General features: G+C 38.9%; 1 pseudogene; it reads right to left on the bottom strand.

The window, feature by feature from the left end:
• Nucleotides 1–24,763: 24,763 nt before the first annotated feature.
• LOC137235638 (sodium-coupled monocarboxylate transporter 1-like) lies at nucleotides 24,764–45,511 on the bottom strand (annotated as a pseudogene).
• Between the last annotated feature and the right edge of the window lie 15,437 nt (nucleotides 45,512–60,948).

The following is a 60,948-nucleotide window of genomic DNA, read 5'->3' as shown; positions in this document are numbered from 1 at the left end:
AAGAACCACTTAAGATTCAACGAAGTAGCAATGATTTATGAGCCTATAAGTGCATGTAGCAACCTGTAAAATAATGCGTGGTTTTAAATATCTCGCAAAAAAAATTCAGGAATTTCTTCTACAAACTTTTATCTTTGTATTCATTTCACCACAAACAAAACAAGTAAAGGTGTCCAAGTTCGGGTGTAACCGAACATTATATACTCAGCGTGAACTTTAATTGTACATTTGATTTCAGATAAATTACTTTTCTACATAACACGTGGCACCTCCCGTTTAAAAAAAAATATCTTCCCATTTCCTATTACAATAAAACTTGATAAGTGAAATATCATTGATTCAAAACTATTTTTTGCTAAGTTATAGCTTATTATCCTATCCTAAGACTCTTTTAAACTTGTTTTATATCTAAGTTGACGTGGTCTTTAACCGATCCCGCCCATTTTTACCAGAAATATTTTCTGCTATAAGGAAAATATGTGTACCCAATTTTCTTACGATCCGTTAATTTTTCTTCGAGTTACGGCTCCCGAAACATAGACAATTGCTTAGTCATAAACGGGGCGGTGCCGCGCCCATTTTTTTAAATTTTGAGGTTTTTCATATTTCTTGGTATAAATCCACTTGGGAAATGAAATACCATTGATATAAAGCTCTTTTTTGCAAAGATATTGCTTAGTTTATTCGTCCACGACCCTTTTAAAAACTTTTTATATAAAAGTGGGCGTGGTCATTAAGCGATTTAGTTAAATCTTCAAAGCATTCCTTATAGTAAAGGCAACCTCTCTACCGAATTTTGTTAGGATAGGTTTAAAGGTTTTTGATTTATGATTAATAAACTTTGTAAATTGATTTTATCACAAGTCGGTGCTGCCACGCCCATTTTAAAAAATAGGGGGACTCATGATAGCATATAAACTTATAAGGTGTAAAATTATATCCATTTACACACGCGGTTATATGAACGCACCTAGTAATACTCTTGATAAACTTGATAGTTTTTCAGCTGTATTATTTCCAAAAAAATTTTTTTGATTGTTATACAAATTAAAAAATACCAAGATTAAGTGAAAAATCAAAACTAAAACGTCTTTACTAAGATATTCTTGTAAATTACTTGCTGATGTTGGAGATTTCTGATGAAAATGCCTGCTGTAATGTCTGCAAGGTTGCATTCCTTTGAGTTTATCGCGTTTACACAATGAAATGTGCGCGTAAATTTATACAAATTGTGTAAATGATTTTTCATACAAAATTTGACAGCTCGTGCGTAAACTAGATAAATTTATACGTTTACACACTTTATAAGGCATTTATACGGTTACATGAGTCCCCCTAATGTTTCCAATTTTTTTTCAAGAGTCTCAATATCAGTGCTCACGTCAAATTTCAACAACTCAATATTTACTCAAGTTATCGTGTTAACGGACAGACGGATGGACGGACATGGCTCAATCAAATTTTCTTTTTGCGATACTGATGATTTTGATATAGGGAAGTCTATATCTTTCTCGATTCCTTTATACCTGTACAACCAACCGTTATCCAATCAAAGTTAATATACTCTGTGTGCAAAGCACGCTGAGCATAAAAAAAAATGACCACCGCCATTATTGCTTTGAGGTAATGCATTCTAATAATGCATTAAGAACGTTTGGCCTAAAAGTATGCAACAAGAATTAACATTTATAAGTTTATTTTAGGAGTTGATGCGATTTGAAGCAAATTTGCTTTACTACTTTTTTTTGGGTTGCCTATGCGTAATGTTATTGGAAACTACCCTCACATCACTGCCTGCCATTTCAAACGAGCAAGCAGATGCACGAAACTGAAAGGTAGTTTGTATGAAATTTGTTCAAATTTGTTTCTTCCCACCTCCATTTTATTGCTTTTCTTTTTGTCAAAAACATTTTTTACGATTTTTTTATTAGTCTGCGTGTTATGGTTATTTACCAAGAGTACTGCCTGACTGAATCCACTGTATGCAATTTTAGTGCGTTCGTGAAAAACTCACGTTTTTTCGTGACAAAAAAAATGTTGATACAAAGCAGATATCTTGTATGTACACAAAATAATAAAAGCGATAAGCTTAAAGGTGGAAAGTGATGTGAGTTCGCTGTACCCTGACTCAACAAAAGTTTGGGGTCCATTGAGAGTCTAAGGTTGGCACCAAATCTCAGTTGGTCCAGGGGATGCGGACAAAGTCTCGATTTATATTCAGATATTCACTGCAGGTGACGTGTGATAGTGTCACTGGAACTAACGTCAATTGAAATTAGTTCTCTTGGGAGAGAGAATTAAAGTCAATGACATTAACTCCGTACCCGAAAGAAAACTAATATTAATTGACTTTCGTTCGCTTTAGGGCAGCGGGATTTGGACTAAACTGGTAAGAAGTGAAGACGATTGATATCAAGACGGCCTCGAAGAGGTTAATACTAAATGTTCGGCCTGAGTGCGTCGTAAACCGGCAGTGGGTAGGCGCACACGGGTCGATCTCGTTCAATGGGTGATCAGATCAGATGCGGAAAAGTTAGGCATCCTGCCTAAACATGCCGGCCCCCCTTGCGATACGCAACATCGTTTTTCGCCAATGACCTCCGCTGAAACGAGAAAAAATTAATATAAGACTTACACACTAAACTTAATCTACAGGAAGAGTTCGTCTGCGACGCAAAATGGCCGGGAATCCTTTCCGACTTGCTTAGCATGCCACCTGAGCTAAGATGAAAGAATTAGCGGTTATGAACAGTGAAGTGAATATTTCTTGCCATTGAATTATACATAATTCTTAAATATAGAAATTCAGAATGTAATATATGTATAGTCGATGGCCAGTAAGGCTGGACGAAGAGGCCGAAGTCTCCGTTCCAGAGTGGCACCATTTTTGTTATTCTTTGGTTTTTTTGTCGTTCCGGATGGAGAGGCCGAGGTCTCCATTCCAGATTTGCAGTTTTTTTTTTTTTGTTTGGACGAAGAGGCAGAGGTCTCCGTTCCAGACTCGAGGGCTTTGAGGTTTTTCTGGGCTGGACGAAGAGGCCGAGGTCTCCGTTCCAGCGTATAACGTATCGTGTCGCTCTCAGGTCGACTGTGGCATTTTATGGATGTGCCAGGGCGAGTGGCCGTGAGGTTGCTTAGGTGGAGCCACGGTGTTTTATTACAAGAACGTATATTAAAATAGATGAATAAAAGCGAGTTTAAAGCGAAGCGTAGGGGCCGACGAAGGTATGTATTTAATTTTGTGAGAAAGCTCATGACGAGCAGCGCAAATCGTACTTAAATTGGAAAGTGTACCAACTGCCGGTGCTTGTATGCAGATTGGCGATGCGTTCTTCATGACGCGTTCTATCTGCACGTATCATTATGAGATTGCATGCAGCCCTGTCGTGTATTTATTGGTTAGCTGACAGCTGGTATGGTGAATTTGTGGTGTGCGAGTATATATATATATACATACATGTACTTGCTTGCCCTTGAAAAAAAACTAGGTCACTGGGGCTGTAGCACACTAGGCCGGTAGAAACAGTTGACTTTTCCCATTTCGGGATTTTGTCGTGTCGGGATTCTTTTATGTCGGGACTCGGATTGTTTTTGTACCGAGCCCTTATAATGACTGTTTGTGATGTCTGTTGTTGAGAAACAACAAGTCCTGCCCCCAACCCGAAAACAGTGGCCAAAAAACGGGTAAAAGAAAACAACAAAAAAAATTTCCTTGTAAAAAAAATGTTAAATTTTTTGTACAAGGAGAGGTTTGTTTTTGTTTTGTTTTCCTTTTTTTTGAATTTCTTTGTTGTGTATGCCTGGTTGGTACTGCATGAGATGCCCATATGAGTGAAAAATAGAAAAAACACGTCAGTCCCGATTTTGAGGTTTTGCGATTTTCGGTACTGATTTTGTCTATTGAGTGTTCGGTATTCGCCCTTAGTTGGACAGCACTAATGAGGCTGCCGTTGTTAGGTAGCGGGTTGCCATCCAGTTGGTTTCCCGTAACTGGAATTTTCCATGATACATTAATGTAGGATTGTGGTGGATAAATTACCCTCACCACATTGTTATTTGGAAAAAGATTTTCAAGCTGGTAAAATGTAAGTATAACAAATTCCTACCGAATTTTTAATAATTTTTTTCTAATGGGTTTTCTATTTTCTTTCCTTTTCAGTGTCAAATGGATCCAAGGCAGTACATATGTGTGAAACTGAAGTCAGCGGAGGAGGATGCGGAACCCATTGTGGTGGTCGCGGACATCCGCTATGCGGAGCGGCGAAGGGGCTCCTGGCCATGTTTTACGCCGGTCGAGGTTCTGCAGCATGCAGTGAGGGAGGCGCTGCGGTGCGCCGACCCCGGGGTGCTCCGTGCTAGGCGGAAGCCCATTGTCGTAAAGGGTGCGCGGGAGGGCCACGACGTGGTACTCCACATTTTACCGCGGGTGTGAGGGAGTGTTATGGGTGCGGCGGCCGCACCAGGATCCAGTGCCTCATTGGCAGTTTAGTTGCTGTGTGTGCCAGCGGGCACTAAGCTCGTTCGCGTGCTTGGTTACCCATTTGAATGGGCATATGGGCTTTTTCCCGTATAGGTGCGGGGATTGTCTAAAGCGGTATACGTCTTCGGATGCGTTATCCCTGCACCGCAAACGGATTCATTAAGCATTCAATTTTAACATTTGAATTTCGTTTTTTTTTGTATTTATGAGTTGTATGAAGTGTTATAAATTAAATGGAATAAAATTTAATGGATCGTGGTCTTCCTGGGTAGAGGGAGAGTGAGTGTCCGAACCCTGACAGAGGCGTTGTGGAACGGACCATTTGGTGGTCGCGGTAGGTAACGTGGCAACTCTGCCGATTCTCGTTTTCTTGTATGTATCATACATACATACCTACGTTGGTTGAACATTCCAGTGTAGAGAATGAAGCAAAAACAAAAAATGAATCGAAAGATTTATTTTACCGTTTTTCTTCAATTCATGTAAAATTTACGCGTTGCTGGACACAAGGGTAAGTAGTAAAACATTTTGCAATAATTTTATTTCAATAACTATTTTTTATGTTATATGTTAATACATTTTCTTTTCTTTTTCAGGTGACAGGTGGTGGAAATCCAGAACAGTGGATGGGTTTGATGTGTCGTTCCCTTTTTTTATTTTTCAGGTTACCGGCATTGCAAAGGGGTGCTCCAACTGCGGCGTCGGCCGCGCCGTCAGTTGTCACACTTTTGCGATGCCCATTGATGTATGCACTAATGGCTTTTTCTCTTTTTCTTTGCAGATTTTGTCATGGATATTTTTGGGCACAGTAGATCCTGATCGTGAAATGGGTTCATGCCCTGAATACCCAGAAATGTGTTCGTGCTGGGGGTAAACCCAATGATTTGGGTGATGTCCGTAAAGATGCCTACCATCACACATTTTTTTTGAAATGCTCGGTAATTGGTCGTTTGGGGGTTACACAAAGAAATATGCGTAAAGCATTGGAACAATTTGAAAGCCAAAATGAGCTGAACAATTCCAATTACAAAAAATCCTAACAAATAATTAACGATTTCAATATTGAAAGTGGTCGGAAAGCAATAATTAAGCTCAAAAAATTGTTGCATCGGGATAGAATATTGTCTGAAAAGTTTTCAATTACATTGGTGTGAAGTAAAGTACCTAATGTGTAAAAAGCCTAGGGTGCAGTAAAATAAAATAAAAAATTAAGTGAAAGCAGGCAAAAACGTGCTTATAAAATTATATGAGAAGTTCAAAAAATTGCAATATTTTTGTAGTACGGTAAAACTACCAAAGCAAAAATGTTAATAGCCGCTTGTAAATACGGAAACATCATCAGCAACAGCTGATTGGAAGAGTAGTAAAGCAAAGAAAAATTAGTATAAAAAGAGACTGTTAAGTTAAAATTGGTATTTCATCGACCTTAACTTTGGAACTTAAACCTACGTAGACCCCAATTTATATCCGAATTGATATAAATATTCCTGTTTACAAAAACCATGGATAGTCCAAATGCGATAGTCCACATCATCTGCTTCCACCAAGTTTGCTCTTCTAAAATGTGTATGTAATCAATTACTTTGCATTAACAACCGTCCCAAATCATTGGAGTGTTTACACGTTTCCTGCTTGCAATGTGTTAACACAAAATTCTCTGAATTGGATCGAACTATGCCACGGCGTATTCATTGTCCGATTTGTAATATGGCCTCACAAAATGTATTTATTATTGATAATCAACTCCTAATTGAGCAATGTACAGCAGCTGGTGATAACAGTTTGACCGATGGCAGTTTAACAGATGCATCAGAATTTACGAAATTTTACAAAGAGTTGCCTCAAGAGTCACAAGCTCAGCTATTGCAACAGATATTGTTGGCAGTACAACAAGAAATTACTGCAAACTTACGTCGTAAAATCTGTGAAGTAGTCGCTGAAGTAGCACGTAGTCTCACCAATGATGATGGCAACAATCAATGGACTGATATTTTACAATTTTTCTTTCAATGTGCTAACTCATCATCTGTACAACTACAAGAATCTGCATTGCGTATATTTGCTAGTGTACCATCAATTTTTGGCAATCAAGAGGCACAATGTCTTGACTTAATCAAACAGATGTTGGCCAAAAGCTCGCGCCAACAGCTGATGTTGAGGTACGTTTTCAAGCTGTGCGTGCCATTGGCGCTTTCATATTACATCACAAAGCTGAAGAGACCAGCGTCTTCAAACGTTTTTCTGATTTATTATCACGCATGGTTATGATAACAGCTGAGAACATTGAGACGCAAGATGATCAAAGTTTGTTGAAGGTACTTATTGATATGACAAAAACTTGTCCGAAATTTTTACGTCCACAATTGGAACTTTGAAAGAATGACCTCAAATTTGCGTCAAATCCCGTTGATCTGCCGTGGCCACACACGCACCGTTGTGCATTAGTGATATTTGCGAGAGTGGTTACTACCTCCTATCGGCGGGTAAAAATGGCAGTCCCATGCCACGAAAAGGTGATACCGGTGATTGGGTTGGCGCAGTCGAAGGACACAAAGGTGCCATTTGGGGTGTCGCGCTAAATAAGAATGCCACGTTGGCTGCTTCCAGTGCTGCTGATTTTACTTGCCAATAGCCTTGAAATATCAGCTCATAATCATATACTGACAATCACACACGGTTCAACCATGAGCTTCTTGGAAGTGGACACATTGAAAAAGCTGAAAGAGGTGAAAGTGCCGACAAATGTCCCATCGGCTAGTTTGCGTCCAGATAAACATGTGTATGTGTGTGGAGGTGAAGGCTTCAAAAATGTACAGATTTGATTATATACCTGGTAATGAAATTGAATCCTTTAAAGAACATTTTGGTCTAGTACTTTCGGTGACGTTTAGTCCAGATGGTGAACTTTATGCTGGCTGCGCCAGAAGATGGCGGTGGTTATCTGATTGGTCAACACGCATTTGCACGTATATTCGCATGCATTATAATTACAATTTCGATGCATTTCTGTATTATATACAATTCGTTTTATGGTTGCTCAGAGCCAAGAGCAACCCTAACGGCTTTGACGCTACCAATAACACCGCCAGTGCCAACAACATCTTTGGAGGTACATTTGCGTTCACAAGCGCTGGCATATAGAAATTGGCCATCAAGTTGAGGCATGTATGTAATTGAGTGACCTTAAATAGAATGAGTTTTATAATGTAAGATTATCTTTATTTCAGAAGCACTAATTAAAATAGGTCCGCCCGGTAGTTCTGGTTAACAATGGGTAATGGCTAATAGGGATAATGACGTTGACATTAGCGGTGAGGCTGTCCTCAAAGGCATAACCATAACGACGAGAGTGGTGCCGGCACCAATGGCCCAAAAGGTGCCAAAGCAAAGGCACGAGATGATGATAACGACTATTTCTTGGTGGTCGTATCTGGGTGACATCGGCGAAGGAACTCCGCGAACAGGTAACTGAAAGTTATTAACAAAAACCTGTACAATCGTCTTTGGTTACTGCAGCCGCGCTTGTGGCAATGTGTTGATAGTATTTGATTTTGTTATAATTTTAGCTTTGTGGTTTAAATAACCATTAACATTACGATTTACTATAACTGCCAGTAATTAATGTCCTGCATTATTATTAATGTACAATTGTGGTGTGTCGCAAACTCGGCAACGGAGTGGAGGCACCACAATTGCGTTTGGGTAGGGAAAACGTTGCGTCAGTCTGCTACTTCCCCCCACCAGTGGTAAGGGGTGGCAGATACTGCGTGATGTATTTGGTTTTGTTAGTTAAGGCCTCGCTCAAGTCTGACACTTCCCCCCACCAGTGGTAAGGGGTATCAGATACTGTTCGAGGTAAGGGGAGTATCCACCCGGTGGGATGCCCTCCCGCTTTCAACGAACTTTTGTAAGTCTGGCACTTCCCCCCACCAGTGGTAAGGGGTGCCGGATACTGCTCAAGGTTAGGGAACCTTTTCCCACTTCCAAATTTTTTTGACTTATGTGAAATTACGAAACGATTCCTTTTTTGATTGGGGTTTTTGAAATTCCCATTCGTAATCCAGTAAGCGGGAAGAATCTAGTAGTCTAGTAGTAGTGATAATGGTTTTGCAAGTGCCAATATGTTGTGGGGGAAATGATTCGGTTTCTACTGAACATTTCGTGATTGATAAGGTCATGTTGGGTTGGTCACTCTTTCAGACATTGTTTAGAAAATGCCGCACGTTGCACTTTTATTCAAAAAATGCACTATGTTGCCACAAAAACTCCCTCTACGAGCATAAGTTCAAAGCATTTTTGTTAATGAAATACATTCCGGGATGAAGTGTTCTTCACTCTCACTCTCATATAGGGAGGTTTGGAGACAAGTCCTGAATTGGGAAATTTTTGACAGTGAGCTAGCATGATTCGAAGATGTAGGCGACATGGGGTGAGAAGCCACTCAGCAGCCCAAGTAACTACCAAGTTCTCCAACAAACTATAATATGTATAAAATTTCTAAAACAAGGCAACCAATCAGTATCTACTTTAGTGCGTCTGTAGTTTGATAATACTGGTCTTTGTTCGATTATTGTTAGCAAGAACGCACATATTTATGACTGAAATGGTTTTCTTAAACAAATTGTGAGCAAAGACTTTCAGTGTTTATGCTTAAACTGAAATTCACCTTAATTGGAGAAATGTTTGAAGACCTTTTGAAGTTATTCAAAAAATCAATGTTCAAAACCGTTTGACAATCCGTCTACAAAGAATTGTTAGTTATAAAGGCATTTGGGAGGCCACTTATAACATGCTTTCTTTTAGTAAATTTTTATGAGGTTTTATTTATTTTTGTTTACACAATTTGTGAACAGACATCAACGCTTTGTAAGCTTAATGTTTGTTTGGGAAAGCTTTTATTATAGACTTCCTACATGACGTGTACTTTGTTCTTATGAATTATAACTATTGGAATCCTGATTGCTAGGCCCGCTTCGGTGCTGTTGGCCTCGTGCATTTGACCGAGTGCATATGTGTTCTGGGGCAGACCGTGGGTCTGTATCAGGGTTCTGGTATCCTCGCTGGGGGGAAGCGAGTGACTTTGGGAAATTTAAAATATACCAAGGGCCGAAAGCCCTTAGATTCTGTGGCAGATCGGTTCGCCCTTCTGCGGTAGGCTTTCATGATGTCCTCGTTATGGGATAACGAGTGAATGGGATGTTTTCTGGTGTCCTCGCTCTGGGTGAGCGAGTGAATTTGGGGTGGTTTCTTTTTTTTTAGCAAGGGGCCCCCGGTTAGTATTATTATGAAGCCTCAGTTTTGTTTTGCGAGCTTTTGGTAAGCTCCCATGTGTCCTCGTGTCTCTAGCTCCCTTTGCCCATTGCCCACAAGTAGCTAGGTGTAGGATTCCCCCTCCGGCAGACTCGGTACGAGACCGGGGGTGAGAAAAAAAAGAAAAATAAGATGTAGGATCGCCCTCCGGTAGACTCGCACCCTCAAGAGACCGGGGTGGTTGATTATAATTAGGGCCTCGGGAGCGACGCAAGCTTAGGGATAGCGGGGCATCACGGCGCGTGGTTGAACGCGTCTTTATGTCCCGCGCTCCCTTTCCCCATTGCCATCGCGTAGTGCGCCTTAGGTTTCCCCTCCGGTAGACTCGCACCCTCACGAGACCGGGGGGTTGATGATAATATATGGCTCGGGAGAAACACAAGCTTAGGGATAGAGAGACACGAAGAGGTAGGTTCCTTAAGATGCTTTCGATGCTATCACTAACCGTGGGCCTCTAATTGTAGGTAGTCGGGGGAAATAGTGTTGTGGTTTTCTGGGGTTTTGTGAGGCGGAATTTTGCCCCTTACATTTCCTCCTCCTTGTCGTGGGACGGAAGGAGTACCAATTTCGAAATTGGTCTAGTTATTTGTCCCTTGGTTGTCTAGACGTCAACAACACGCACACGGTTGTCAGAGCCTGGGTGTATGTTGACGATCCTCCCCATTCTCCACTCGTTAGGTTGGAGGTTATCCTCCTTGAAAACGACCAGGTCTCCGGATTTTAAATTGGATTGTGGATGTTTCCATTTATATCGTTTCTGGATCTCGGTGAGATATGTACAGAAAGTATGATGCACGGCCTTCATTTTTGGCCATCTGTTGACTATAGAGGCAGGATTCTCGTCACAGTCGAGTTCGGGTGGAGCTAACAGATGCCCACCCACGATAAAATGGCCTGGAGTAAGCGGCTCCAGGTCGGAAGGTTCATTTGATGAGGGAATCAGTGGTCTAGAGTTAAGACATGCCTCTATTCGGCATAACAGGGTCGTAAACTCCTCGAAGGTATATTTATGGTCGGACGCGATTTTTTATAATGGGTTTTAAAACTTTTTACCTCTGCCTTCCACAAGCCTCCCATGTGAGGAGCACCTGGGGGTATGAAATGCCATGCGAGAGTTTGGTAGCTATATTTATGCATGGTATCGTCCCTCGCTTCCCGAAGAAATGTCTTGAACTCCGATCGTAAAGATCGTGAAGCTCCGACAAAGTTTGTACCGTTGTCGGAGTAGACGTTTTTTGGGCATCCTCGTCTGGATACAAATCTGGAAAAGGCAGCCAAGAAGGACCCGGTGCTAAGGTCGTTTGTCGCTTCAAGATGAATAGCTTTCGTTGAAAAGCAGACGAACAAACATACATATCCCTTTAAGGTCCGACACCCTCTCCCTCGGTAGGACTTTATGTCAAAAGGTCCGGCGAAATCTACCCCTGTATTTGTGAAGGCCCTGGCAAAAGTGGTGCGCTCCTTGGGAAGGATGCCCATGAGTTGAGTTTGTGCCCGCTTCTTGTAAATAGTACACACTTTACATTTGTGGATGACAGACCTAATCATGGTTTTAATCGCAGTATCCAGTACTGAGTGCGAATAAAGCGCAGCATCAGCTGGTTTTCTCCATGGAGGGAGATCTTATGTATAAACTCAACTAGGAGTCTGGATAGCCTACAAGTGTACGGCAGGATAATTGGGTGTCGTTCGTTGTAGGGCACATCTTTGGATGCGTCAATCCTACCACCAGTTCTGATTATACCATCAGAATCGATAAATGGGTTTAAGGTTAAAATTTCACTCTTCCCATGAATTGGTTTCCCTGACTTCAAGTTGGCATACTCTGCTTGATAATATTTCCGTTGGCAGATAGCTATCAATCGTTGTGACGTAGTTTCGATTTCATCAGGTGCGATTGTATGAGACTGCCTATTGAAGGAAACTCTAGTCTTGGGATGTGTTCTGCGGGCAAATCGAAAAATGTAAGATATAACCCGCAGCGCCCTTGAAAGGTCGGAGAACCTATCAATGATGTTAGGGTTGTTGTTTACTGACGCTGCATGAACCTGTATCCGCTTTTCCTCAATTGACGTGTTGTATTCAGTGTCTTGTGCTGGCCAGTGGGAATTGTCTTCTTGCAGCCAAGAAGGTCCCTGCCACCACAACGAATTGTTGACCAAATCTGACGCTAGTAGTCCTCTGCTCCCTAAGTCCGCTGGGTTAGATTCCGAGTCAACGTGAAGCCAGTCCTTATTACCGACCATATCGAGGATCTTGGTGATTCGATGTGCGACGAAGGTTGACCAAGTACAGGGCGGCTTGCGTATCCATGCGAGTACTATGGTTGAATCCGTCCAGAGGTGAACTTTTACTGGTCCCAAATGAATATTTCGGAATATTGATTCCATCACTTCTGCGAGAAGCACGGCGCCGCAGAGTTCTAAACGTGGTAGCGAGATGGTTTTCACTGGAGCTACTCTGGTTTTTGCTAAGAGTAAGTGTACGAAAACCTGAACGTCTCTTTTTCGCGCATATATATCGCTGCAGCATATGCTTTCTCGGAAGCGTCACAGAAACCGTGGATTTCTATTTCGCCTTCTGGGGAAAAATTTACCCACCGCGGTATCCGTATGTTATCTATTTCGCCATAGTGTTGGGTGAAGGTTTTCCACCGCTCTAATGTATTTGGTGAGACAGGCTCATCCCATCCGGTGCCTTCTAACCAAATATTCTGCATTAATATTTTCGCCACTATGACCATTGGGGCGAGCCACCCTAATGGGTCGAACAGCTTGGCGATGGCTGACAATATTTCTCGCTTAGTTAGTTTTTCTGGATCCTCCAGTGGTCCTGCTTTAAAATAAAAGAGATCGGAGCGCGCATTCCATCTTATGCCCAATGCCTTCACGGTGCTGGCGTCTTCGAACGCCAGAAAGTCTTCGCTTAGTCGATCAGTTTTCGGGATGTCTTTTGGAACTGCCTCCGAGTTTGATGTCCATTTCCGAAGTGGAAAACCAGCTAACTGTAGTGCCTGTCGTATTTCATCCCTTGCCTTAATGGTCGATGCGATGGTGTGTCCTCCCGCTAATACGTCGTCTACATACATGCATTCTCGCAGGATGCTCGATGCTGTTGGATGGGAATTTTCCACATCGTCCGCTAGCTGTAGAAGCGTTCTGATGACCAGGTATGGGGCGCAGTTAACTCCGAACGTTACAGTCTTTAACTCGTAGAGGCCTATTGGTTCACTAATGTCTTTTCGGAAAACAATCCTCTGAAATTTGGTATGGTTGGCATCCATCCAAATTTGCCTATACATTTTCTCTATATCGCTATTAAAGACATATGGATAGAGTCTCCAACGTAGAATAAGAATTGGGAGATCTGCTTGTAGTATTGGACCAGGGAGGAGAATGTCGTTTAGGCTGGTGCCATTAGCCGTCGGGCTTGAGGCATTGAAAACGACTCGGACTTTCGTCGTTATACTTTCAGCTTTGACAACGGCGTGGTGTGGCAGAAAGTAATTATTTGTTTCATCTGCTGCGACGACACTGCTGATTTTTTCCATATGTCCAAGAGTCTCGTATTCTGAGAGTACCCTAATACATTCTTTCCCTAAGTCCGGATTTTTTATTAACCGGGACTCGTTTCGGTAATATTGTGAGAATGCGCGCTTAAGGGATCCTCCTAAACTCAGCTCTTCTGAGTAGCCTTGCTTGAATGGGAGGGATACTATATACCTCCCATCTTCGTTTCTTCTTGTTGTTTCTTTATACAGCTGTTCGCAATATGCGTCCTCTGCATTAATGCTTTTGCCTTTTGGCAAATTTTCTAACTCCCAGAAAGCTTTTAGTTGGTTGTCCAGCGCGACTTCGTTGTAAAACGACACTATGTTCTTTGTTGGATTCGGTGCTTCAATACGACCGGTTAGTATCCAACCGAACACTGTCTCTTGGGCCAGAAGTGTATTAAGTACATTCTTTTTTAGACCGCTTAGTATAATTTGGGGATATATATCGCCACCAAGTATGAGGTCTACATCTTCATTGACGTAGAACTTCTTGTCTGCCAAAACTAAGTCTGGGAACGCCTGCATCGTCATTGTTTCGATATGGCAGGATGGCAGATTCCCAGTTAGTTTGGCTAAAATTAGAACAGGAGTAGTCAAGCTAAAGCATGGGTCCACTGGTGAACGTAGCTCGATGGTGGATGCCTCTTTAACTTGAGCAGATACTGCGTTGGTGATGCCTGAAACTCGGGCATGCATTTTCCTTGCCGGCAAATTGATTCTGTGTTTTAGTCTTTCTGTCATGAAAGAGCATTCAGACCCTGAATCAATTAATGCCCGCGCGGAGAAGTCGGTACCATTATGATGAATGTGTACGCGAGCAGTTCCTAATAGCACGCCTGTGCTGGAATTAGCATGACAGGATTTTACATTCTGGTTCGCAGAAGAATTTGGTTGCCCCGATTCCTGTCTTCTTTGTGCTTGTGCTGAAGTCGACGGGATATTATCCGCGTCTTTGAATGGATTGCGCCTCATAGGTTGCTGAACTGTATCCGCATGCAGGAGCGTGTGGTGACGAGAGTGGCATTTGGCGCAGTTGTACGAACTGGTGCACCTCGTCACTGTGTGTCCTGGGGATAAACAGTTCAGGCATCCCCCCGTGGATTTGATGAAGTTGATTCTCTCCACTGGGGTCAGATCACAGAATCGGGGACAGTTCCGTAACCTGTGTTCTGCTTTGCACATTTTACAAAAAACTCTAGATGTTGATTTTGAAGTAGGTTTTGATACCTTCGTTTGGAAGGCACCGAGTCTTTTTATGGGGGTTTCGGTTGTATGCCGAGTATTCGCTGGCTTTTGTCCCTTTTGGGCGTTAGTGCCGGTGAAGCTAGACACTGTTTCCAGTGTCTGAAACCTATTTAATAGAAATTTGTCCATATCTTCCCATTTAGATATGTCCATTTTATGGTCTATACTTTGTTCCCATAGAGCCAGGGTACTTTCCGGTAAATTTGTCGAACACAAATAAGTTAGTATTGCATCCCAATTGGATGTGTCGATTTTGTGACACTTGAGGGACGATAGACAATTGTTTATATCGCTATGTAATTTCTTTAACGCGCTCCCACACTCACTCTCTACCTTCTTTAAATTAAAAAGAATTTGCAATTGCGTGTTGACTAATATACGCTTGTTTTCATATCTTTCGCAGAGGTTTTTCCAGGCCATATCGAACCCATCATTTGTTAGAGGGCATTTTTTTACAATATCTTTGGCCTCGCCCTGTGTCTTGTTGTTCAGATGGAACAATTTCTCCACCCCCTGTAGGTCGGAATTATTTATGTATATGGCCGTAAACAGGTCACGAAAGGTTGGCCATGATAAATAGTCACCTTTGAAAATCTCCGTGTCGCAAGGAGGGAGGCGGATCTTATGCCCGCGAGGTGCGGCTGGGGGTGCTTGCTCCGATATAGCACTATTTTCTACTTTTTTAAATTTCTCTGCCTCAGCAGATATTGTGGATAAGCTTCGCATATATATTGCGTAGGTAGAGATCTGTTTTTTCCGGATGGCCAACACATCATTTGCGTCGACATCTTCTGATCCCATCAGTGATTCAAACACAGACTTAACCTTCTTCCATAAGGAGCGCAACTCTTCTTGCTGTATCGCAAGAGTGTGCTTATTATGGCTTTCCTCTGGAATAAGGCTGTACTGCTGTTCAAACTCTGAGATTAAGTCAGCTGATCGGATATATGTTTCCATTTTCTCAACAAATTATTCCTACCCAACTAAAAACAAATTAATTCTTTGAACAAAAAATGGAAACAATGCTTTGAAAGGTCGCTTTTACTTATTTATTTATTTCAGATTTGGCCGACTCGTCTGATATTTTTTCAAAAATGAAGATAGGTAATGGTGTAACCTATTCGCCACCCGCACGTATATATATGTATGTATGTATAGGTGTGTGTAAATAAATTTGCAGATTATTTTTGTGCCGTAAGACAGAGAGCAGAGGGGAGCAACACCAATGTGTACTGTGTGAAGCAAAGGGGGGCCACTCGCCACTTCAACCTTCAATTTTATTATAAGAAATAAGTGCGCGCGTTGATATAAACTCGACGAAAAGTGTAAAAACTCAGTGAAAACTGTTGTAAAAAACTGTGTCGATTGAACTAGTGAAAATTAAAGTGCTTGAAAAGAAAATGAAAATTGCCACAGCCGTGTGGCGTTAGATTTTAATATGAATGTGAGGTTATGTGCACCTCTTCCTTGTGCTGTGTCCGGAGAGCCTTACCGCTGGTGGGGGGACAGACCAGATAGTCACAAGGTATCTTAAACGAAGTTAGTGCAACGTGTTTGCACTTATTTTTCTTTTCGGCACTAAGTTTTTTACACTTTTCGCGGTTAATAACAAATCACTGTGCGTGTGGCACTGAGAATCTTTATTTTCTTTTTTACTCGGTTTTATTTATTTTTTTTTTATAACCAAAAAATATTGTGGCAAGAAGTATTGCACTTACTGTGCCCTTTTTTGTGATTTGCTGTTCTGGTGATGATGTGGCAAGTTGGCTTGCGATGTTAAAATTGCTTTAGCTGGCAGTGTTTTACCCAGATGTTGTTAGCCAATTGTAGGTTATCACCAAGCGTGTTTATCAGCTCCTGTTTAATATCACCAAAAGAATTTTACCACCAAAGTGTACCAGCAAGCGTGTATTTCAGCTTCTCAAAAGAATTTTACCACCAAAGTGTACCACCAAGCGTGTATATAGAAGATTTTGTGTGGATGTGGACTGTATATAGGCGCTATGTTCTAATTCCTGGTGAGAAGGACCAAATGTTCGGCCTGAGTGCGTCGTAAACCGGCAGTGGGTAGGCGCACACGGGTCGATCTCGTTCAATGGGTGATTCACTCAAAAGGAAACAGAGAAGAACACAGGAGGATTTTCCTCGTTATAATAATGCATAATTAGGTCGCAATCAGATGCGGAAAAGTTAGGCATCCTGCCTAAACATTAGGTACCAGCTGAAATCGCTCTTGGAAGGAAAATCGATGGCGGACCTACTGCGCGATGACCCCGAGTTGACTGCCAAAGAGGAAGAAATCCTTTGAAATCCTGCGCGATGATCGCGAGCACACTGCCAAAGAGAAATTCTGTTGAGGCCCAACTTTTGAGCAACCAATGCTTTCTGAAGTTATGATGAGCTCCGTTACTGTACTGCCTGTAGCTACGTAGAGCTCTCCTACTATATAACAAACTTTCGGAAGCATCTTCTTTTACTTTGGGTAACAACGGGAAATACAAGCCGGCCAAAATACTGCTCTTGGAACTGCTACGGGCTGTCTTCTTATGTCCCCAGAACACCATCTACACAATTGATCCGATTGATGAGGCTGTGCCAACCAGGGGCTTAAGGAGTCATCTCCGTAAGCATTATGATGAAATACGGCACCTGAGAACACAGCCGTATGAAGTGAAAAAAAATACCAGCTGGTCCTCAGTGATATCCACAAGCAGACGTCGGACCTCCATGCCAGGAATTGCCCGGCGAACCCGGTACTTAAAGAAAAATACCCAGAACTAGCAGAGGAGGAACGTACTCTCCCTAGGGAAACGCGCGTCACTCTAGCTCAGCTTCGATCTGGATGCTGTAATAGGTTAAACTCTTACCTATCCAGAATCAACCCCGGCATACAAAATGAATGTCCTGCTTGCAATGTGTTCCCACATGACACCAACCATCTCTTCAACTCTATTGTGGAACCAACGCCACTAACACTCCTATCATTATGGTCCACCTCTGTTGAAACAGCAAGTTTCTTTGTACTCCCGTTAGAGAACATTGATGACAATTTGTGACTGGTCGCACCTATTGGATGGGGCGAAGTACTGCTACAACAACAACAACATGGGAAATAATTTTCCAGAACTGTATGCTCAGGAAATGAATCTCAATTGTAGCAACAGTCCGTTCCTGACTGCCTGCGCCAATTTAAGCATTTGTACTTCCCTCACAGTCCTTACACAGACTCTTCATAAAAAACAAAACAAAAATACACATCATAAAAGGATTTCCCATTAAATCCAGCTACTGAAAACATGAATCAATGGTGACGGCAGGGTTAATATGTTGTAATGTACCCAAAGGTAATGTCAACCACAACAAAATAATGAAATAAAAATTTTATAATTAAAATTTTATCATTAACACAAAAGCGAAGTAGTTGCGCCGGCACATCAAGAAAATTACCAAAAAACGCCTAAAAGCGGGCTTTAAGCGAGCGTAAGCAACAACAAAGCATCAGAAAGCGCCTGGCAATGAATGAGCTTTAAGCACACCCGCCTTTAAGTGAATTTGCCCAGCGGTGCTAGTGCACATCAAAGAGCGAATCAATGGGGAAAAGATGTGCACTACACACAACAACAACAACAGCAGTGACAACTTCATCTATGGTGACAACTGCAGCAACCAGCAACTATAATTTCTATTATAGAAGGCACACGAGCGTTTGTAAAAGTGTTCGTTAGTGCATACCCTGCAGGAAAAGGGAAACTGCTGGAGATATTCTTTGCATCGAATAACTAAGAATCAGGAAGTTTGGATCGTTTTAGAAGTATTATTTTTGTAATTAAGTACCCTGTATCCAATATATCCACGTACTTCTATTGTTCCGATAACTTAGATACGAAATGTCTCAAAGCCTGAAGGCGGTTACGAGAGAGGTTTTGTGAATGCCTGGTGGCACTTACGCAATGCACGACTAAATAAAAGTACTCCCGGTACCCCCACTCCAGCAAAAAAACACGATATTCATAAGCTAGACCTAAACTTAGAAACACGTGGCTTGATAGAATTGTAGATCGGAAGCTTCTCATGCCAATAAGACAGAGAAGGTAAAAAAGAGAAGAGATGGAGTTTCTTTATTGCTATGGATGTAATAGACGTAGGTGGTTGCTGTATACTTGTATAAGATTACGCGGTATACATTGTGGCAACTCAGAAACAACTGAGGGTCGCAGAAGTTGGTAAAGGATGTCTTACATAGTGAAAAAAATAGTTAAAACTCAAAAGCTCAATTGCCTAGAAGATACAGATAAATTTATTCGCGACTTAAACTTTGGAAGAAGCAGTATAGCGACTGAGAGTCTACCACTTGCTAGGCTATGAGCCATATAAGTGCAAAGATTTTCTTAGCTTTTCTTACGACATTAAGCGCTGAATTTCTTCGCCTTGCCGAATATGTTACGATGCCTAAAAAAACTTTGTCGTGTGTTGACAGAGGCAAGGCTCAATCAACCATCCGAGCATGTTTTTGCTGTCAGTGTAAACCTTATCAAGAACTAGTTCTCCATTGCGAAGGGTATTTGTTGCATATTTTGAGTCCGAATTTATAAGCCACAACCCCGACATACTACAACAGTATATTCCAAAATATGTATGTGTGCATCCATGTCGTAGCGACGTTTTCAGGAAGTTCGACGGTGTTAATTAACTCAACCCCGGAGTTAAACTGACGCTTAATATCTATCATTCTGTCGCCGTAATTCGATGAGTGTATAACTAAGTATCCCGTTAATTTTAGCCAAAGGTTAAGGTACGTATCGGCAAGACACGTTCAGCTCCGGGACCACGGTTGTGAACAAAGATTATGACCCCACGTTCAACTAGAGCCCAGTTCGACGGACCCAATATCAGCGATCCGTGGCTTTGATAGTATTAAACCTATGAATCGGTTTTCGGATTTTGTACCTATCCGAATCGCTGTCTCTATCTATGGCAAAACCTTTGCATGCGCGCAAAATCTCCAGGTTTGGTGACAATACGAAGAGTTGATACTGCAGGCTTCAGGCCGTGTATTTATAAAGGCAAGTTACATATGCGTCGTCCTTCAAGGATCCTCTCCAAACAAATTATAAACCTTACCAACCCGTGGCAAATACTGTTTATTAAGCAGGCTAGATTCTGGCGACCCCTGACGGTAGGCAAGGTTGAATGACTTAGAGGGTTCAACGTAGTCATATAAAATAGTTCCCGCGATGGTCTTTATTATATTGGTGTAATTTTCCGGACTAAGAAGATGATCTATGACTAGGGTTCACAAGAAAGGAGAGAGTACATCAGTCTTAAGACCGATTTGTCTCCTCTGAAGCATGGATACCACCCAGCGAATGACCATAAGGCTTGTATCTTTGCCAATCAAATCTTTTTAGATAACGTAATAGGCTATTAAATAGCGGACTCAGATAAATAACACAGAAGCGGGGGTTTTTCTAACTCATATAAATTAACAAAAATTTGTATGTAAAACCAGGCCTTTAAACCTGAGTATTCCTACAGGGCTTTTTGTCTGCAGGGGCATCACGTATGTATATGTATGTGTTTCGGTTGCCTTTTATGTACAATTTTACAACAATTTTAATTATAATTTCATCCAACCGCAACGCACTTCCAAGAAGTAATATGACTAAAAAATATTTTACAAAAAAATAATAGTAGTAAAAATCAAAAATTTGATATTCATGCCATTTCGTTTATAAGTTGTTTTTGTGTTCTTTTTTTTTTGGGGGGGGATTTAAGTACACTTTGTAATCGCGCACTAGGGATGACGATTTTCGGGATTTTTTCCGCTGAGGATTTTCGGGATCTGAAAGTTCAAACGCGGGATCCCGAAATTTGCCCGGTATGCATTCTTTGTGGGTTTTGGATGAAAACTGCAATACATAAGTACATACATATCACACCTTTTCAGAACAAAAAATTACACTGAAGATGGCACAGCGCCATAACCGGGTTTTTTGGAAAAGTTTTAAATTACTCAAATGGATACTAATATGCTAATCTCAATGATTACGGGATTGAAGTCCAATAAAAAAAGGCTGTGATGCCGGGTTCGTCATCCCTATCGTGCAAGATTTTGTTCCAAAACTGGTGGCGTAAAAGAGTTGACAGTGTTAATGGGATGCTGTTGCCTATAATGCGAGCATTGTACTATCTGATGTTTTTTCTAAGGATGTTTGAGGGTAATAAGTGCTATATTTATGTAAAATTTCGGTTTGTTTTGAGTTTTTGTCGCTTTTCCCATGTCAACAACATTATATGGCCATAGTTGAAAATAAATATTTACATACGCAGTAGTAGGAGTAATTGAATAATTTGAAAATAGTGCATAATTGCAATACAATGTACCCTCATTAATAATATCACATCGCTTTGTTAGTTGATTTCGAATGCGCGACTTGATGTCATATCACAAAGGCGTTAGATTTTATTATAATGCCAAGCATATCAAGGAGATGAAAGCAAATATATGGGTTTTTGTGAAGCTTATGCGACAAAGGGCAGTAAGACCATGTTTGAAATACAATAAGTCCCATCCCTAGAAATTATTGAAGATGAAACCCGACAACAATCTCTCGGACTTAAAGATAGTAAGGCTTTTTATCGGAGAAAAAAGCTAATATGGAAATTTAGTTATTATTTAGTATTCGATATATATAAACATGGCGCGGCGTCAGTGCTTCGAGGTGTTGGAAATTCCAGTTTTTTTATATTGTCGCAGGTTAGATAATCTTATGCTATAAATTAATCCTATTGACATCATAATTCGAGAGCAGACGGAGGAGGAGACCCACAATGAGCTGGAGAAGGCGCTTGCAGGAGGGCTTGCACTCCCAATTTGGCATCAGATGTAGCAAAACTGAGATAGCTGGCATGACTTGTTAGGAAAAGACAGGATTTAACTTGACTAATTTATATTTGTTACAAGAAGTAGAAACTTAGAAGGGAAAATTTGTGGTACATTGAGCTTTTGTCTAACACGATCAAAGTGAACTATAACGCTAGGAAAAATTTATCCAACTTTTTTATCGTAATCACAGGGAAATGGAGTAACAAAAAAAGGGGCGGGTCACGTCCATTTTCAAAATGTGTTTAAGTTTTGTTCTTAGCTCAACCATACCACTACTGAGGTAGAATATCAGTCAAATGTAGTTAAATACTGTAGACTTATTGCAAACCTTGTTAAGGTTAGACCTCGCCTTTACTGCTTTTCATTGTCTTCACTCAGTCTATATAATTTGACAAGGACAGTGCATCTGCCAAATTTCAATGTAATAGCTTGTTAAACTTCCAAATTTTCTTCTTCTAAATGTGGGTGGTGCCGGGCCCATATTCCAAAATTTTTTGGAATTTATGTTTTGCGGCATAAAGCCAATCCGCTTACCAAATTTAATTAGCTTAGCGGTATTCCTTTTTGAATTATCCAATTTTTTCCATTTTTATAAATTTTCGATATAGAAAAAGTGGGCGGGTTATTGTCCAATTTCACTCATTTCCTAACCAATCTATTCGCGGTACAGATAAGCCCGCACACCGAATTTAGTGAAGATACCTCAATATTTGCTCAAGTTATTGTGTTAACGGACGGACAGAGGGACGAACGGACATGGTTTAATCAATCTTGTTTTCGATACTGATGATTTTGATATATGGAAGTCTATATCTATCTCCATTCCTTTATACCTGTACAACCAACCGTTATGCAATCAAGGTTATAATACCCTGTGTACAAGTACAGCTGGGTATAAAAAATAAGCGGAATACATCTGTTCAATGACAGTCTTTGGGATACTCTCTCCTTTCTAGCAAGTCTAGGTCTAGCGGGATATTGCAATGACGACATCACAATCAAAAGAATGGCATTGCTGATAAGAATGTTCAGCGTTGATCAACTTTTGACTTCGTTGCCACGTAGAAGGTTCTTACGCCCCTCGATTCCGCTGGAATATAATTTAAGAGATAATTGTGTCATATTTTAGGGAAAACGAACACAAAAAAGGGTTTGGTTTTGGTGGATAATCAGATATTTCGATCGGAAATCAAACGCTTTTCATGATATTATCTCTTTGTAAAAAAATTTGCATGTGTAATTTTTCGTATGACACGTGGATAAAAGCAGTTTTCTCATGTAGTTCAAATTAATCAATGAGTTGAAGGAGTTTTAGGACTATTGTGAGCTTGGCCACGCAATAATCTTAGCTTTTTTCACTCATTGGCTAATTCTGATTAACAATAACTAATATGCTTCAGAAAATTCTTGAAAATTCTTCACCTTCTATTATCGTTGGAAATGCTAAACTGTCGAATAAATAACTCAAATATTCAGTAAAGAAAAATGTTGTTTATTTACAACACTACTATGGTAGTAAACTGTGCAGCTTTTATACTCTCACTTTGCCTCGTTCGCCTATTTCTCACAGGATATATACTTTTCGCGAATAGCCGTCTCGAATATTTGCTTATTTATTTCTCGTTTCTGTACCTCAGAGTTACTTATTTATTTCTGCTTTCTGCATCTCATATTGCCGTTGGTTACATGCGTGTATATATGTAGTTTATATAAGGTCATAAGTGCTCTTTATTGCCGTGTATATATGCGTGAACTATTTTCTGCCCTATTAACTGCTGTTTACATGTGTGCAAAATATTATCTGTTGACTTCTATGTGAGTGTGTATATATGCCTTGTTGTTAATGTTATCCAGCATTTATAACTAGCGACATTGTGACGTATCGAAACTGCTAATATTCGCTACATTATTTATGTCACTCTAACAGCGTACTTATTCTATACTTTTCCTTCAATTTCAAGTCCATCTCATAATTAATACGGCCTCAGTACTGGACCTTATTTTGTAGGTCGATACGAAAGAAATTTCTTCCGCTTTGGAAAAAAATAAGCATTTTTTTTAATCGAGGTACTGAGTAAAGCCACGGGCTTTTCCACTCGCCATGAAAATAATTAATATTCCAGCACCAAAAACATTTAAAGCAGTATCGCAGAACAGCATGCAACATTTGGTTATACCAAATATCCGTCTAAGTACTATGTAAAATTATGGGAGTAAGGCCATGTGGCCATAAGGTACTTAATGCTGCATACTTTTTTGCACATTTGATACTGTTTTATATTGTAACGAATTTACTGCAATTCCCCTTATTTGCAATCTTCTGCTAACGTTCGTATCGCTAAATTGTTGAATAAATAACTCCAATATTGAATAATGGTAAAATGGCCTTTATTAAAGTACTTCACAATAACACTTATACTTTGCAACTAGCTTGCTTAACAACCAAACTGATTGATAGCTCAAATGAAACTCTACTATTGCCCGACATATTGCGTGCTTAATCAATAACTGCTTGATAGCTCAAATCAAACTGAATTCCAGCGCTTCTACATTTGCTGCCTTTTACACTCTCTGATTTCAACGTTCACATCCTCTATGCGCTTCCATTTCCAGAATCTACTAGTGGTCCATGAGCTCTCAAATTTCTCAGCTGTAACTACAATTACACGATTTTATAGCTTCTCTCATTGCATACTTTCAGGAGTTTCTCAGATATATGCATGTAGTTGTGCCTTGCTTCTCAGCTGCTCGTACACGTACATGGTACATATGCCTAGACGCAATTATTGTTTCGTTTGTGTAGATACATAATGATTGATCTTTGGATGTGCATGATATCACTGTTTAGCATCGGCTTAGAGATAGCAGCACCCCTTAGTTTTGCTAATATTCGTAACAATATGTTTTTGGCGATAGAGTTTTGGCGGAAGCGATGTCTGGTATTTGGGGGCAGGGCTCTTGGCAGAGGTCACAGTGCAGTCTCTTATTTCTAGAGCCCTCAGCCTAAAGCCCCTTAACTACTCAATGAGATTGTTCAAAATTAAAATCTTCTTTATGCATAGAATCATCTGCTTTTGCAATCATTAACTATTATTCAATTAAATAAAATTTTAAATGGTTGGATTACAAACAAAGGACAAAACTATAAATATGTAAGGTTAAAGAAAAATAAACTAAATTTAAGTAATTAAATGTAATAACAACAACTTATTTGGTTGTTGGTCAGTGAGAAACAACATTCTCAATTAACTTTCAAAAACACAATAACTAAAAATACGAAAAGAGACATTTTTGGGCTCAAACTACGCCTGAAAGTAGGCAAATATGAAAAGACGGGCAAAACGAGATGAAGGAAAAATTTTAAAGTACACAGAAAAGGTTTAACAAATAGAAAAGGCGATAGTGGTAGTTTAGGATAGGACTGAGTATGAAATAAATAGTTCATAGTTAGAGATTTGGCACAAAATAAGCAGGTAATCCGTTATTGAAATGTAATAGTAGAGAAGAATTCTCTGCTCTTAGCAGGCTGAAATGGTGAACTTACAAACTTTAATTGAAAGAGTAGAAAGCTGTGGGAAACTTTGGTAAGAAGGCGTGATGTTGGCTTTAGTTCTTGGTCACTACACCTGAATAAGTGCAGCAGTAACAAAAACAAAGAACACAACTTTTTTTGATTAAATTTTGTATAATTATTTATAGGAACATTAATGCTCTCTTTCATTTTTATTGCTTAAAATTTTACAAATATAATACTATGCTCTAAATAATAATAATACTCTCACTTTTCATATATTAATTTACAAATAATAATGTAATATGAGTATTTTACGAACATACTAGCTTAACGAGTCATACAGAAAAATTAGCGCCTAAAAGTAGACACCGCACAATATTGATCAAATACTGCTAAGTCAGTTTAGTAAAATTTTAGGCGCAATTTTTTTTTCAAAAAGCCTACTCTACAATGCTTAAAGCTTGAAATGAACTTGCAGCTGTATTTGCAATTTAATTAATGCGCTTGCCGCTTGTTTCAAAACTCTCTTCCCTTCTTAAGTTGGCATATCCGACTGCTTCGTTAATTTGAGACTATTTAATTCCATTTCTTTTGTGATTTTCGCTTCTGGTTGATTATTCGCTGCTAAAGCTTTTCTCGCAACATACCGATCAACCCAACGTCGTACACAGGGTGACAATAATTTTGTGTCCATTTTCTAGCTTATTTGTGCCCAATGCGAAGCTTGTGATTGTAGCAATTACTAATGTTATCATTGAGCCGAACATTGTATAGAATAGATAGGAGATGTTGTAGATATGGAATGTGTCGTCACTAAGAAAAAAATAAGAAAGAGAACATTAATGAAAACACATTTTGAAACTCTGCGGGATCATTGCGCAACCTACTGCTCTTGCGGATATTAGAATAGGGAGGCAGCACACTGCTCATAGCACAGAGGCAAGCTAATATATGTAGGGCTGCTGATATTAAGTTAGTTTGTGTTACAGTGTTTGCCCCCCAGCAAGACCGTGAGGCAGACTTAGGCCGTTGGGCCATTGTGATATCACTGCATCTTTCTCTTTAAATATGTTGTAAGTTGGACAAATTTGCCTTTCTAAAACTGCCGTCTTTCAAGGCTGCTGTGGATTTTGAATACAGAATGGAGATATCATCACATTCATGTCAATTCTTACAAAAAATGTGTTGTCCAGGGGAAGTTTTCCAGGACGGTGTTATGGCCAAAGCTGATGTCGCTCTAGGGCAGGACTGCATTCAGTCTAAACACATTACAAGTCGCCAATTGGGAGAAGGTTGAGCATAACCTCTTGAGGGTTTGAATTAATAATATTAGGGATAAAAACATTGCGGCTTACGGCTACAATCTAGTCATTCTGCTGACGGTGCTGTTTCATTCGACTGCAGACCATCAAACCGTTATGCTATAGAATAAGACGTGTCTAATGAACGTCTAAAATAACTCCGTTACATTTAACCGCGGAGTACAGGCACCAGTTCAATTTGCTACGAAAACTAATTCCGTGGCATTTTACATCTCGAGTAAGTTCAAGTTTTATCCCGTTTAATTTAAGGGCGCTTGCAAGAGACCAGCACTCCACGAAGATAGATGCAGTCTGCAGTAGCTGGCCTAGAGTGTGAGTGGAAATTTCTGGTTGCTGTTAGAGTGTAAGCGATAACATGGTAACCAGTCCTTTCCAACTTCAACAACGAGCTGTTTAACGTTAGGTTTCATAGTAGAAGGGATAGAATTACCTTGTGTCGTGCTCCCCGGACGCGTACTATATCACGTAGGAGTTTACCAGTGGCTCGCGGATAGACGCTGCTATATGCTCTCTCTATGTCGAGAAATATACCTAGAGTGAAGTGCTTGAACCCAATCCCTTTCTCTGTTTTTGTGGTGTTAGCGTAGAGAGCTGACTAGACGGATTTGTCTTTGGAGTACGCGTGTTGAGAATTGGGAAGGTTTCCTATGCGCACCTTATTCTTTATGTGCACATCCCGCAGTATTTCGAGGGCTTATAGGCCTGAAGTTACTGGGCATGGTCTTCACAAACAGGACCTCTTTTGGGTATGAATACTATATTTGCCTCGGTTCATCTTCTTGGAATATGAAAGAGTCAGGCGTTATAGGTTTCTGAGAATATATAATATTTTGCCAATGATCAATTTTTATACTAATCGTATAAACTCTATAGTTTAAAGTTTTAGAGATATCTTTTGGAGGGAGTCCTATACATTCTCCAGGTATCCCCTATAATACTGTTACCTATTATTACTTCCACAGGCAGGCTCACAGCTAGCCCATCCAAAGGACAGAGTATTGTTCTTAATAATGCCAAGACATATCTGACCAGTCATCCTTGAAGTGAATCTGCAAAAGGTAAAAAAGGAGGTTGACGCCTGTTGTTAGATTGTTCGATCAAATCGGACGTTATGAGATATTTCCTTCCAGGGGCCACAACTACATATATATGTACTATGAAAGCAATTTCCGCATGCTGAAGGCCTCGGGGTCCTTCGATATCATTACAGTCATTTGCGGTCTTTTAAGCACGCTGTTGTGAAGTACGTGATGTTGAAATATAATTGTACTACTTCCAAGTAGACTAAATAAAGACCATATTGCAATACTGAATATTGGAGTGAATTATTCAAGAGTTTAGCGGTTCGAACGTTAGAAGAAGGTTTGGAATAAGTGGAATTTCCCCAGAGTTCGTTACACTATTTTCTCCTAAATCTGAATAACTACTATAAGGGATTAATTATTTATATTTCGGCCTACCTCGTTTCTTGATCGCTTACCTTATATTTGTTGATGAGGTATGCTCCGTTATATTTTCCACCACCATACTCATCGAAGCGAAATCCACGAACGTGTAATTGCAACCAGCAATTGTGTGTGGTTTTCTTAAATGGCTCACGGCGCCACTAGCCAAATCAGCTTGAGCACGTATGCACATCCAAGCCATGAAAAGGAGGCTGCTAAAACCACCAATCAATGCACCCTATAAATAAAAAGAAATCAGTCGATATAGCAGATTTAGTGCATATTATAGTCCATACTCTCGATTCTATCCATGGTAGCATAACGCCTGCGGTAAATATGCCCAATAACGGTCCATTCGCTACAGATGACAAAGTTATAGTCAACTGCAGTACTGTACCTAATTTCTCAACAACAAAGACCAAACTCACACAGATGGCGCCAAATATTATAACAACAAAACGCATAATCAAAGCAGTTTGACGCTCGGTGAGTGGCTTCTTGGCGAAATATTTGAAAAAGTCTTCTAGCATTACGGCTGACATAGAATTTAAACCAGTAGAGAGTGAAGAGAGCGCTGCGCTGAAAACGCCTGCAACAAAGAGACCGGGCAAGCCAGGATAGTCGCCTAGTATTTCCATGACGAGTAAAGGTAGCAGCTGATCGTTACGTTTGGCAAGCTGGGAACAGATTGAGAGGGAGATATTAAATAAACTTAAAAATTTGCATTAACCGACCTTTGTTTGCAGCGGATCGCAGTCATGATAAGTAGCATAGATTAAAAGCCCACTATAGCCACAAAGGCATATAAAAGTCAACACACCCACAATGAAGATACAAACCGCATTACGTGCCGACTTCATATTCGGTAAGGAGAGATAACGTTGTATCATATTCTGACTAATCGCATTCGACTTTAACCAATGAGCAACGCCGCCAATGAAAAGTGAGTAGACTGTATAGCGTTCGGTGAGATCGAGGGTGAAGCTGTGAGTGAGCAGTGCAGTTAGTTATATACGCGAAATTAGTTAAAATTTGAGTAGCAGTAACTTACCTTGGCGATTCGATGCGTCCACTCTCTTTGGCTTTCTGATAAACGGCACCAAAGCCACCCACATCAATTGTACCTTTGACTATGATGAGCAGCATAGCGCCGAACATAATGAGCGTCTGCACGACATCAGTCCAAACGACAGCTTTAAGGCCACCCTAAAGAGTGCCATAATGATATTAGAGAGATTCGAATTGCGTGCGCTTGCTTTCAAAAGCTCAAAATCTTACTCACCACACAAGTATAGAAACTGCACACCAAACACACAATCGGCGTTACCAGATGTATATTAATACCAGTGGCCTGATTGAAGGCTAGAGCGGGCACATAAATAACAATGGGAAGCCACAATAACTACGTACGCAGAGAGAGAGAGAAAACTGTGCTAAGTGAGATCGTGCTGACTGGATTTAATGAGAACATTCCATGCATAAAGCAAAATTCTTCGTTTTTCAAAAACTCACCGATCCGAACATGAAGAGCACCGAGCCGAACAGTCGTATACGTCTGTCGTAACGCGACTCCAAGTACTGGAGAAGAAAAGATTTAAGAGATTAAGTAATTTTTTCAAGTAAAAATAGCCCTACTTACCTGATATGTGGATATAAGTTTGAGATCATGAAATACCGGCAAGAAAAAGTAGTACAACACAAAGCCTATTATAATCAGTGATCCCATGATATAAAGATATTGTATGCCAAAGAGATATACCTCTGTGGGTGTGCCCAATAGTGTTATGCCGGATATGAAACTGAAGGGATGAACAAATTTGAAAGGTTAAAATAGTTTTCTAAAGTACTTAGAACGAAAAGGGCGCTAAAGATCGTATGACCATCTATAATTCTTAAAAGATTTGTAGAATCAAATTTTTTTCGAAAGTGATGAATTTGGGCATACTATATAGCTCGGTTATTAGAAACAATGGAGAATAAACTGAATAAGGAACTCCTCCTCGCCTTTAAGATAAAGTTCAGATCTTCTTTAGAGAAGCACGTGTCGGATCGAAAAATATTTAAGAGATTCCACATTAGGGATACGCTTACTTCTTTTTGTGATAGACTAAATTTTTCGAAGACACAGGAAATGCAGCCCAAAATAAACAAGAGAACACTTCACTGATTTCAAGTGCTAACCTGAAAATCACAAGATCAATCTCCTTCCACAGTAGCGATGTGCTTGGTCTCAAGAAGTACTTTCCCTATGACCCAGCTAATGGTTTCATATTGCTACAGCTGATATTACGTAACTAAACTCAGAGAACTCTGTGTGGAATGATCCACCCTATATCTTGATGATCACGATATGGAGTACGTGTTCGTGGCTAATGATAATTGCTTTTGATAACCAGTAACGCGCGTTAACGTTTCTCCAGGCTGTTTTTGCTGATTTTTCATCCCCCACCTATTTTCACTACAGCGGCGCCTTTCCATTTATGGATTGTTTTCATCATGTGGAAAAAGTAACAGCTTATATTCCCCTAAATCAATAGGATCTATGTTCGACTTGCTTGCCTACGACTCGCTACCTGGTCTTAGACAGGGTCCCGCTGCTATAGATAATGCTTTATGCTTTCTATCCCTTCCTCCAACCTACAGCAGCGGCACAAGTCAATTGCGGTCCATATAAGCACCATGAGCGCCCATAAGACAGTTACCTGTTAGAATACCCACTAATGGGCTTCTAGAGTGGAGATTCAGAAGTATTACCGATGGCGATATCTTTTTGTCCAGTTTGGGCCACATTTGCCTGGACAACCTACAATTTGGTTCCATGGTCCATATTGCGTTAGGTTGTTCTGAGATCGCAGCCAGGCTTGTACGTATTTAGAGGAGGATTCGCCTAGCCAGCACAGTTGATTGTTTGCAATCTGTTGCCTTCACTTGCTAGCTCATAAGCAGGACACTTTGCCGATAAATAACTGGGACCAATACTATCCTCTGGTTGCACTTATCGACTAGCTTGCTTAGAACTTCCTTGCAATTTAACGTCACTAGTGACGATGTATCACTACAATGCAGGTGTGCTATGGTAGCTTGGTTGCCGAAAAATGGAAATAGAGTTAGTCACCTACAGGTTAATTCAATAGAGAGCAGCTTCTCCTATATGTATATAAGCTCAGCTTGAAAAACATTGCAGTGGTCTGTTACGCGTAAGTTATTTATATTAAGCCTCCTTGGGAATATTACACTGCCAACTCTGTTGCTCAGTTTAGAACCGTCTGTGAAGACGGAGATTCCTTGGCCCAATTTGTCCACTTGCTCCTCTTTGGGATATTTATTTGTTTGTTGTCACAGCAATGGGACGGTATTGTGTGTGCCGTCCTCTAATAGGCTTTGTTGAAATGTTGTTTCGAATTGGATTGTGTTTTAAGTAGCGGATCCCATGCCGAACGCACAACACGCTCCGCGGATATGAGGTATTTCGATACACGTTTGTACAGACCGCTGTAGCCACAGCTTATGGTGATCACATGCTGCCAGCTAGCACTTAAACCGATTATGTCAGAGTAGGGTAACCAGGTTGTTGCCTTCTCACACGAACTCTCCACCAAACATAAGTTAGAGGATATTTGGCCGCAAGCGAACGTAAGTAGGGAGCTGCATGCAAGAGAATCGCACTGACCATACCCTTGTAAGAAGTTTTCCTCACTCACATGGACTATAACAGACGGCCCCACCCGCCGACGGACTTGGCATGTATGACAAATGTTAGGTATCAAGCCTTATAAGTATAGGATAATATTTACAAACGTTATACAGAACACTTATCCCGTGCATATCGATTGTCTTTCCTGCAGCGTATAACATTTCTTCAACAAAATTTATAGAAACCCTATCGCTTGCTATGCCACCTTCTGGTTTCCAAGTAGTATAGAATATTGGGATGATCGGGAACAGATTCATTCTAAGAGTGAGAGCTGTTGAGTAGCTCGAAATTAGTGCTGTATGCGTGGGAATTTTGGTACTTGAGAGTTGGGAGGCTACGCTGTATTGACTTACATTGATAAATCTATAAGTGACCCTCATAGTGCATCAAACCTGCCAGTGTAATAACGACCGATCAGATTTCTTAAATATACACCAAGGTGGCATTGGACTGACACATGGGAATCAGGAGCTCGTGATCTTGTAGACTGAGCCCAAAGTATGTAAGCAGGATGAAGTACTAGGTATCATTGAAATCATGAAAAACTCCAAGGGACTTCATGAATGTATCAGAGCAAGTTAAAAACGTTAGCTGATCATGTTTAGAGAATATCCTGGTTTCGTCAAAGAGCGGAATTATGTGGAGTAATTGATCTCTTCATGGTCCCTACGCCCTTAAAATTCAATCCAATGTATCTTATATATTATTTCTAATTGCTGTTTTTCGGTCTTATTTGGAATCCAAATCTATAAATAAAGTTTTGGATGTAAATATCGAGATTCGTGCTATTAGCGAGCTTTGGGCATTATTGGTCGTAGTGCGTTTGTTTAGCCATATTTTATTAAAATAATTTGGTTAAAAATAAACGATTGTTAGCACACAAAGAAATCTATTTGTACTATGGCACTATTGTGAATATTTGATTAGAACTAACACTGCATTACCGGCAGTTGCTAACATTCGCCAGATGGCGGCGCAAGCGCATGCAAGTTTTTATTGATAGATGAATGATTAATAGAACAGCTGATTTCTTGATATTTGATATGAGACTTTTATATTTATTGCGCAAGATGCGCACGGGTCCGGCAAGTTTACTTATGTTCATCAAAGAAAACTTTCACTATTTTATCGGCTGGGCTTTTACTCTCTTGCATCTCTCCTTTACATACATGAATACTTAAGTACTTGACTCGGTTTATTTTTAGCAAATTTTCAATTAGCAAATTTATCATTTAGTGTCAATTTATTAAGTTTTTTTTCGCTCGTTTCACTTCAACGCACACTCAGACACCCACCCACAAACATCCGTCTGATACTTGGCATCCAGTGCAGAGCTTCATTCCACGCCAAGCCAGTCAACCTAACAGCCAGTAGCGAGTTAAATCATAACCATCAGCACACATAGTTCATCACTCAATTAGCAGCAGAATATAAGTGATTTATGGAAGCTTTGCATATGATTTTATAAATGACGCGTATGTCAATTGTCAAACGATATCCACTGGCAGTGGGGACTATAAACCCCGGTTCGTTATATTTACGTTGGTACGTCTGTTATATTCGTTTACGAATGCGTTGTTTGATTTAATACACAATTGCAAAATTCCTTTATGTAAACTTTCTTATTGTAAGAAATAAAAAAATCTCAGCTTTTTTCTGTTATTTTTGCTGAAAATTTACGCTCATTTTAATATGATATGCGCCCGATTTAGTGTAACTGGGCTACAGTGCTTTGATTGCGAATATCATTCGTTGTGATATTTTACTGTGCGAAGAACTCAGCTTGATTTTCTGAAATCATGATGATCGCTGTTTGCAGGGACGGATGTAGTAATTCATAGGAAGAAAACCAAGCTGGAAGATGCGTGGATCCTGCTATATATCGTGCTCGCAAACCTGATTCTTACAAACACAAACGTTTTTTATTTTTTATGTAATCAATATATAGGTTGGCCTGAACTGGTTGGCACGCGGGGACCTCATATAGACTGAATGAGTGTTGCCAGAAGTATGCTCAAAAACCAGACTGAAAAACCCTATCAGAAACCAGGACCTATGTTATAAAATAGCTCCGTCCTGCTTAGCAAATATTATAAGCTTTTAAGGACCTATTCTACGTGCTGCTTTTAGATCTCACAGCTGTATCCCTCTTAACAGCTGAAGTCTTAGCCCGGCAAACGCAGAGCACGAATACAAAAAGTGCTCGAAATATTCCTCCTCCAACCTGGCAATCCTATATCTGCCATTACTCTCCAAGCCTAATTTAACAGCATGTGACACCAGAAGGCAGTGTCCAGTCAGAATACCCGTCTGATTCTACAGTCCTCTCATTTTAAGATAAGAGTAACTTTGCTAATCTAAGATTGTAAGACCTACACATTATCTTCAACACTTTACAACCACACGCCTTTCCAGCTTGGTCGATCATGTGCACTTTTCGTCTTCTCTTAATCTTGCAAATTCTAAACGGGACGTCTACAGAGAAAGAAAGCTTCGAAGGATGCCTTTTTATCTAGCTCATCCGCTTTTTCATTCCTTTCTATTCCCATATGCCCTGGGACCCAATATAGGTGTATGCTTCTACCTTTCCCGATTCTTTCCAGCAATTGCTTACACTCTAACATGTTATGCTATGCGAGCTACTTGCCCTAATTGTTGCTTGGCTTTCAATATAAAAGTTGACGCGGCTGCAGTTTAAGCTATTTTCTTCCAGTGTTTTTACTGCTTTGATTACGGCTACCACTTCCGTCTGTAAAACACTGCAGTGATCTGGAAGCTAGTAGCATCTGCTTATTTCCTAGTTAGTACAGTATACCGCAGATCCTACTCCTTCCTATTACTTTGGAAAGATGGCTGTACATATGTATCGCCTCGTCTGCTATTTGGTCACCTTTGCGCCATCCACCCACCTCTGTTACGGCTCTAAGAGCTCCCTCGGAGCGCAGATACGAAATCAGGTAGTCTGTTCGTCCTGTAATTAACGACGCTTTACTACTATAGCCTTTTGGTCTGCTCTCAAGCTGCTCGAGGCACTGAGCCTGGTTGCAGTTGTTAAAGCTATGTTCTTTGACACCAGGTCTATAAGTGAAATGTGTAGAATGGGCTCGTAAAACTAAGCGTTCATAGCGTGCATACCCCTCTAAACTTTTGAGGCAGGTCCCAAACAGGGACTTATTAGTATGCTTTAAAATAACTGTGAGTAGCCAATGAGAGAGAGCATTAAATATATTTAAATATGCATAAAATACCGTCGATGCCTTCTTCACTCTTTCGTCCAAGTTGAGCTGTCACGACAACTTACTCTCTAAATGGATTCCTAAATATTATGTGTAAGATTTTTCCTGCAGGGTCACTCCTCCTAGCTAAGGCCTGGCCCAATTTTGGACCTTGTATTCCTTAATAGACAATACCATATCCCGCTTCCCCGCTTCGTGGTCAGCCCTATTTTTGCGTTAGCTGTAAGTTTGGCGGGTTGTCGTTGTTGCAGCGATAAGGACACTCCCCGAAGGCCTTGGGGGTGTTATCGATGTTGATGGCCCTTTGCCGGATATAGGTCCGCTATGTTCCGGTAACAAGCACCATTCAAGGACTAGCCGGACCATATCGGGAACGATTTGGTATGACCACATGAAACCTTCTGGGCCATACCGCCCTCCCACCCCCTAGATCCATGAGGAACTTGGGGTCGCCAAAGTATCGGCAGTTGGGTTGGAGAAGTTATATATTGCGTGGGCGACCCCTTGAAAGGTTGCGCTACACAAGCCCTTGAATCAATTTGTATTTTAGTGGTCTCTGGCGACAGGTATACCTGCCGCGGGTATATTCTGAGTCTCCTAATCCGCTGGGGAGCAGTTTGGCGGGTCTCTCATGGAATCGCCAGAGCAGTTGGTTGATGACCACCGTCCACAGCAGAAGTGATAATAAGCAGCAATTCGTCTTGCCCCTGTCCATTGATTCCGTGGCCTCATACAAACGCCATTATTATACATTAACTTTTTCAAGATTGCATTAATTATATGTATTCTCCATTTCTTTTCTTTTAGGTAAGTTAATATCAGTTCAATTTAAAACAAATCTTACATTTAGATCTACAAAGGTAGCTTAAGTTCGGAATCACTATCATAAGAATATGCTCAAGAAATTTTTTTTATTATAACGAACGCACGCATATACAGTGGCAAGAAGTGTAATTTTGTGAGTCGTAAATCAACTGGCCTTCGCTCATTAGACTAACAAATTGGTTTGTCGTGTGTATTGTTGACTTCATCATACATTGAGCGCCTTACATCTGTTCAAGTAGGTATAAGCCGTGAATTTTTAAGGGTTTTCAAATAATATCTGCCATCTAGTAATCAGGAGTAATAGAGCTCTTACAAGTCCCTTTGTACCAGAACAATACAGATTCCAATTAAGTAGTGCCACTCCATCAGATAACTCGACTAAATTCTTCGAATAGTTGAAGTCCCTCGTCTGGTCGAGCAATAGCTACATACCATCATCGGCCGTTTGTCTATGCGGGCCATGTTTGTGCCAAATACATACACATACTCAGGCACATTTCATTGGTAGTTGTTTGCAAAAATATTTGCTCTCCTCACACCCGTATTGCATTCCCATTGCACGCGTGATAATATGAGGTGAGCGTTGCAAGAAGGGTGATATCGCAGAGATATATTTAGCAAATTATATTCTTGTCAAACAAGCTCATTTTGGTGTCGACTGACACTTCTAGACCTTGCGGCATATTAATATTATATGAACCGTTATTTAATATATTAATAAATAGAGACAGTTAATTTTGTGTGTATACACAGGGAGAAAGCTTTGTTCAACCATATGACCTAATGGCCCAAGGTTTTGGTGGATCATTCTGTCACAGAGAGGATAAGGCCTTTAAGATTATCTTCAAAGGCCGTTGTTTTTTTGGGAGTTGTATAGGTGTTGTTGGTTCTTAGCTGGTACTAGCTCGACCATCTCGAGAAAGTGGGTTGCAGAAACTGAATTGTCGTGTATCAGTCTATGCGCCCTTTCTATACCCCTATTAATTTTAGCCCTGCGCCTGGAAACTTTAATTGTGTTTCTTTCTTTAATTTGTCTTTAAATGGTTTTGATAAAAAATTAAAAATTTTTTTTTTTAATTAAAAAATTTTTTGAATGTATTTTATTCTTAATTTTTTATTTTATTTTAATTTTGCTATATCAGTTTGAATTTTTTAAATTATAAATAGTTTATATGTTTGTTTTGAGTGCTAAGCGACGCAAATATCTGGCGAACAAGAAAAACACGTAAAACTCCCTTTCGTCTCTTAATATATTTTTTATTGTGTTATAAAAACAATAATACTTTTGAATACAAAATTGTTTCGGCACTCGCGTGGTGCCATCCTCAGTTAAACACTACCAACTGAGGATGGCACCACGCGAGTGCCGAAACAATTTTGTATTGAAAAGTATTATTGTTTTTATAATACAAAAAAAATATATTAAGTGACGAAAAGGAGTTTTACGTGTTTTTCGTGTTCGCCAGATATAAATAGTTTGCAAGTTTCTGCCACAAATATCTTCTAATAATTATTATTAATTTATTTCATCTCAAAATTTGATTTTTAATTTATGCAGTATTGTGTTTTGTATATTTTTGCATTACATGTTTTATTCATGAATTCTTCAACTTCTTTGATTTTTTAATTAAAAAAATTTTAAAATATTTTTTATTCTTAATTTTTTCTTTTATTTTAATTTTCATTACTATTAATTTTGTTATATCAGTTTGTATGTTTTTTAATTTAAAATAGTTTGTATGTTTCTGACTCAAATATTTACTAATAATTATTTTTAATTTTTTTCATATTATGATTTGATTTTTAATTTATGGAATTTTATATATTCTATATATTTTGCAATACATTATCTTATTCTTGAATTTTTCAACTTTTTTTAAAATTTTTTAATTTTATTTTATTTATTCTTAATTTTAAATAAAATTTTTTTTTTTACATTTTTATTTTAAATTTTCAATTTTTTTTTTTAATTTATAACAGGTGGTAACTTTCTGATTCAAATACTTATTAATCATTTTTAAAAATTTTCATTTTGTTATGTGGCTTTTAATTTAACATTTTGTATACTTTATAAATTTTTGCAGTACATTTTTATACCTTTCATGAAAATGAAATGGTATATTAATTTCGTCACGAAACCGAAAATTGTAAGTCCTTAAAGGAAAATAGATAGACCCACCATTAAGTATACCGAAATAATCAGGTTGAAGAGCTGAGTTGATTTAGCCATGTCCGTCTGTCCGTCTGTCCATCTGTCCGTCTGTCTGTTTGTATGCAAACTAGTCCCTCAATTTTTGAGATATCTTGATAAAATTTGGTGAGCGGGTGTATTTGGGTGTCCGATTAGACATTTGTCGGAACCGACCGGATCGGACCACTATAGCATATATCCTCCATACAACCAATTTTTCAGAAAAAGAGGATTTTTGTAATATCTTACCCAATTTAACAGATTGAAGCTTCAAACTTCACCATATACTTTCGTATATTGCACATATTGTTGCCTGAAAAAATTTATGAGATCGGTCGTATATATAGTATATATCACCCACAACCGATTGTTCAGATAAGGAACTTTTCGTAATTACTGCCCTATTTTAAGAGCTAGAGGCTTCAAATTTCAACGAATGCTTACGTATATAACATATGTTGTTGTTGTATATATATGGTGGTATATATAGTATATATATAGTGGTATATATAGTATATATGTATAAATAGTATATATATATATATTTTCGCAAATTTTAGCCCCATTTTAACAGCTAGAAGCTTCAAATTTCACCGATTGCTTACGTATATAGTATGTATTGTTGTGTCAAAAAATCATAGAGATCGGTGATATATATAATATATATATGATGGTATATATAGTATATATATATAGTATATATATTTTTTTTTTTACGATTTCGGCTTCATTTTAACAGCTATAAGCTTCAAATTTCACCAAATGCTTACGTGTATAGCATATATTGATGTCTGAAAAAAATCATTGAGATCGGTGGCATACATAGTATATATCTCATACAACCGATTATTCAGATAAGAAACTTTGCGCAATTTCTGACCCGTTTTAACAGCTAAGCTTCAAATTTCACAAAATGCTTACGTATATAGCATATATTGTTGTCTCCAAAAATCATAGAGATCGGTTGTATATATAGTATATAACTCATACAACCGATTGTTCAGATAAGAAACTTTTCGCAATTTCTACCCCATTTTAACAGCTATAAGCTTCAAATTTCACCGATTGCTTACGTATATAGCATATATTGTTGTCTGAAAAAATCATAGAGATCGGTTGTATATATAGTATATATCTCATACAACCGATTGTTCAGATAAGAAACTTTTCGCAATTTCTACCCCATTTTAACAGTTATAAGCTTCAAATTTCACTGATTGCTTACGTATATAGCATATATTGTTGTCTGATAAAAATCATAGAGATCGGTTGTATATATAGTATATATCTCATACAACCGATTGTTCAGATAAGAAACTTTTCGCAATTTCTACCCCATTTTAACAGTTATAAGCTTCAAATTTCACCGATTGCTTACGTATATAGTATGTATTGTTGTGTCAAAAAATCATAGAGATCGGTGATATATATAATATATATATGATGGTATATATAGTATATATATATTTTTTTTACGATTTCGGCTTCATTTTAACAGCTATAAGCTTCAAATTTCACCAAATGCTTACGTGTATAGCATATATTGATGTCTGAAAAAAATCATTGAGATCGGTGGCATACATAGTATATATCTCATACAACCGATTATTCAGATAAGAAACTTTGCGCAATTTCTGACCCGTTTTAACAGCTAAGCTTCAAATTTCACAAAATGCTTACGTATATAGCATATATTGTTGTCTGAAAAAATCATAGAGATCGGTTGTATATATAGTATATATCTCATACAACCGATTGTTCAGATAAGAAACTTTGCGCAATTTCTGCCCCGTTTTAACAGCTAAGCTTCAAATTTCACAAAATGCTTACGTATATAGCATATATTGTTGTCTGAAAAAATCATAGAGATCGGTGGTATATATATTATATACTTCATATAAACTGTCATTTTGACCACTTTTTTTCGGCTAGAAGCTTCAAAATTCATCAAATTTCATCAAATAGTTACGTTTACGTCATATATTTTTGAAATACGTGATTCGTAGTCATAGTTTTTACTTGCAGACCACAAAAAACGTGAAGCTTTGCATCCTCACACAGATTACCTACCTATTTTTATACCTTTCATGAAAATGAAATGGTATATTAATTTCGTCACGAAACCGAAAATTGTAAGTCCTTAAAAGAAAATAGATAGACCCACCATTAAGTATACCGAAATAATCAGGTTGAAGAGCTGAGTTGATTTAGCCATGTCCGTCTGTCTGTTTGTATGCAAACTAGTCCCTCAATTTTTGAGATATCTTGATAAAATTTGGTGAGCGGGTGTATTTGGATGTCCGATTAGACATTTGTCGGAACCGACCGGATCGGACCACTATAGCATATATCCTCCATACAACCGATTTTTCAGAAAAAGAGGATTTTTGTAATATCTTACCCAATTTAACAGATTGAAGCTTCAAACTTCACCATATACTTTCGTATGTTGCACGTATTGTTGCCTGAAAAAATTGATGATATCGGTCGTATATATAGTATATATCCCCCACAACCGATTGTTCAGATAAGGAACTTTTCGTAATTACTGCCCTATTTTAAGAGCTAGAGGCTTCAAATTTCAACGAATGCTTACGTATATAGCATATGTTGTTGGCTGAAAAAATCATAAAGATCGGTGGTATATATAGTATATATATGGTGGTATATATAGTATATATATATAGTATATATATATATATATATATATATATATATATATATTTTCGCAAATTTTAGCCCCATTTTAACAGCTATAAGCTTCAAATTTCACTGATTGCTTACGTATATAGCATATATTGTTGTCTGAAAAAAATCATAGAGATCGGTTGTATATATAGTATATATCTCATACAACCGATTGTTCAGATAAGAAACTTTTCGCAATTTCTACCCCATTTTAACAGCTATAAGCTTCAAATTTCACCGATTGCTTACGTATATAGCATATATTGTTTTCTGAAAAAATCATAGAGATCGGTTGTATATATAGTATATATCTCATACAACCGATTGTTCAGATAAGAAACTTTTCGCAATTTCTACCCAATTTTAACAGCTATAAGCTTCAAATTTCACCGATTGCTTACGTATATAGCATATATTGTTGTCTGAAAAAATCATAGAGATTGGTTGTATATATAGTATATATCTCATACAACCGATTGTTCAGATAAGAAACTTTTCGCAATTTCTACCCCATTTTAACAGCTATAAGCTTCAAATTTCACCGATTAATTACGTATATAGTATGTATTGTTGTGTCAAAAAATCATAGAGATCGGTGATATATATAATATATATATGATGGTATATATAGTATATATATATAGTATATATATATAGTATATATATATTTTTTTTGCGATTTCGGCTTCATTTTAACAGCTATAAGCTTCAAATTTCACCAAATGCTTACGTGTATAGCATATATTGATGTCTGAAAAAATCATTGAGATCGGTGGTATACATAGTATATATCTCATACAACCGATTGTTCAGATAAGAAACTTTGCGCAATTTCTGCCCCGTTTTAACAGCTAGAAGCTTCAAATTTCACAAAATGCTTACGTATATAGCATATATTGTTGTCTGAAAAAAATAGAGATCGGTGGTATATATATTATATACTTCATATAAACTGTCATTTTTGCCCCTTTTTTACGGCTAGAAGCTTCAAAATTCATTAAATTTCATCAAATAGTTACGTTTACGTCATATATTTTTGAAATACGTGATTCGTAGTCATACTTTTTACATGCAGACCACAAAAACGTGAAGCTTTGCATCCTCGCACAGATTACCTACCTATTTTTTATTTTATATTTATCTTAAAAATCGTTTAGATATGTTCAAATTTCACCAAATGCTTACGTGTATAGCATATATTGTTGTCTGAGAAAATCATAGATACCGGTGGTATATATAGTATATATCTCATACAACCGATTGTTCAGATAAGAAACTTTGCGCAATTTCTTCCCATTTTAACAGCTAGAAGCTTCAAATTTCACCAAATTCTTACGTGTAGAGCATATATTGTTGTCTGAAAAAATCATTGAGATCGGTGGTATATATAGTATATATCTCATACAACCGATTGTTCAGATAAGAAACTGTGCGCAATTTCTGCCCCTTTTTAACAGCTATAAGCTTCAAATTTCACCGATTGCTTACGTATATAGCATATATTTTTGTCTGAAAAAATCATAGAGATCGGTGGTATATATATTATATACCCTATATACACTGTATTTTTTCCCCTTTTTTACGGCTAGAAGCTTCAAAATTCATCAAATTTCATCAAATAGTTACGTTTACGTCATATATTTTTGAAATACGTGATTCGTAGCCATAGTTTTTACATGCAGACCACAAAAAACCTGAAACTTTGCATCCTCACACAAAGTACATACCTGTTTTTTATTTTATATTTATCTTAAAAATCGTTAAGGTATGTAGATCTGTTCACTATATATTTCTTATCTTATACATCCGATTATTCGGAGATTACGAGCGGGATAAAATTATTGTTCAGCCCCATTCATGAAAGGTATGAAGTCTTCGGCACAGCCGAAGACAGTCCTGTTTTTACTTGTTTATTCTTCAATTTTTCTACTTTTTATACTCAGCGTGCTTTGCACACAGAGTATATTAACTTTGATTGGATAACGGTTGGTTGTACAGATATAAAGGAATCGAGATAGATATAGACTTCCATATACCAAATTATCAGTATCGAAAAAAAATTTGATTGGGCCATGTCCGTCCGTCCGTCTGTCCGTTAACACGGTAACTTGAGTAAATTTTGAGGTATCTTGATGAAATTGATGATGTACGTAGGTTCCTGGGCACTCATCTCAGATTGCTATTTAAAATGAGCGATATCGGATTAAAACCACGCCCATTTTTTCGATATCGAAAATTTCGAAAAACGGAAAAAATGCGATAATTCATTACCAAACACGGATAAAGCGACGAAACTTGGTAGGTGGGTTGACCTTATGACACAGAAGAGAAAATTAGTAAAATTTTGGATAGTGGGCGTGGCACCGCCCACTTTTAAAAGAAGGTAATTTTAAAGTTTTGCATGCTGCAATTTGGCAGTCGTTGAAGATATCACAGTGAAATTTGCAGGAACGTTACTAGTATTACTAGATAAGTACTAAATAAAAATTAGCAAAATTTTTTAAAAGTAAAACTTTAAGAAAAAATTTAATATCTTTACAGTGTATAAGTAAGTTATGTCAGCATTAAACTCCAGTAATAATTTGGTGCAATAAAATACAAAAATAAAAGAGAATTTCAAAATGGGCGTGGCTCCGCTCATTTTCATATAATGTGTCTAGAATACTTTTAATGCCAGAAGTCGAACAAAAATTTACCAATCCTTGTGAAATTTGGTACGGGCATAGACCCTATGACGATAACTTTTTTCCGTGAAAATGGGCGAAATCGGTTGAAGCCACGCCCAGTTTTTATACACAGTCGACAGTCTGTCCTTCCGCTCGGCCCTTAACACGATAACTTGAGCAAAAATCGATATATCTTTACTAAACTTAGTTCACGTACTTATATGAACTCACTTTATGTTGGTATCAAAAATGGCCGAAATCCGAATAAGATAACGCCCACTTTTTCGATATCGAAAATTACGAAAAATTTAAAATTCCATAATTCTATACCAAGTATGAAAAAAGAATGAAATATGGTGATTGGATTGGTTTATTGACGCAAAATATAACTTTAGAAAAAACTTTGTAAAATAGATATCTCTAAGAGGCGCCCACCTATAGAACTAAGGCTCACTCCCTTTTAAAATACTCATTAACACCATTCATTACATACCCATATCGTACAAACACAATCTAGAGTCACCCCTGGTCCACCTTTATGGCTATATCCCGAAATGGCGTGCACCTATAGAATAATGGCCTACTCCCTTTTAAAATACTCTTTAATACCTTCTATTTGATACCCATGTCATACAAACACATTCCAGGGTTACCCTAGGTTCCATTTTGTTCCATAATGTTCGGTTACACCCGAACTTAGACTTCCTTACTTGTTTTAATTTACATTTTTTATTTTATTTACTGTTTTACTCATTTTATTTTCAAATTTGCATTTTTAAATTTTTTTAAATATTTTTTTTTTTAGTTTTATAATTTTAAAAACTTTTTTTTTTCAGGTCTAACTTTTTTTCAAAAATTTTCTTTTTGTAATTTTGTTTTTAGTTTATAATATTTCGTGTGTTTTACATATTTTTTTATTTTTTTAAATATATTTTTTTTTAATTGACATTTTTTTCATGTCCAACTTTTTTTCAAATATTTTCTTTGCATAATTTTGTTTTTAGTTTATAATATTTCGTGTGTTTTACATACTTTTTTACATTTTTTGTTTGTTTATTTTTTTAAATATATAATTTTTTAATCTTATTTTTTTATTATTTGTTTATACAGATGTATTTTTTTTAACTAATTAGTTCTCATGTGCGCCACGAAAACTAGGCTAACTTTGAGGCAAGGTTAGGTATGGTTAAGTTGGTGGTGGTAAATATAGGGGAGGTGGTGGGGTCGAGCATGGGAAAAATTTGTGATTTCCGGGTGGCGGCACATTCGCTTTACCAAATACATTCTAACTAATCGTCATCAAACCGCTTGCCTTTCATTTTGAACCTAAGTATTAACGAATGATACACCCTCTTTACCTCGAACAGGCCGTCTAAAAACGGTGCGCTCAGAAATCTGCGTTATCTATTTTACAGTTCGTTGCATCCGCAGGGAAAGTGATGAATCAACTGCTCTGCTCTGGGACCTATGGGAATAGACGGAGACCTTAAGATGCCCTCTGGACGCTAGCGCCGCTTGACACTTCCTCACGATATCACTTTTCATCAAATTTGATGTATTGCCTATATGGAAACCTGTCTGTTAAAAAAGGTTTCCATGGCAGTAATGTCATCTCTATAAGGTTTACGCTTCCGCCTGAAAGACACTAAAAGAGTCGAAATGTGGGTAGGCATGACTAACGTGCAGATGCTTTGGGTAAAGCCCAACATGATATCCCCAGGTATGCTAGCTCTTGTACCTTCTCAACCTTATGTTGGGATAGGTTTCTTACCTAAACTTTTTATCACACCTAAAGCTACTTGATTATAAGGCCGGTAGGTTATTTGAACACTTTGTCATACGGGTGCTGTTCCGAATGGGTTTTGGATAGAATCTTGTTTCGAAATTGAATTTGAAGTTTCCCTATTATCTCTCAGCACACTATAATAAGTTTCCACATCTCACTCACCTCGCAATTAGCGACATCGCAATTGGAAAAATTTTCATATTCCTGCCACCCACTAAGTACGCATCCTCAGCATCTTCGTTAGTTACGGATTTTCCCGCTCTGGCTTCACGACGCATTTGTAAAGCAAAATAAATACCAATCACAGCACAGCTGGTCAACATTAAAACGAATACAACATAATCGGGCCAGCCGAAGCGTTGAAGACTAACGCGCACCTCATCTACATTCATTTTGGATAACATTTTGCTAAAATTTGTTTCTTAAAACTTTTCAATTTCCTGAATACTTAACAAAAAAAGTTCTTTCGCACAAACTCGTTTGCAATTAAGATTCTTTTGTTAATGCCCGTTTTGATAGTCCTTACTCTCTTGCAGCTCATACGCATGCACACTCATTATTTTCATCACTACAAGATCACTACAACCACTTTATTTGCCACAACCGCACGATGCTTACGCGTTCGCACGCCTCGTATAACTGTTTGAACTTATACCGTTACTTTACATCTTATTACCCGTTAGATCTAGTAATTTAATACAATGTTACTATGTATTCATCAGTGTTTATGTGAATATGAGCATATTTCTCAATTGCTCGGCTCGTTTAGTTTTTGCGATTTGTTGCGATCACAAATTAGCCGCTAATTCGTTTAAATGTTTGTTGAGTGATTCGTTAAAGGTTGATCAACAGATGTTCGTCTTAGTCGTAAATAAAGTGACAGCTTGAACCTGAGGGTGTCAATTTAAAGGTAATTTTGCAATTATGACGTCGCATTTTCTCTAGACGATGATCAACAACTTCCAAGAAAATCTTAAATAAGTTATTAATAAATTTGTCTTCGGCCTTGCTGTCGGTGGTGTGTGGGAGGGCTAGGGTTAAATAAATACAATGTATAGCTATTTGAACGTACATACCTAAATGTTAGTGTAGTTGTGGAGTAATCAGTGAAATAAACAGAGTCGCTGATATGCCAGAGTTGCCAACATATATAAATTTATTTGAAGAAGTTAAATGTATGTTTTGATACTAAAATCGCTATCGTATTTGGAAACAGTGTTGACCTCCACTGAGTTGAGAGGGCAGGTGGAAGAAGACTTGATCTCCGTTGCTACTCTCAGTTGGCCTTAGTTATCGCGGCACATGGATAGCGAAACGTTCAAAGTCGCTTGGCGTTTTTGGAAAACCTACAGTTTATGAAGTTAGAAATCCAGGAAGCAGCTGACACTACGAAGCGTTTATTTATAACTGTCGGCAAAGCTTCTTTGCTAGTATCGCAGCGTAATCAATTGGGCAAAAGTTGTGTGGTAGAACGGTAAAGAGGACACGGTAGGGCTGACGTTCGATACCAGTGCTTGAATCCAACAGCAGTAGAAAGTGCAAGAGTGGGATATTGGTGTACCGGGCCATACTTAGGTTTGCTACAAGCAGGAGTGGGCGTGAATTTAGCACCTGCTAAAGCGGCAATTACCCACCCACGTGTGCCGTACGTACGGACGTTTGTCGTACAAAACACGTTTGACCGAACTCTCAAGCACGTAGGAATCAGTGTGTGCGTCTGTGTACATGCACATAACATATTTGTGTGTGTATTGTTTACAGATAAGCACTGTTGCCATTGACAATTTTGCATGCATGCTTATGGAAACATCAACTTTTTCCAATTTAATTTTTGATGTTGTAAAAGGCTGGAATTAATATTAAATAAATATAAATAGATTACATATTTATAATCTGCACTTTTACATAATTATTTCGAATTATTTTCAAAATTATTCAAACTTTAATTAGGTGTTTTTGCATAAAGCTGCAAAGGGTCAAAAATTAGCGCACAAAAGTTTACTAGGCAACTCTGTCTAGTGAGAGAGCGATCAGCTGACACGTTCATACGGAACAAATCAAAATTGTTTTGATCTCTACGTTCCGGGCTACGTACGTACGGGCGTTGCACGTCGGCGAGTATTCGTTTACATTGCACACTAATAAGATAGGTCGTGTCAGCTGACACGTTTTTGGTACGTACGTTCGTGAGTAACTGCCGCATAAGCGACCATATACGTATACGATGAGCGAGAACACAACAGTTACTTCGTCAAAATCAACGACATGTCATTTAGTTCGATTTTGATGCTCGTACAGTAAGGACGTGTCGCACGCGCTCTTAAAGCAAAGCACAAAATGCGTGTAACACCTGCTCACTGCGCAAGCGCTTAAATCAAACTAATTAGATAGTTTATTTTGCTTTCGTGCTCACTACGCGTTCGTGTAAACTAACCCACTCTCAGTTTGGTAACCGTGTATATGTAGTGGTGCCCACCGCTGGCTACAACACTGATGATGGATAATTTCTAACGGCCGTTGATGCTTGCTCCGCTTTTAGTCGGTTGTAACGAAACTTCAGTAGAAAATGCTTTTGATATGGTATACGCATCAGCAAATCTGCACCTTTAAGTATCGATGGTCATGAAGCAATCGAGAATTATAATGCTTACATTGGTAGTGCAATGAAATGCTATCGGCTCAAAGCTGGTGGTCGAATTTATGATAGCATATTTTCAGGTGGTGGCTTTATAATTGTGATGCTCGTTGCCAGATTGTTAATTTTTTTTCCTTTTGGAGTTTGTTCTTGATTCAGTGGTTCGCATTTACCTAGGTCTGTCAATTTATTGACTTGAAGATCGCATTACTTCGCTTTAAAATGCAGATTGGCTTCATGAGTACTGAATTTCTGTATTTTTTTTTCGTTAAAAATGTAAAAGCTTGCGAGAGATTGCAAATTTTGTGATTTGCGGCTCGAAAAAATGATTTAAAGAAATTGTGTTCGCGACGATTATTAGGAGTTAACCCCAGGTGAAACTACGCTTTGCACGAGATATACAGACAAAAGTGTAACCATTTTATGTATCTCTATTTCTTTTCAGCAGACGCAGCAGTACCAATTCCACAGACCGCGGTTAGGTTAGAAGCCTGTCTGGAGTAAGTGAACGAGGGACAATCCCTCCGCAAAGAACTACTCCTGAGAATTTTTGAACGAGTGCGAGCAAAAACCCCGGATCTTTCCGAAATGCCCAAAACTTTGATTTCCCTAAATACATACAAATAAAACCTTTCCTAAATACTTTTTATACTCAGTTGAGCAGAGCTCACAGAGTATATTAACTTTGATTGGATAACGGTTGGTTGTACAGGTATAAAGGAATCGAGATAAAGTGATCGGCGTAAACCTCTAATACATACATATGTACATATATAGGCGTTCCACATCCTGCGCTTATTACCGCGGAATCAGTCTACTTAAAGCCGTGCGAAAAACTGAAGGCCTAAATTAACGAACTTCTTGAATCCTATTAGTGTGGTTTGGATGTAGTAAATTTATTATTGAGATCTTCATGATACACCAGATCCAGGATAAGATATACGTTAAGATATTCTACATCCGCAATCTTTTAGTCGACATCGCGAAAAGGAGTAGTTTGTAGCTTTGTCTGAATTTAAAATTCCTAATAAGACTTGCCAAATGATATTGAGCTACAACACCAAGCCCTGAATTTTCTAAGTGTGTGTTTTGAAATGTATACTTTTTGAAACAAATTATATGAGAGAAAAGTTTACATTGGGAAACTCACCCAGGCCCAGCTCGTATGGATTGGGAAGAACATCTCCGAGCCATTCGAAACCTAACGAGTCTTAAAACAAGGCGATTTCCTTACGTCCGATTTCTCTAATACAACGCTGGAGGATAAAATTATAGCAGCAGATATAAACGTGTCTTCTCTGGATTGGATAAGGAGGCCTGTCATGCAAGAATGATTGATTGCGGACGGATATAAGTTCGATATTGTGAAGTTTTTTCTATCCAGAGACCAGCATTACCAACGAAAACAATCCCAGCTTAGAAACCAAAGGGAGCACAGCTCTTGCCAACAAATATAACTTTGGACTGAGTAGGTAAATGAAAAATAAAAAGCGAAGTTTCCCAATTCTTTGCGATTTTTCTAAAAACCACGATTAGTGAGCCCTCTAGCCTAAACTTTTGTCACGCGTATTGCGTGGATCTAAAAATACCAAACTCATAAGAATTTTTAAATTTTTTCACCTTGTGTTGAATTGTATCGATGCTCTGAACAAAACGTGAGTTTTTAAGTTAGCTTGATAAATGCGCCCTCTTTCGAATCCATTTGTCAAAAGTATTACATTATTATTGATCTTTGAACCAAATTTTTCCTTTCAAGTCTCTAGCTCACCAAGGAAGTTATTTGGAAAGCGTCCCCAAGATTCCAAATCTCGCATAAATTTTCTAATAATCTCGAATCATGCGCCACCTAGCGGACTCCTTTTACTAAATAGTCTCGGAGCTTTGAGCCTACGTATAATGTTTAAATTTGATCCTTTCTGTATCTTTATCGCTGGATCAGTGCCCCACCTAAAAATTTTTTTTATGCTACTTGTTTTATTTTCATACTAGAAGACACGGCGGACGTTGTCCTGCCCTAAATTTGGCCTATCTGCATACATTATAATAAGCTTTTTCAGTCTGACTCTGCCCTCCCCCCTCCTCTTCACTTTTTCCTAATCCTTTTATTCACTCCTCCACCCCAGAGGGTGGTATGTATTTTGTTCTAGTCCCAGTCCCAGTCACACTCCGAGTCTCAGCCCCAGTCCCACTCCGAGTCTCAGTCCCAGCCCTAGTCCTAATCCCAGTCCCAGTCCGTCTCTGGATAATATATTACTCTGTACTAAAGCACTCATCAACAGCTTTCATTTGTTATCCATATTCTATAAACACACTCTATGGGTACTCACGTCCACGTTTCGGCCTATATCACACTTCACTATAATATTAAAACGAAATGCAGATTTTCGTTGCTTTTAAAATTCGGCTTAAAAATTCCACATGGAACAACTAAAGACTCTCCTGAATTAAAAAAAATGTCATAGTACCTCTAAATCGCGGGCGCCTCAGGAGTCCATCGCGCCCAAAAAAGTTGTGACACGTGTTTTTTATATATTAAGATAATTCTTCTGTTGAAAGTTTCAGATCTCTAGGTCAGCGAAAAATTCATAAATTTGCATGACTCTCTTGAATATCACGATCCCTCCTATCACGTTTTCATCCGGTTCTGAAGTATTCCAGCAGCAAAAAAGAGAAACAGTCACGTAAAACACCAGTTTCGCACTACAGGTTTTTTGGCTACCTCCGAACTGGTGCTGATTGTATGCAGAGTGGGTGAGTAAGAAGCCAAAATTGTACTAATAGCGCTTAAGTCTGAGCTATATATGCATGTACATCCCAAAATGATAAGAGTAAATTGCTTGCAGAGTTTGATACCTATGATGACTAAAAAGATATCTTCACACGACTATTGAACGTGGCGTTTGATGACCAGCCTATTTTCTCGTTTGGAATAGGTCAGTCCTTTATCGAAAATGCCTCCTTAATATTAACTTAGTCAAAAAGTTACCGATTTACCAAATTTCAACCAATTCGCTCAAATACATTTATTTTTTTTTTTGGAGTCGGTCGGTATCTGGTCTACTTCACCGAATAAAAATATTTATTTATTTATTTAATCAACAATCAAGGTGTTTATAGACCGTTAATATACAAAACTTTAAGTTTACATAGCTTATATAAAAAGTATAGTTAACTTTATGAAAAGTATCTGATTATCAGGTTCTTAAACGTAAATTTACTACAACTAAAATCAACGGCCACCGTGGTGTGATGGTAGCGTGCTCCGCCTACCACACCGTATGCCCTGGGTTCGCACCCCAGGCAAAGCAACATCAAAATTTTAGAAATAAGGTTTTTAAATTAGAAGAAAAATTTTCTAAGCGGAATCGTCCCTCGGCAATGTTTGTCAAGCGCTCCGGTTGTATTTCTGCCATGAAAAGCTCTCAGTGAAAACTCATCTGCCTTGCAGATGCCGTTCGGAGTCGGCATAAAGCATGTAGGTCCCGTCCGGCCAATTTGTAGGGAAAATCAAGAGGAGCACGACGCAAATTGGAAGAGAAGCTCGGCCTTAGATCTCTTCGGAGGTTATCGCGCCTTACATTTGTTTATTTTATTTATAAAATCAAACACCAAGGAATAGCAATAAGCATTAAATTGAGAAAGTGTCCTCCTAAGGGGACCATTCATTGCATAAACCATTCTATCAACACCCATATAAAACAAATCGTTACTACGAAGAATACGACAGGGTTAATTAAAACGAATTGAGGGGTAAGAACAGTATATTGAGCCCGAAACGATATCAAAGACAACGCACGTTCACAACAGAGTTCGCCTGGAGTCTAGCGACATAAGATTTATCAGTAAACAGAGAGAGTGATATGATGGTACAGGGTCTACAAAGTTCATCGACCGCAACGCAAAGCGCACAAAAGTTCTCTGAACAGACTCCAACCTCTTGACATAAATAACATGAAAAGGTGTCCAAACAAATACCGCATACTCAAACCTCGATCTTACTAAAGATGTGTACAAAAGTTTGATAGTATAACGATCTGAAAATGATGAGCAGTTACGGCGGATGAAAGCCAACATCGCGTACTTTTTAGAAACTTTATAGCTTATGTGAGTAGTAAAAGTAAGCTTGTTGTCAAAATACACACCCAGATCTTTAACTTCAGTGACTTGGATACTATACGATGTAGGAACTAAATGACATTTACCAATATTTAGGAATAGAAGATTACGTACACACCAATGGTATACGTTTCTAAGCTCACTTTGTAAGATTAAAGAATCATCCAAGCACTTGATTTCGTGCTAAACTTTTAAGTCATCCGCATAAAGAAGAAACTGACACCTTGGAAAGCAAGATGATATGTCGTTAATAAATATGACAAATAGTAGCGGACCCAAAACGCTCCCCTGGGGGACACCGGAAGTTGGGGCGAATTGAAAAAATGACACATTATCTACACGAACGACAGTAAGTAAGAAGAGATCCACTTCAAAAACTCAGAGTGAAAGCCAAAGCATTCAAGTTTTGTCAGTAGTATTCGATGCGATACCCTATCGAAAGCCTTGCGTCTATTTGGTAGCCCTTTTGAAAGGAATCCAAACAGTCTTCCGTAAGAACAGCCATATTAGTTACGGTAGATCTACCCGCAACGAACCCGTGCTACTGAGCACATAGTAAATGTTTCGCGGAGAAGAAAATTTTATTCTTAACTGTGCACTCAAATAGCTTTGACACAGTGGTAAGTTTGGATATCGGCCTATAATTTTCGATATCATTTTTGTTACCACCTTACCTACATACTTTCGAGGTGTCGATTAGAAGTTAAAGTGGGCTGCCTGAGGAAAAATCCAACAAATTTATTTTGGTAATCTTTATGTGGCAAAGCAAGTCCAAAACGTAAACTAAAACAACTGAGCGTGAACCCCAAGTGTCAGTTTTCAAGTCAGGTCAAGCCTATGCTAAGTTTGAGTAGGGGCTTTTTGGTGTAAAATAGAGGTTGCAGCTAGCGAAATGATTTTTCGTGCCTTCTTCAAACATATTATTATTCTTTGTCGTTTGTTAGTCGCTGAGCAAGCGTCGAAGCAACATCGCAGTATGATGTTCTTTTTTTACGTACATAAGCTTTGACTCCTTGCTCGCTAATCAACGACTTACCTACCACCACTACGATGGTAATACTCTTACGCAAACTACATATTGTAACGAATTTTAGGAGTTACTAATGATTTTGCCGCCTCTGTTAACATTCGAATCGCTGAACTGTCGCATAAATAACTCAAATATTCAGTATGTTCTTTATTTACGACTCTATGGTGGCAGTAGTACTTCACAATTACAATGCTCGCGTCCATCACACTCATTGATTATTTGGTTACTTCGTTCGCCCATTTCTCCTAAGTCCAAGGCCTTTCACGAACAACCTTCTCGAACAGCTGCATATTTATTTTTCTTTTATGTATCTGGTATTCACTTTTGTCTTCTAGTTATATGCGTGTGTATGACTGAGTAATAACTTCTGCTTTTGGGTTATGACCACATGTGTGTTTGTGAAATAATCTCTTCGCTCTTAGCTTCCCTCTTTGCATGTTTGTGTGTACTATGATGTTTATAATCACATATGTGTGGTTGCTTGATTTCATGTTGTTGTGCATTTATTTACTACCAGCACAGTGATGCATCGAAATTGCTAACATTCGCCACAATATACTCAGACCCCTATGAAGTGTCATTATGCTAAAGTATTAACCCAATGAAGCCAAAAAAGCATTAAACCATTACTAAAATATTTATTTATTTACAAATAATTTGCCTTAAAAACATATTCAAATTTTAATCCATATCTGTTCCATTAAAATATTTCGCTTACATATAACTAATACACACTTGATACTTTAATACTTAAAAAGCCACGCAAATAAATCAATCACGCCCTAACCACACGCTTTTCATAACTTTTCTCTGCAGCCCGGTGTAATATATCTGCTGCCAATTTGTCTGTATTCTGCACCAGTTTTTAGAGATAGCTATGAGTGTTGCGTAGTAAATCATACGGATGACCGAATTCTTCTAATTGTCCAGCATCGATCACCATTACCTTATCATTATCCATAACGGTGTTTAGCCGATGAGCTATCGTGAGGACGGTGTAATGTTTGAAGGTGGCGTGTATTGTTTCCTGAATGAGCATATCGGTTCTGAAAGCAGAGAGAAAGAGAAGTCATGTGAATGAGTATGTATTTTGTTCTAGTCCGGGTTTCAGTCCCACTCCCAGTCTCAGTCCCAGTCCCAGTCGGTCCCTAGTCCACTTTCCGGAAAAAACGATAGTAAATACTGATCTTGGCAATGGGCTACCTAAATACCAAATTGCAAGCAAATCGAACCATGCATACAATTTGTTCAGTCCATAGTTCACTTCCAGGAAAAAAGCATCGTAAATACGGGTTGGTGTCGAAATTCTGTATGTACAAAATTCTAAAAGCAAAATTCTGCTTTTTAAAATTCTGCTTTTTTTAAATTCTGCTTTCTAAAATTCTGCTTTCAAAATTCTGTATTACAAAATTCTGTATTACAAAATTCTGTATTAAAATATAATGCTAACAATGTGAAAGAGGTCATGTAATTAAATTGAAAAAGTGCGCCATGCACAGTAATCCTGCGTAGAACACCTTTCTGCATAGGCGGCCTTCGGCCGCGCTTATAAAAAATAACCCTGGGCTACGCCATGCCAAGGTCGGGTGTGTGGAATAACCGTGGCTACCGCCACGGTGATGTCCTTCTGCGTAGTATACCCTTCTGCGTAGTATACCCTTCTGCGTAGGCGGCCTTCGGCCGCACTTTGAAAAAATAACCCTTAGCCGATCCAATACCGGCTACGCCATGCCAAGATTCCGGAATTTTGACTTCCAGAATTAAACATGCAAAATTTTGAAAAAGCAGAATTTTAGAAAGCAGAATTTTGTTCAAGCAGAATTTTTTTGCAATCTACAGAATTTTGTCACCCAGAATTTCGAAATACAGAATAATGACACGCTCCTGTAAATACTTATCTAGGCAAAGGGCTACAATAGGTCAGGTTGTGGAGTAAGAAATCACAGGATTGGTATCCTTTATCAGGTTCTAAAACCTTTTTTGGAGGAGAAGAACATTCTTATCGTGGTATTACAACGTGCCAAGAGGCACCGGCATATGTGTGTGTTTGCGACAGCCACTTAAACCTAACCCAACCTAGTTAACAACGCGCCTATCCGATTTATGTTGGGTTTTTGATAGCGGATATATGGTCTAGCTTCTGCGAACTGATCTGGTAGTACTTTGGAATTTCAGCACAGGCCGGCGTAACTTCCGTTTATAGCACTGTAGTAAGTCCTTCCATATCCCTTACTTAGATATTTGAAAGAGAATCGAACTTCATCGGCCATCCTAAAAAAAGCAAAAAGTAGATTAGATTATCTCACCCCTTAACCCGTAGTCTGAACACGCCCTTGCACATGTTTATTATTAAAGAAAAACGGTGAATTTCTATCTTTACTCAACTCCATTGTTGTTATATCTACTAATTTGTGTTTAACTTGTTGGGACCGTGCACAGCATGCTTAACATAATTAAAGATGGATGATGAACAAGTAACGGAGGCTAATTTCGGCGTAACCGAACATTTCATACTCAGCTGCAAAATTTCAGCTTGAAAAACTTTTAAATTACCTTCTTTTAAAAGTGGGCGGTGCCACGCCCATTTTCCAAATTTTCATAATTTTCTATTCTGCGTCATAAGGTCAACCCACCTACTTTATCGCTTTATCCATCTTTGGTAATGAATTATCGCACTTTGTGAGCTCTGCTCAGCTGAGTATAAAAATTGTTTATAAGACTACCTTTATAAAAATGGATCATATAGCAATAGACCCGTAATTTTAGTCCACTTTCTTGAAAGGCTTTAAAGATTTGGTTTAATAAGCTGAATGCCGGAAGTAAAAGTATCAAAGATGAGGTCTTCTTGAACATCAAATGAGCAAGGTAGAGCAAAGTCCTATTTAGCAGCCGAAATATTTCAGAGACTTATAAGGAAGAAGTGAGGGAGTCTTTGACCTTTTTGAGGGCTTTGAAAAATGTCTGTAGTTGTAAAGGTAATAAGCGCAACTTTCTTTGTGTGGTTGTGCGCCTGTGTGAAGAGTAGTTGTCTGTCCATAGCAGCGAAAGACACAGCTCATATTGTGGGTAGAAAGAAGTTAAGAAACCTGTTGAATCGGACCCATATTTATCTCTAAAAGAGATCGATGTTTGGCCACTTTATGTTTGATAATTTTGACAGGTACTTTACGATTGACCCGAGCCCCTTAGGCCCTTTCTCCTTTCGGATTTTTTCCTTTTGATCAACCAGCAGTTTGATTTATATGTCAAGGTACTTTCTTTACCGATCTCGTGGACTTTATCTAAGGCCTCCACAGTTTGTTACATTATATTAAGTTTATTAAGATCGAGTACAACGATTTGCCTTTTGGATGGCTTTCGCAACGCCTGTGATTGTGATATAAAAAGCTGAAAAATTGTGTATTTGTCTGTTTGCCTTTGATGCGTCTGTATAGGTTTATACTATTTTCCGCCAAGTAACATATTAATATTGGGGTGTTAATCTATCGCAGAAAAATGATCAAATTAGAAAGAATTGCCATACGGGTAGGAGGACTTTGCTGCCTTCCTTGCTGCAGTTAAGGCAAATGATGTTGAAAGGAATCCCCATTATCCCCATTGCATGCAGGTTGAGTGGCCAGTGTCCCGCGTTTGGGCAGTGATCCCAAAAGTTTTATTTTCTTTCTTGAATAATTTAGAAGGCTTCGCTTCTCCTAATATCGTAATTAGGCCAGGTTTGTTTGGTTATCTTGCAGGTATTCGAGGAGTCCCAGTTGCACACCGCGAACACCTTAAATTTGCTATGTTTGTTTATTTTGATTGATATAAGTGGATGGATGATGCATCTTGACCACCTTCGCAGCATCCTGCAGGGCTCCTGCTTTTGCAGGTTCATCTGTCTTACAGTTTGTTGCAAAATAATGGAAGAAGTACGACGTGTGGCAATCAAGTTCCGGGAATTTAGTTATAATTTGAAAAGTGGCAACACTTTTTTATTCGCAATCATTTGCCTAAGAGATTAGATCTTCATTTTAGCTAGGGTTTAAAGTTAAATTAGAAAGCAAGCTTGGCCTGTGTTTTATGCGTATTTTTTGCAAATTACTCTTTTAGTGGCGTAGTGAAAATGTGTGACGTACATTACAAGTAACGTGCTACTCGACGATCTGCTATCATACTTTCAGAGCAATGACAGACACTAGATGAGTCGGGTAGCCCTGGAAATGAGACTTCAATATTTAAGGTAAGACTAAAAAGAGTGGGGAGCCGCCAACAAAAGCAAGGCTGTCAAAATCACATCTGAAGGCAATGTTGATTGTTTTTTTTTTTTTTTTGATATCCACGTTCCGGCTGATCCGGAGAATTCTTTGTTGGCTTTTTGGAATGGCTGCGGGCATGTGGTTTTCGTGTGCAACTCAATGCAATGGCCCATTCCTCGTTTGTTGGCAAAATCCGGCAAAAAAAAGTATCCCAACGTTGCCTTACTCACCCTATAGCCCCAAAATTGCTACCTACGACTTTTTTATTCACCAAAAAGAAGTCGTACCTCAAGGGAACGCATCATGGTAGCGTACAGGAGGTCCAAGCAGCTGTAACCGTGTTGCTTAACGGGCTAACGTCGGAACACTACCAAGGTTGTTTCCAATCCTGCGAGAAACTTTGGAATCGCTGTGTAGAGTAAGAGGGAGACTATTGTGAAGGTCGATAGTAAAATTTTTGCTAAAACTTCTATTCTTTTTTTTTTTTTTTTGATTGACACATTCCCGGAACTTAATTGCCACACCTTGCATCGACTATGCTTTTGTACGGTGATAATCAGGTTTCCCTGATTTTTTTTTTTTTAAGTCCGAGCACTGACTGAAGCGTGCATTTGTAAAATAGTTGCCTATTTTTAGGCTTAACGAAAAACGTTAAATGATAAATATATAAATATAGAAAGATCTAAACAAAAAATAAAAAATAAAAAAACATAGTGAGATACATATAAGTATGTATTTTAAAGATATATTCACTACGGGCCATGCCATGTCCTTCTCATTCTAGAAGGTTGCGTTGGGTTAGTACCCCGGCCGTAAAAAACCTCACTCAAGAAACGGAAACACGCCTCGGATATAACACCTCCCTATCGACGACGACCTTTGGCTTCAAACATATGACTCGAATTGGAACATGGAACGTACGCTCTCTCTCTGAATCATCAAAACTAGTGCAAGTCTGCAGAGAGATGGAGCTTTACAATATTAAAATCTTAGGTCTATCAGAAACCAGATCGACTGGGCAAGGAGAATTCACCACCCTTGCTGGCCACTATTTTATCTACAGTGGTAATGCGCAAAGACGCTCCAACGGTGTTGGCATCCTAGTGGACAAACGCACAAAAAGCGCGCTATTAAGCTATAAACCAATTTCAGAACGCATGATTACGGCCCGATTTAGAAGTAAATTCCGCAACATTACAATAATACAATGCTACTCGCCAACGGAACCCGATACTGACGACGCAAAAGAAGAGTTCTATGATTTGCTTGACTCTACTGTTAATTCTGCCCCAAAAGGGGACATAGTCATTGCCCTAGGAGATTTTAATGCCAAGGTGGGTACGAATAACGCCAATTTCGAAAGAATAATGGGTAAGCACGCTCTAGCGTCAAACAGAAACAATAACGGTGACCGTCTACTCGAGCTCTGCGCAAATCATAATCTTTTCATAGGTGGCACGAAATTTAAGCATCGCAACATACACAAATATACATGGCAGTCTCCCGTCGGCCATACCCGCAACCAAATTGACCATCTATTGATAAGCAGACGATTTCAAAACTCCCTCACCGATGTGCGCACACGCAGAGGTGCAGACGTATACAGCGACCACAATCTGGTTGTCGGCGAACTCCGCCTCCGCCTAGAAGGCATAAGAAAACAAGAAGCTCATAAAAAATTCTTTAATATTGAGAAGCTAAAAAGCCCGGATATTGCCCAACAATACCAGCAAGAGCTAAGCAACTCTCTCCCTGAAAATGAGACTTTGACTATGAAGCAAATCGCAACTGCATGCTGCGAAGCTGCAGAAAAGACTGTCGGCAAAAAGGAATGCAAGAGAAAGTCTTGGATGAGCGACAGTACCTGGCAGCTGATAGAAGAACGCAAACAACTGAAAGCTCAACTCAACATCTCATCGGTTCCTGAGCGCGACCGCATCTTGCAAACCTATAATGCGGCCCATCGACAAGTCAGAAATGCAGTAAGGAGAGATAAACGAAACTTTGCCGAAAGCATAGCAAACGAAGTAGAAATAGCAGCAAACAGCAATAACCTACGCGGCGTGTACACTGCCATTACGAAGCTAACAAACTCAAAGCCCAACGTGCCCCCCATCAAAGCAGAAAATGGCACTATTTTATCCTCAGATGAAGACCAACTGAACCGATGGGAGGAGTTCTTTAAGGACAACGCCCCCGGTGAAGAAGTGGCGTCAAACTCACGAATAATGCAGATAAGAAACCCCAACAGAAATATTCCAACAGATCCGCCGTCATACGAAGAGATTCTAGAGGCGATAAGCAAATTGAAAAACAATAAATCTCCCGGTCCCGATGACCTTCCAGCAGAACTTCTCAAGTATGGTGCAGACGTCACTGCCCGTACCCTACATCCTATTATACAGTCAGCGTGGATAGGATCCACAATTCCTGGTGAATGGAAAGAAGGGGTTATAATCACTATCCCAAAAAAAGGCGATCTCAGCCAATGCAAAAACTGGCGCGGCATTACATTGCTTAACTCAATCCACAAGGTTCTAGCATTCATCATACTGGCAAGAATATCGCCCACGCTCAACGCACAATTGCGTAAAGAACAGAACGGCTTTATACCAAATCGATCTTCCGTGGACCACATCAATACCCTACGAATAATCATAGAACAGTCTAATGAATGGAGATCGCCCTATATCTTCTCTTCGTTGACTTTGAGCGTGCGTTTGACATAATCTTCCGTGACGCGATATGGAGTGCGCTACAAAACTGCGGGGTCCCAGGGAAAGTCGTCGACATGATTAAGGCCCTCTACAAAGATGCAATGATCAGTGTACGCTTCAAAGGAAAAAACAGCAACAAATTTAGCATAGCACAGGCGTACGATAAGGGTGCGTCCTATCACCTCTGCTTTTCATAGTAGTGCTAGACGATGTCCTGAAGCGCACAAACGCAGAAGCCCCAGATGGGTTACAATGGAGGCTGAATCAGAAACTAAGTGATTTAGACTACGCTGATGAATTCGTCTTCACTACTCACACACTAGCTGCTGTTGCCGCAAAACTCCAGCGACTCGAAATCAACGCCCGCGCAGTCGGTTTGAAAATTAACTACGCAAAAACTAAGCTAATGAGACTGCAAACAATAAACATATCTCCTCTCCAACTTGTATCAAATGGCAGCACTACCGTCATTGAGGATGTAGAAGAATTTTGCTACCTTGGCAGCCAAATTACTAAAGATGGCGGCGCAGAATCGGATGTATCTCGAGGATCTGCAAGGCACGAACTGCATTCCACAGGTTAGGCCGAGTATGGCGCTCTCGCATATTGTCAATGAAAACAAAACTGAGGATTTTTAACACCAGCGTGAAATCAGTTCTGTTATACGGGTCCGAAACCTGGCTTGTCTCTGACCGCATAAACCGACGACTGCAAACGTTTATAAACAAGTGTCTGAGAATAGTCTGCCGTATCTTCTCGCCAAGAACAATAAGCAACGCCGATCTACTGTCACTCACGTACAACACCCCAATCTACACTGAAATTAAAAAACGTAAGTGGGGTTGGATCGGTCACACTCTCCGCAGAGAAGATGACAACGTTGCCAAAATGGCCTTCCAATGGAACCCACAGGGAAGCCGGCGCAGGGGGCGCCCTCGACAAACTTGGATGCGTACGATTCTCAATGAGAGCTCTTCCACCGCCACCTGGAATGAAATAAGATGTTTAGCGACTGATAGAAGTCGCTGGAGAGCGTTCGTCTCCGCCCTATGCTCCGACTAGGAGCGATAAGTTGTGCTTCTGGATGGCTATGGTATTAGTTTTAACTTTTGCGATTGTCAAATAGATGTTCAATTCTATCTAGGAATACAACAACTAACATATATTTAAACATATGTGTATATAGAACATTTTATGTATGCACATTTATCACCCCTCAGACTTGGTAAGTGATGGGAACACTGCTGCATTCGTCGTAGCATAAAATGAGCGACAAATCATTGGGGTTAGACTTTTGAAGTAGGTGCAATGTATGATGTCGAGGGAATTAGGTTGAGACTCGATAGCCACCTGCGAGGTGACAAATCAAAAATT

This window comes from Eurosta solidaginis, unplaced genomic scaffold (genome assembly GCF_040869045.1).
Source record: "Eurosta solidaginis isolate ZX-2024a unplaced genomic scaffold, ASM4086904v1 ctg00000623.1, whole genome shotgun sequence".
NCBI lineage: Eukaryota > Metazoa > Arthropoda > Insecta > Diptera > Tephritidae > Eurosta > Eurosta solidaginis.
This window is presented reverse-complemented; position numbering and strand designations above follow the sequence as displayed.